This window comes from Hypomesus nipponensis, chromosome 23 (assembly GCF_054491055.1).
Source record: "Hypomesus nipponensis isolate SF chromosome 23, ASM5449105v1, whole genome shotgun sequence".
NCBI lineage: Eukaryota > Metazoa > Chordata > Actinopteri > Osmeriformes > Osmeridae > Hypomesus > Hypomesus nipponensis.
In genome coordinates this window covers 17,984,612-18,056,700 of record NC_140383.1, presented here as the reverse complement: position 1 = coordinate 18,056,700, position 72,089 = coordinate 17,984,612, and the positions used below count along the sequence as shown (strand labels likewise).

Below are 72,089 nucleotides of genomic sequence, written 5' to 3'. Positions count from 1 at the left end.
TTCGAGTTCTCAGCATCAAATTTAGTTCAAATAGGATTAACTTGGTTTTGGGACATTGTCTGACAATAAGTGGGATAGTAAAGTGTTTCTGCATATTTTTGTGCATTACAACATCTGAGCAAAATGCCCAAATCTGCACAAAAACAAGAAAATGTTGCTTCCGCGAACAATGATAGTATGCTAGTTAGCAACGATCATGATTACGAAGACGGTATGTTACAAGAGTTGGACAACGTTGACAAATTTCCATGACTTCCATTAATACCCAGTAAACCTCTGTTAGCCAAAAAGCCTACATTCACCAAAACAAATACAGATAACTTGAAGTCTGACGAAATTGTTAATAAAATAGCCAGCAGGGCCGGCCCAAGGCATAAGCGAACTAATCGGCTGCTTGGGGCCCCCCATGACCACCAGGGGGGCCCCAAGAGCACTTTAAATTACATCTTAATTTTAAATTATATTATGTTAATGGTAGTTATACAAATTTGCAATAAACTCAATATTATGTTTACCGGCTGGCAAGGAAGATAATAGCCTACTACTACTGTTTTAATAAATTATCTTGGGGCCTGCCTTTGTAAGCACTCATAGTATGAGTCATACAGCAACAACGTTGTCGATTGTTCAAGAAAAGATCAGTCGGCAATCGCAATCTGACACAGCAAAAATCTATGTCACAAAAAAAGAAATATTCCTCTGATGCAGTGAAAACAAAACAGAGGAAGAGACAGCAAGATCAAGGTATGGTTTGCATGATTAATTTGTTTTTAACCATAAACATTTACTGTCTAGAGATACATGTGTCAAACAAGCCTTCAACGTTAGCTAGAGCTAGCTAGCTATCATTTTAGTGTAACACTTAGACTAGCTAGCTAACAAAATATAACAATAAAAGCTAGATCCCCCCCGTTAAAATGGGCATTTCCTTTGCTAGTATACATTCGCCTAGGTGGATTTACCTAGGCGAATGCATACTAGCTAAATGCATTTCAAAATAAATTTTGATTGCCATTGAACTTTGCTATAAGGTAGGTTTGCTAACTAGGCTATGTTGTGAGCTAACGTAAACTGGCTAGTTGACAGTTAAGCTCGCTAACAAAGCTAGCCTAGAGTAGCTTGCATAGATCCTACCCTTTTGGGGTCATTGTGATAATATTTCAAATTCATTGTGCCTCAATTAGCTAGTTATAGATTAAGAGTTGTGCTTTCAAGTGTGCAGAGGGCTTGCTGCTGTGTAAAATCATTTATGTTGTTAAATGAATATTCTGATCCGTCTACCATGTACTCATATGAATCTTCCCTAGGAGCACTGTTGAAATATTTTGGAGCCGGGCCAAAAATAACGCCTCCTGCCCAGAAGTGCCAGTGCTACAGTTGATGATACAGCAGGTTCGTTTTCAACAATCCCAGATCAGTATATATTGTAGGTATTTAATTTAATATCAGTTTTTTAAGAAATAAGAAAATACTGTATCTTCAAGTTATTTGGAGTTGAATGTTTTGCACTTTTGCACATTGCTAGTTTAAACCATAAGCTATTAAAGTGGTTAACTTGTGTACAATAGATGCATTGTCTGGTTTATTTAGCTACTTTTCAGTATACCACATTAGGTACACCACTTAGTACTGTAAGACTTTGAATACTTAAAGTTCAAATCATCACATGACCAATCTGGGTTTGCTTCTATTAAAATGTAAAACTGTATAAGGGCGAAATAAATAAATGTTATCATGTAAGCAACATAACTAATAACATTGCTAATTAGTGCATTAGATTAATAGTGTGAGAATAATCAAGCATTACAAATAATCAATAATATTTACGTCACAGGGGGGCCCCTAAATCAATTCTGCTTAAGGCCCCATAAAGGCTTGGGTCTCATTAACACCAGATGCTACACCTTAGAAGGAATGGTTAAAGCAACGCGTGCGGAAATCAAGGCTCTAAAAGAGAAAATGGGATGTATTGAAAAGCGCGTGGAGCTAAGTGAACAATCTACCCTGGCTTTTATAAATCGTGTGACTGATTTAAACCGTTATGGCAGAAGGTGGAACCTGAAACTTCACCGCATCCCAGAAGCAGCGAGGGAGGATGTTCGTAAGGAGGTGCTTCGTATCTGTAAAGAAGTCTTACAACAAGAAAAAGATTATCTGCCAGCTGCAATCGATGTTGCGCATCGCTTGGGGTTCAAGCGCCAGAACAAGTCGAGACCCCGAGCTGTTATCATTCGCTTCGTTGTGAGGAGGTACAGGGATGCAGTATGGAAAGCTGCTAAAAACAACCCGTTCCTTCGAAATCATGGCCTGCACTTCACCGAGGACTTAACGAAGGAGGACAGAGAATCAAGGCAGAAGTTGTGGCCGAAGATCAAAAAGGCACGAGAGGAGGGCAAAACAGCATACTTTGTTGGAGGTAGAGGTTTTGTTGATGGTGTGGAAATCACATGAGACATGTTTTTGTTGTAATCCTCATCAAACATACGGTTACGACGTTCTATGCTTAGTTGTTTTTTGAAAAATGGCCTGCAGGTACTCATGCGTTGTTGAACAGGCTTAGGCCGAGCTTGTTATGTTTTTGTTTTTTTTTACTGATAAACTAATGGTTATCCTAGTGAAAATGGCTCTTAAAGGGTGCTGATCTTGATCTATTCTGATTCTTATTTCTTATCTTCATCTACATACTACTTTTGCATTTGTTCAATTTGTTCTGTTAACCTGTTGAATTTATCTTTTTTATCTTTTAACGTTAGGGGATGCGAAATATGATAAAACGAAAAGCACTATTTCTATACGCTAGACAATACAGGGCTGATTTTTTGTATATTCACGAATCTCATTCGCTTGACGATGATGCCAAATTCTGGAAGTCTCAATGGGGGACTTCAATATGGTTTTCACATGGTTCCGAACATTCAGCCGGGGTGATGACACTGAAAAATAGGTTTCATGGCGAAGTTGTGCATTCATTTTGTGATTCAGACGGGCACTTTATTTGTTTACTACTCAACTGTAATGATACATTTATTATTACAGCAAATGTTTACGGATACAATAGGAAGTCAGACAATGATAATCTTCTGGAGGTCATAGAAAATACATCTATAGAATGGTTGGGCAAATATCCAAATGCTTACATAATTATGGGAGGGGATTTTATTATTATTCAGGACTATGATATAGATAAGTGTCCACCGGGTCGGCCAAACTCAACAAATACCAATCTGAAAAACCTTATGGCTAGATTTAATCTTGTAGATATTTGGAGAGTTAAATTCCCTAACAGTGTAGCCTTTACATGGAGTAACAAGGCAGGTTCTAGTCTGTCTAGAATTGACTACTGGGTAATTTCTGACAGTTTTGACAAAGATGGGGTTGATGTGGATATTTTACCTACTCCCTTAACAGATCACAAATCAATTTACATAAATGTGAAGTGGTTCCCCAAAAAACAAAATGTGAATTCCTCATATTGGAAGCTTAATAATTCCCTTCTGCTACATAAGGAGGTCCAACAGAAAGTTGGACGTTTGATCTCAAGCTTTTGGATTAAAGCCAAAGTGGAAAATTCCTTTAGTACTAATTGGGAACTATTGAAGTTTGAATTGGGTAAATATATGAGAGGATATTGCTCCTTAACGGCCAAGAGTAAAAGAAACATGAAACCAAAATAATAACAGGAATATCAGATCTATCATGCAGACATCCAGATTCTTGCAGAAAGGAGGAAAAGTTAGAATTGGCTGAGTTGATGAATAAATTAGATGATATTTATAAGGAAAAAGCTGAAGGGGCCTTTATTCGTTTGAGAAGAAAATGGCTTGAAGAAGGTGAGCAAAACTCATTATTTCTTTAATTTAGAAAGACAGAATTTTCTTGGTAACGCCATTAGTAAGTTAAACATTGATGGAGTTGTAACAGATGATCAAGTTGTAATCTCACAGTATTGTAGCACATTTTACAAGAACTTGTATACCTCCAATTACTCTAAATTTACAGCTGATAACCTTTTGAATGGGTTGCAGATTAAATCCATTGGTAATCAGGAAAAGATTCTTGTGATAAGCCTATTACAATTTTGGAATTTTGGGAATCATTTGAATAACTCCAAATCACCAGGCACTGATGGTTTGACATCAGAATTGTATAAATTATTTTCCAGACTTGGCTCCCTTTCTTGTAGAGGTATTCACTGAAAGCATAGAGAGACAATATTTTCCACCCACTCTAACATAAGGCTTAATTACACTCCTTCCCAAACCAAAAAAAGACAAGCTATATATTGATAATTGGCGCCCTATTTGCTTATTAAACAACGATTATAAATTGATGGTCCTAATACTGGCTCGAAGACTAAAAACAGTTTTGGACTGTAATTGATGAATCACAATCGGGTTTCATGAGAAATCGACACATAGCAAATAATATAAGATTGGTTTTGGATGTTTTAGATTATTCAGACCTGATTAGTGATAACGGATTTATATTATTTTTAGATTTCTATAAAGCATTCGACTCCGTAGAGCATCAATTCATATTTTAAACACTCAATAAATTTGGTTTTGGTAGTTTTTTTTCTGCAGCGATTCGAACTCTATAAAAATGGAAATTGTTCTATTAAGTTATTGAATGGTACTTCCCCTAGATTTGAAATCACAAGAGGAATTAGACAGGGGTGCCCAGTCTCTCCATACCTCTTTCTATAAGTGAGTCAGCTTCTTTCTTCTCTGCATGCTGGGTACCCAAGGGGCGCTGACGCTGATTATCTTGCCGTGCTCCAATTGTTATTTGAGTATTAGCTTTGGGACAAAGGTTAAGAAACGGTTGACATTTCAAGGTGAAATTGAACATGGTATATCAGAATGATGTCATCCTGTTTAACTAAACAGATAATCAAAATTATGACTGGCCAAAAGGCTGCAGCTGGATTTGAACCTGTGTCCTTGCAGTACACTGTCTTAGCCTACTGAGCTATTCTTAGTGTTGAGAACCATTGTGGTCAGTTACTGCATAGAAAAGTAAGCTATTTGTTCTGTGGCAAGCTTAATAAGATTTGGCTGAAGTTTAAACAGCTGTAATTTTGTGATCTTCTGAGATATCAAGGCAGGGGCAGGCAGGGCAGGCCAGCTGGATGAAGCTGTCTTGGGGGCAGGGCTGAAGAGAAGCTGTCCAGGTAGAGAGGGGTAGTCCAGCAAGGGGTCTGTGTTGCCCTCAGCATTCTCTATTGCATCCTCTGTTACACTCAGCATCTTCTGTTGAACTCTGTTGAGCAGGCCTCTGCATGACCTGTAAAAGTGAAAAAAGGGTCCATGCCAGTGGTGAAAAATAAAGCTTTTCCCATCTACACTTGATACAGACTTCAGTTTTGACTGAAATGCAGTGCCAATACTTGAACTTGAATCCAAATGTGTTGGAAACCCATGCAAAGTCACTCAACACACATATCTGAAGGTTGTACCAAATTTGGTACATAAGTCTGACAATATGGGTCATTGAGGCTTTTTTGTTCCCCATGAGAAATAAGGCGTGTATACCAATTTTCAGGCATTTTGGAGTAATGGGGCGCTGGGGAAGTCACATAGACTTTGGGTGTATTTTATAGCACCACCTATGGGCGCACATGGGCCACTAACCGTGTGGGAGTAGTGAGGGACCTGTTGTATCATTGGGCCAAATTGGAAAAAATCGGGTCCAGGACTTTTTGAGCTATTGTGCCATTTAGCGGAGAAGAAAAATAATAATAAGAAGAATACTAACAAAAACAATAGGTTTCCTCTAGCTGCAAGCAGCAATGCGGGTTCCTCCGCAAAATGGCAAAATATTTTAAAATGTGGAAGCAAAATGACTTCATGTTTGGCCAACAACAATAGGCTGAATGGGGATTTGAAGTCATGAGCAAAAGGTTACAAGTTAGTCTCTCTATCCTCTCTGCTACACACCAACTGTTGAGATTTTTTTAACAGAAAGGGCAGAGTATTACCTATGGTCAGCTTTGGAACAAAGGTTAAGAGAGTGTCTACATTTCAATGTCAAATTGCATGAAATTGCACATGGTACTACTTCTATCACCATCTGGTACGCTGCTGCCACTGCCAAGGACAAGCGCAGACTGCAGTGTATTATCCGCACTGCTGATAAGGTGATCGGCTGCAATCTGCCTTCCCTCGAGGATCTGCACACCTCGAGGTCCCTGAGGCGAGCGAGGAAGATTGTGGCCGACTGCTCCCACCCTGGACACTCCCTGTTTCAGCTACTCCCCTCCGGCAGAAGGCTGCGGTCCATCAAGACCAAAATCTCACGACACAAGAACAGTTTCTTCCCATCCGCTGTTGGCCACTTTAATAAGGCCAAGGACTCACACTTACTTTAAATCACAAGCTGCACAATGACACCCTGCACATTGCAATTTGCACTATTGTATCGTCCTCTTGCACAATCTGTTTTTTTAGGTTAGATTATAAATTATGACTACTTATATTTTATATTTATTTTTGATTCCCCTTAGTAATAGCTAGACCCCCCTTAATATTAGCTAGACTTTGCTCCTTTTGTATAGTTAGTCCACATATTTAAGTTTCAATATTCTTTTATGTTTAATGTATGCACCTCCCTGCCAAAGTAAATTCCTTGTTTGTGCAAACATTCATGGCGAATAAAATCCCTTCTGATTCTGATTCTATCACCGGTGTCGAAGTCGGCAACTGTAGGCCAAGTGGCTGGCTAGCCGGCTAACTAGCTGGAAAAATAATAAAAGGACGACAACAGTGTGGCCATTTCAGCTAGCTACTGCTGTATTGGCACAAACCTGAACAGCCTAGTGTCTAGTGGTTTGATTTAATATTGAAGAATTACATAAATTATAATATCTGGGTTTGGGTATTGTGTACCGTGTTGAATGGGTCTTGGTCTGGACACGGTAGTTGCAACTTTAAATTGCCAATATTAACAAAGCGTTAAGAAACTTGACTTCAATTTGAAGCAGTACTGTAAGTCCAAAGGTATGGGTAATGTCTTGAATGGTCTGGCTTCACTTCAGGTGTCGTCTCACTAAATGGAAATGGTTAAACCGGCATGGCATAATGGTGAGGATTGATAGTTATATCTAGGTACCTTATCGACTTAGTTAGCTCTATCCACATAATAGCAGAGCGATGTAGCGGTGGCAGTGATTGTCTTCTTTGTTGGGCGTAGTGACGGTTACTAGCTGTGTTAGCTAGCTAACAATACCTGGCACTAATCATCGCCCACTACCTGTACATTTTGCACACGAACAGTGCTCGATAAGTCTTAAACTATTTAAGACTTCAATGTTCTGTAGAGCACTTATCTGTCCAAGTACCAAAATAATATATCCTGACAAGCCATGCTGATCAATTTGATCTATAAGGCCAGCACGCAATCTCTGACACGACTAATGTCTTCCATCATCTACCGAATCCTGGTGTCCCTACTGCCTTCGTGCTTTGTGCAGCTGCGTTGGTCTGAAGATAACCATGCCCCTCTCGTTTGCATGTGAGATTGGAAATAAATGTGGTGTGGAAATAAATGTGTCGTGGACATAAATGTGGAAATAAATGTGGCGTGTAAAAGTCTCCAAAAATAAATAAATGTGGCATTAGGAAATAAAAGTACCATGAAATAAATAAATGTTGTCTTTACAAAAACCTCATTTTTAAATAAATAAATGTACTTATTTATTGATGTCGGTAAATGGATTCAGCTATGTAATTATATAATGCTATGTTTATATATTTATTGCTTTTTTCAGAATTTATTTCATAGCCAAATTTATTTATGTATGTTTTATCTATTTATTTATTTAATTTTCACTAACTCGGCGTTCATCACATTACAACTCTGCATGAATCTGTCTGACACACCAGCGAGCGTGGTGCACTGTGGGAAGGCGAGCAATGGCAAGTGATTTGCGTCCCTGCAGTGTAAACGCACCATAAGGCATTTACACTGCATGGCTCAAGTGACTCAGTTCCGATATTTTTCTCTTATGTGGCATAGATCAGATATGACCTACGCAAGTGTAACCAGGAAAAAAGCACATGGATTCCGATATTCTCAGATCGGTTTCAGGCCTCGTTCATATGTGGAAATGTACATTAACATTTATTCATTTAGCAGACGCTTTTATCCAAAGCGACTTCCAAGAGAGAGCTTTACCAAGTGCATAGGTCACTGATAATAACAACCAGATAGCCCCAATCATTGCGGGTAGCCAAAATAAGAAGCACACATTGTGAACAACCAAAAAATAAGTGCCAAAGGGAAGAACCATAAAAGCATGTAGTTTAGCAAGTTACAATTTAAACAACATGAATCTCTAAATGCAAGTGTACCAATAGAAAAAGCAGCAGCAGTAAAAATAAGATTAACTAAAATAGAATATTTTGCAGCAAATACAACAGTTTAAATCAGTTGCCACTAACCAACAAGAGCAACAAGTCTCTAAGCAAGAGTCATTGTGATCCTTGAGGAAACTAGCATTGGGTTCAGCAAACCATTCCTAAGTACCGTTGTACTCCCAGAACAAGTGGGTCTTGAGCCTTTTCTTGAAGGTGGAGAGACAGTCTGTGTCTCTGATGGAGGTGGGGAGTGGATTCTGCCACTGGGGGGCCAGGCAGGAAAAGAGCTTGTGTTGGGACCCGGCGGTCTTGAGCGGTGGGACCACCAGGCGGTTGTCTGAAGAAGACCGTAGGTGGTGGGTGGGGGTGTAAGGCTGCAGGAGAGACTTGATCGGGTGCAGTCCCGTTCACTGCTCAGAAGGTCAGTACCAGGGTCTTGAATCTAATGCGGGCCGTGATGGGTAGCCAGTGGAGGGAGATGAGGAGCGGAGTAACGTGGGAGCGTCTGGGTAGGTTGTAGACCAGGCATGCCGCTGCATTCTGAATCCTCTGAAGAGGGCGGGTTGCGCATGCGGCGATCAGCGAGTTGCAGTAGTCCAACTGGGAGAGGACAAGTGCTTGGACAAGCAGCTGGGTGGAGTTCTCAGACAGGTATCTCCTGATCTTCCGGATGTTGTAGAGGGTGAATCTACACGACCGGGAGACTGCAGCAATGTGAGCCGTGAGGGAGAGCTCGTCATCCATGGTAACCCCAAGGTTTCTGGCAGAGGATGAGGGGGTCACCGTCGCAGATCAGAGGGTGATTGAAAGGTTGTGGGAGATGGAGGGTTTGGCCGGGATGATGAGAAGTTCTGTTTTGGCGAGGTTCAGCTGGAGGTGGTGCTCGGTCATCCAGGCGGAGATGTCTGCGAGGCAGGCCTCAATCCTAGCTGAGATCCCTAGATCGGTCGGCTGTGTGTCGTCAGCGTAGCAGTGGTAGGAGAAGCCATGGGAGGTGATGATTGGTCCAAGTGAGGTGGTGTACAGAGAGAAGAGGAGGGGTCCTAGGACGGAGCCCTGTGGGACACCAGTGGAGAGCTGGTGAGGGTCTGACAGTTTGCCTCCCCAGGAGACCTGGTAGGATCTTCCCTACAGGTAGGATGAGATCCACTGGAGTGCAGTGCCAGTGATGCTCATCTCAGAAAGTGCATTTATTCAGTTGTGATACATTTACATTTGTTCATTCAGCAGACGCTTTTATCCAAAGCGACTTCCAAGAGAGAGCTTTACAAAAGAGCATAGGTCACTGATCATAAAAACGAGATTGTCCCAAACATTGCAAGTAGCCAAAACATGAAGCATACATTGTGAAAAAGCTAAACAAGTGCCAAAAGGGAAGACCCATAAGAGCATGCAGTTATACAAGTTACAAATCAAACAACATGAACCACAAAAGTGCAGGACTGTACCTGTAGAAGAACAATCAACAGTAAAAATAGTGATAGTGGATAACAAAATGTATCATTTCCATCAGATAGTATCTTCTTATCTTCTTATGCCATATCACATTCAATGTAAGGGATGTCACCGGTTGTCCACCTCCACCCACTGTTGCATTGCCCGAGCTATTATCTCCTCAGACAGTCGTTGGGCGTATTCTAGTAGAACCAGGTCAATCTGTAGAGTGTCTTCCACCTTGCCAGTCTCTGAGTGGAGCAGCATCTTTCGTACTATCACAAAAAAAGTGCAATTTGAATGTTCAGTGGAATCTAATGCACTTATTCAATTAATGTTTCCACTGTCATGTAACTGGGTCTAGTTAACGGCGTAATGTTATGGGCATGGAGATGAGGCTACCACAAGGGGGCCAGGGAGCAGGGCGGTAAGATATAACAGAGCAAGACGTTAGATACGACACACACGCCACGAATAAAGGAGACTTTTCAAGTTATATTAAACGTGTCACGGAGCATTCATTCCGCAAGCAGAAGCTTATACATGGTGTCAGAACGCGGATTTGAGTAATGGCGAAGTTCAACCCACCCGAACCGATGAACTTTACACGGCCAGAGCAGTGGCCAGAGTGGAGGCGACGCTTTCAACGGTACCGAACGGCTACTAAGCTTAACACAGAGAGCGGTGTCGTACAGGTTAGCACGCTGCTATATGCGTTGGGCAAGGAGGCCAAGCAGGTTTTCAGCACTTTTGTTTTCGTGGGTGAAGAAAAGGATGATGACTACGAGACTGTGTTGGCCAAGCTAAATAATTATTTGGTTTCAAAAGTGAACGTTATACACAAGAGGCTATATGAGCTAGCCGCACGCTATACGAGCTAGCCGCGACGTGTCAGTTTGGTCCAGCAAAGATTGAAAACATAAGGGACAAGCTGGTTATAGGGATCTTGGACAAAGGGATGTCTGAAAAGCAACAGCTGACGGCAGACCTGACACTGGACAAAGCAGTGGAGATGGTGAGACAGGCCGAGCAGATAAAGAGTCAAGTTGGCCAGCAGGCTATAGCTAGCTCAGCTGAAGCTAACTACCTCAGTGAAGTGACGCAGAATCATACACGCGCGGGGCCTTCAAAACCACAGGGTGGAAGAGAAGAAAAGGGCGGCAGCTTCCACGGAGGAGGATATTGCGACAGAGGTGGAAAACCACCCAACACAAAATGCTACAGGTGTGGCAAGGACAACAAACATGCTCAGTGTCCAGCTAAAGCTGTACAATGCAGGAATTGTCAGAAAATAAGACATTTTGTGGTTGTGTGTCACTCTGCCAAGGCAAATGAACTGACTATAGCGGAACAGGATGCCAACCGGTCTGACAGACGTTTTTTAGGTGAAGTCAAAGCGTACACCTACATCTCAGACAACAACGCTATACCTTGGACAGTAAAACTGAAAGTTTGTGGGACACCTCTCTCCTTTAAAGATGGCGATTGACTGGGTTTTTTGGGTATTTCACACTGTTTCTTAAGGTCTCCGTATAGGTTATGTAACATTGGTTGGGTTGAAAATGGCCCGGGTGCTCTTCTATGCCCCCTGATAGATCTTCTGAAATGTTCCCTAAAAAACACTAGCTTTTCTCCTTTTATGGTATGCTCATTAATATTTAGATAAGCTGCGCGCTGATTGGTTGGTTTTCAACGAGTGAAGCTGGGGAGCAAAAACGCAAGATGGCCAACAGCAGCACTCGCTGAAACATCGAAGTTGGAGACTTGAAATAAAAACGCGCAAGTAAATTAATTATTACACAACACTGTTTTCAACAGATTGACTACATATAATTTGAAATGATAACATTACTTGTTTCCACTTCTGTTGTTGAAGCAAACTGGATTGACTTGGGTGGGTAGAACGTGAGGCTTAGCAACCAAACCATATCGTGATTCAACTCGGCTTCAGTTAGCTAGCTCTAGATATCTTGCTGAAAAATAACCTGATAAAGATCTGGACAAACATGCATCTTTAATTGTAGATTTACATGACACGGGTTATTTATTTGAATGAAACACAGTCAGGAACATGAAACAACGTTAGCCCCATTGCCAATAAACTAGGCTAAATTATCACACATTCTACCTATGCTCTTGCGTTAGAAAGCTAAACTACTTTACATGCCTACTACTGTCTAGGTGTTATAGTAACAGTCAATGCTAACGTATCCTTTATCTAGCACCTGCCTTTCTACAGTTCTTTCAAATAGATTTTCTCGACAGGCATTAGCAATAAGCCTGACTGCTGTTAGTTTTCTGGCTATTTTTTCGGAAGCTTCCCTTCTAATGCCGCCTACAGCTAGTCTAGCGAGAGTCATTTGATGTGTGTAGAAACGTATTTAGCATTCTACCTATGCTATATACAGGACACGTTAACATTGCTAATAACTGTTAGCACAACATCATACTGTCCTTACAGCTTGCGGTTGCAATGAGCATACAGTCGGAACTGCACCTCTTTCCAAGTTCAGCTTCCTAGGAAATCCTTCTTGAAATTGTCCAAGGTTGTCAAAATTGTCTTGGGTGAAATGTTCAGAGCAAATTAATCAGAGTGTCGAACTTTGCCAGGATCTTCTCATAGACAACAACAGCCATGCCTGTCGAATGTTTGGCTCCTTGGGAAGACTGTGAGTGTTAGCCTTCCCTGTACAGGCTGGAACACATCATTTACGACCGTGGTCCATTTTCAATATCCTTGTTATAATTCAAAACGTTCTTCTTTGTAATTCCTTATAAGTAGCCTACACAGAGCAGCGCGCAGTTAAACTAGTATCGGAGATAGACGCTACCTCGGGCTGGTCTGGATGTACATTTTGGGGCGTGACAAAGATACAGACCAGAGCCAGAAAGGGCGGTCCCCCGTCCTACGTCACACCGGTGGCTTTGTTGAAAAGCTTGCATTTTACAGCCAAATTTTTTCTTTATGAGATTCGCATAGGAAAGAGGTGTCAATGGACTTTGATATTCACTGTATGTTCATTTAACCCACTGAACTGTCGTTATTCAACTATGACAAGGTAAAATCGGTTTTGCAATCAATCGCCCCTTTAAGATTGATACTGGTGCAGATTCCACAGTGATTTCAAAAGAAACATATCACCAGCTCAGACACCTAACCCAGCTAGAAAAGAACGACAGAGACTTTGACAGTCCTGGAGGTAAACTGAGCTGTTTGGGGGGGATTTGTAGCTTTAACAAAATACAAAGGGCAGTTCTACAAATATAAGGTCCATGTGATTGAAACAGCCAATGGCAGCAACCTGTTGGTCGAAACGTGGCTGTGGCAATGGGACTAGTACAAAGAGTAGAGGAAGTCCAGGCATGCCAAAGCACGTTTGGGCAGGAGTTGGGACTCTTGAACATAAAGCCAGTGATAATTTGTTTAAGAGAGCATGCAGGATCATATGCAGTTAACACGGCGAGGAGAGTGTCTGCCCCCCTGCTTCCTAAAGTCAAAGCTGAACTGGAGAGGATGGAGAAATGTTGCGTCATTGAGGAGATCACAGAGCCAACGGAGTGGTGCGCTCCAATGGTTCCTGTCCCAAAGAAGACTGGGGATGTGAGAATCTGTGTTGACCTCAAACGGCTCAACAAAGCCGTTAAGAGGGAGAGGGTCGTCCTACCTACAGTGGATGACATACTGCCTCGGTTGGCAGAATCGTGTGTGTTCTCCCTGCTCAACGCTGAAAGTGGGTTCTGGCAGATCCCGCTGGAGCGCAATACAGCCAAATTGACCACATTCATCACACCCATGGGGAGGTACTTCTTTAAGCGACTCCCTTTTGAAATCTCCAGCGCACCGGAGATATTCCAGAGAGAAATGTCAACCTTGTTCAGAGGCCTGGAAAGAGTTGACACTTTCATGGATGACATTCTTGTTCATGGACAGGATGAGAAGGAGCATGAGGAAAGCTGGTGGGGCCCTGCTTTCGCACATGTGCGATGCTACTCTTTTTATATCAATATCAAAATGCTTATACTATGTACTTAAACTACATTCCACTTTCATTTCTGTACAGAGTATCCTACCACCATCACACGGCCTAGGCTGTGTCCCTGGGAAATTATGGTAAAGTAATGAATGACCGTTTTTAACAGTGACAATAATTGTATGAACCATGTATCAACCCTAAAGGCTATGTTTTGAAGCAAAAGCATGACTTAAAACTTTTGCATCACCAGACCCCTAGGTGTCAACTCTGGTCTGGTGGAGGAGAACCCATATGGGGTCCAGGAAAACAGCTGGCAGCCAGGCAAGTGCAAATATAAGACACTCAAAGCTTCTCAATAGCATTGCCAACTCATTGTAAGGCATACTTAAGTTGTTTTGATCGTGGCAGGGGGATACATATTTGTCAAAACAATAAATGTCGTCATACTAATGCTTTGTATACAACCATTCAAGGTAACATTTGTTATTTACATCAATGTCACAGCTAATCTAAACGAACCTCAGTGTATGCCAATCATGCTAACGCTTGTAAACTTGTCTTTAATGACAGACACATTACAGGTTATGCTCCGGAAGATGAAGACATTGGAGTAGAACCAGCGAGAGGCTCTCCTATTCAGGCGACCACAGGACAGACACACTGAAGAGGTGCCAGTGATGGACCTACAGGTGGCCCAAACACAGGCTGAACTCCAAGACCTTGAGGAGCGCCTTAAGGTGCTGGAGTTGTGAAAGAGAGTGGTAAGTGTTTGGAGATCCCATGAACTATGGCTTACACGCAGCATTCAACGTTTACTTCGGTGCTGACAATAAGTTCATGACTTCTAATTCCAGACGCTGTGATGAAGTGGAAGACGGGACTGGGAGAGAAGGCTGTGGAGCTCTGCATAGAGGAGACACTCAAACACACTCTGACAGCCCATTCAAAACAAGCCAGGTGAATGAATCATGATTGCAGCTTCCATATCCAATCTTTCACATGGCTATGACAAAAATCTCGAATCACATAATATTTTTTGATGATTTATATTATTTTAGATGTGGTTTTTTTAATGACTTGTATAGCCCCTTTTCACACGTGCAATTATGTTAATAGAACACTAACTTAACTTAACTTATTTTGTGCTTCATTGTCAGGGCCAACAGACAGGACCTGTAGCGGAGACTGGCAGAAGATTTTAATTCACTGTTTGGCACTTTGTTTAAAATAAAATGACTGAATGTTACATGGAAATGCTGCCTTGTTTATGCTTGAGTTAGGCTACACATCACACAAACATAGTCCTCCTAAAGTTGGCTACCATGTAGCCTATTATACAACAACAGGTAACATTTTGGGCAAATGAGGTCTGCATATGAACCGCCCCAATATAAGCAGTAGAATTGAGAAATATAGGTTACTTAATTGACGTTGCAGTTATGTGCAACCCCCTTAAATCCCTTAGCTAAGGAGAAATTTACCCTTAAGTGTCATACTTAAGGAAAAAACTTAAGTTGTTTTGTGCAACCGGCCCCAGACCTTTAGGGGTAGGTACTCAGCCCCCAATGAGAATGTGACATGAATACAGTGCCTTGCAAAAGTGCTAAACGCCCTTGCTAATATAAATCCCTAATTTCATTGGATAACAATTAATACATTTATGTATAATTATGCAAAATATTGAATGAATTAAAAAAACTAAGAATGTCCCTTTCTTCATGACCTACCAGCATCAAATTATAAAAAACATATATTATTATTTTTAGGGGTGCTGAGATGAAGGGTCTAAAATCGCCACTGTGGGGTGTCGCTCTGGGACAGGCGAGTATGAGGCTGGGAGGGGAAAATCACAGTATACTCACAACAAAAACATAGCCTACACCACTGGAGATAGCCATAACAAATCAATGCATTTAAATGACATTGTAGTTACCTTGAACAAGTAAGTTAACTAACGCTATATAATTGTGTTGCTTTACTGTATATTGTTACCTACCCTTAGAATGTGGCTGTAACATTAGCTCTGCAGCTAACAGCTGAGTTACTGTTGCTAACGTACAAACGCTGTAACGCCAGTGTTGTACACTTCTTTGTTATTTGGATAACCGATATCCGCCTTTCTCCACATTGAAATGATTGAGTGTGCACCTCTGCAAACGAGGGTGATCAGAAGAGAATGGCTAAATTCGAGGCATCTTACAGCAACGGGGGCTACGAGCCATTGCGATACATCCGTTGTAAACATTAGCGCATGTTGCCACCCCTCTCCTCCTCATTAGCATTTAAAGCTACAGACACAGAAACAGCGCGTTCTGAGGAAAGCTAATTGTGGGACTACTTGTAGTGGCTATAATTCTGCAGCATGGCTGAATTTCGGGAAAGAGACATCAGATACAGTATTAGGGGACCACTAAGGCCTATATAAAAGCATCCAAAAACAGCATGTCATGTCACCTTTAAGGGAGAGTAGGATTTCATTTAAAGGTGACATGACATGAAAACTTCATTTTATGAGGTTATTTAACATCAATATGAGTCCCCCTAGCCTGCCTTTGGTCCCCCAGTGGCTAGAATTTTCGATAGGTCTAAACAAAGCCCTGGGTGTTCTTCTCCGCCGTTGACCAAATGAAGGCTCAAACGCTCTGTTTGAAAATCTCTTCCATGTGACGTAGATACGAGAAAGGTTACCTCCCCTCTCTCTGCTTTGCCCGCCCAGATCATCTGGCCTGCCCATGAGAAACTGAGCTACAGTACCACCGTGCAAGGGCAAGTGCGATATCGTTTTTTCCTGGAGAGACATCATGGCGAGCAAACAAACGAAGCACAACAGTTGCTCAGTGCTTGGATGTACAAATGCAAGCTAAAATCTTTATTTAATTCCTTCATCTGAGCCTCTGCACAACCAATATCTCAATTTTATTTTAGCTGGAAAAGCGCCGACACAACTTCCCAAAGTTTTGCATGTCTGCGCCAAACATTTCAGCCACTACTGTTTCCACAACTTGAGCCAACACAAAGCTGGCCTTGCTGAAATTAAATTCTGGATCATTACTAAATCTCCTTGGTCAAGCTACAAACCTTGGACAAGTAAGTTAACTAAAGCTATATCATTTTGTTGCTTTACTGTATATGGTTACCTAGCTTGCTTCCCTTAGAATGTGGCTGTAACATTAGCTCTGCAGCCAACAGCTGAGTTACTGTTGCTAACGTAAAGATAAATGCAAATGGCATCAAGTGTGTGTGTGAATACAAACGCTGTAACGCCAGTGTTGTACACTTCTTTGTTATTTGGATAACCGTTCTGCTGTTGGTGTTATGGCGTGCGCGATATCCGCCTTTCTCCACATTGAAATGCCCACAACTAACGTATTAAAATCTTTATAACATGTTTGTTTATCCAAATATCATATATGGTGAATTAAATCTTTGTTTTCAACAAGGTCGGCCAGCCTGTCCATGTAGGCTATGTTGTCCATGACAGCAAGGATGGATGTAAGGCTACATAATCGAATACAAAGCGTGGAAAACGATTAGCCAATGGTGTGTCAAATACCGCCTACCTATTTTGATTGACACACCTCATTAACATATTGAGAAGAAGAAATACAGGAATGAATGAATGAATAAATGAATGAATAAATGAATGAATAAATGAATGCATAAATGAATGAATACATGAATGAATAAATAAATGAATAGATAAATGGATACACAAATAAATACATAAATACATGTAAATTATAAGGTAATATTGATTGACAATTGTGCATTAATTAGTACATGTATTCATTTATTTATGTCTAAATGCATGGATGTGGACATTTATTTATTCATTCATTCATTTTTAAATATGGCAGGTTTGGTCCTCCATAGCTACGAGCCATTGCAATACATCCGTTATAAACATTAGCGCATGTTGCCGCCATTCTCCTGCTCATTAGCATTTAAAGCTACAGACACAGAAACAGCGCGTTTCGAGGAAAGCTGATTGTGGGACTACTTGTAGTGGCTACAATTCTGCACCATGGCTGAATTTCGGGAAAGAGACTTCAGATACAGTATTAGGGGACCACTAAGGCCTATATAAAAGCATCCAAAAACAGCATGTCATGTCACCTTTAATAATTTAATTAGAATTGTTTTCACACCTATCATACTCAAAGTCATAGTTAAAACATGTATTTTTAAAGAGCCATTTGGGAGCCAAAAGAGCCGGCTTTTTCAGTGAGCTGCGTCAAACAGCTGGCTCACGAAAAAGAGCCGGAATGCCCATGACTAGCCTACTATTGGTAATTGTAAGCTAGGCCTACATTTTGTTTTTTGTTTTTACATTTGTTTTCAAACTACAATTATTGGCTGAATTAGACTTTGAAGTTAGAAAATAATGTGTGGTATTGTGGAGTCGCTGCGCCTTTTCTTGGACAATATATCACCCTCTTGTGGTCCGTGAGTTGACTTTCTAAAAAACATTACAACTCTCGAGCTTGATATAATTTCCTGAATGTATTCAAGTCAACATTTTGAGATTTTTCCCACAGCTTTTTCCACAACATATAAATGTATAATGAAACTTGCGCCCCTGATGATCACATAGCCTATCGCACATATAGCCTAATCGATGCATCAAGGCTCTCTGGCTGTACCGTTAAATATTTAAAGTAAGATTTAAGTAGCATAGGCCTACAACTAACATCCATTTACCGTCCGCACGATGGCACTAAATGCGTGGTCTAAAAGATGTAGGCTCGAAAGGCCACCTCGGAGGAAGGCCAACTTATTAAAGGTGCTTCGTAAGAAGTCATTTGTAGACTATAAAAGATAGGCCTACGTAAAGTGTAGTCCAAAGGACTGACTCCCAGTGTCAAACCTGTTTCTGTGTTGCCTGCAATAGACTAGGCTATTGTAAAAGATAATGACATTTACTATAGGCAACTTTTATTTTAGGCACTTTGCAACTTGGTGATGGCCTATTGAATTATGATCACTAAAAATAACGTAGGCTAATGCTTTGCACGAATGGAAATATGGAGCGCCACCTTCATGGGCCTTGTTGTTCATATAGGCCTAGCACTGTTACGAAATATTTTGTTATACTTTTATAATGTTTTACTGTTATCGTTAGGCTATTATTATTTTAATTACTTTTTACCTACAACACAGTATATAGCCAACTACACGAAGGCATAATTAATAGGCCTATATCTGTCCATTCAATCCGTGTTTGTCCCCCCGACCAATCATAGAATTGGACGACACACACTGAACAGGCCAAAGTTGCGGTATAAAAGGGGCTGCGGAATTGAAGGATGACACCTGTGGAGGCTGGTGTCATACACACGTGTCTCTAGTATACCTTTATACCAATATATAAAATAACTTCTTTTTTTTAACTGTAAATCATGTCTGTTTTGCAGGTCTTGGCTTATTTTTGTTTTATGGTCGCCTGTGGTCCAATGGTTCTTGGTGATCAAACTGGGGAAAGTGAGCCTATAGAAGACGATGAGCAGTGCTCAACATGCGACTTCCGACAGCATATGAAACTAATTAGAATAAATGCGATCAAGTCGCAAATTCTAAGCAAACTTCGGTTGAAGCAAGCTCCTAATATTAGCCGAGATGTTGTAAAACAGCTACTACCCAAGGCACCACCCTTGCAGCAACTTCTTGATCAGTACGATGTACTTGGAGATGATAATAAGGATGGATTTATGGAAGAAGACGACGAACATGCCATCACAGAAACTATCATTACGATGGCCACTGAACGTAAGTTCCACTAATTGTTTCTCATAGGCTATGCTTTCTCACCGATAATAATTCAACAGCGCATAATAGCCTATTCTACTCTTGGAAAAAAGCACACCCAGAACTAAGCGCACGGTATGACCACAGTCCTTGTCCCTGTACGGTATGACCACAGTCCTTGTCGTCCCCCCCCCCCCCCCCCCCCACACACACACACACACACGCACACAATTAGAGTTAATTCAATTGTAAAATTTTGTCTATTTTGTGCTATTGTCGAATATATAAACAGAGGTTTTTAAACATAGTTGTGTTAAATACTGGAAACGACTTGTTTTTTAAATACTAAACAATTATTAGGCTATTAATTACATTACATTATTTATGAAATTTCGTCATGGGTTTTGCATTTTTATTTTCTAGCGGAATCAATCGTACAAGTAGATCGGACTCCAAAGTGTTGCTTTTTTCCCTTCACTCGGAAGATTCAAGCTAACAGGATTGTCCGGGCTCAACTCTGGGTGCACCTTCGACGTGTTGATGAAGCCACCACAGTGTTCCTGCAAATCTCCCGCCTGATGCCTGTCTCAGACGGGGCCAGACATATTCGAATCCGGTCATTAAAGATCGACATTAGTAATGGAATGAGCTCTTGGCAAAGTATAGATGTGAAACAAGTATTAAATGTGTGGCTGCGACAGCCTGAGACGAACTGGGGTATCGAGATAAACGCATTTGATTCGAAAGGGAACGACTTGGCCATAACCACCGCAGAATCGGGCGAAGAGGGCCTGGTAAGATCAGCTTTATTACAGATAAAACTGAACACATATTTAGGGTTTGTTCACACTTGGCAGGTTTGGTTCGATTAAAACGAACTCTGGTGCGACTGCCTTGTTTGTGATGTTCATTTGAACAATAGTGAAATCTGGCGTTCGAACCTTGGTCGCACCAAACAAGCGGACCGAGACCGACTGAATAGGTCTCAGTTCCGCTTTCAAACGAACCATAAAAGCTGTAAAAACCTATCAGGCTTCCAACTTTTATCCTCATGGCTTTTGTTTAGGTTCAGTATTAAAAATGCCTGTGTGAACGCTAAGTGAACCAGGACTAAATGTATAATTTTCTTTTTTGGTCCGGACAAAGAGAACCAAGAGAACCGAACTACAAGTGTGAACACGACCTTATTGCCAAATGTAGCCACATTCAACAGAATGGCTTAAGACATACACACTGTTATTCGTGCCATGCTTTGTTGGTAAACAAACTACAGTAAAATTAAGTGGACATATTTTTCATTACCTAAGAATCAAAGTTAATAAAGCATAGCAGACACCTTGCTGGTTCTTTGCGGGGGTTTTGAGGGAAAGAGGGTTGGGTTTCAGGGGGTCAAACAGTTGACATTTAGAAGACACTTCTGGATAAACATATGTTTCTGGATATTTGTCCTGGCTACCAATAACCTCAAGCCCTATTGCATGATTACACATAACAGTTCACCATTCCTGGAAGTCCTCAGTGCCTTTTTTGTTATTTAACTAATCTATGTAATGGTCTGCTTGTATAAGTATCAATAACAAGCATGCTATTGCTTGTAGATATACTTTACCTTGTTTCTGCCTTGTCTTCTAAAAACTCAGTGTTAGTTTGACACTTAAACTAACAAGCATCAAAGATTCAAATTTGCAGTAGAAACTTAATCCGATGATCCAATTGCTTGTACTAAACATTCCTGTTCTGACATTAAGCATTATTAAAACTCTTAATTATAGCAACCGTTCATGGAGGTTAAGATCTCCGAGAGCCCTAAGCGCTCCAGGAGGGACTCTGGGTTGGACTGTGACGAGAACTCGCCCGAATCCCGATGCTGCCGGTACCCGCTGACTGTCGACTTTGAAGACTTTGGCTGGGACTGGATTATTGCTCCGAAGCGCTACAAGGCTAACTATTGCTCTGGTGAGTGTGAGTACATGCACTTGCAGAAGTATCCACACACACACCTGGTAAACAAGGCCAACCCCAGAGGCACTGCAGGCCCCTGCTGCACCCCCACCAAGATGTCCCCCATCAACATGCTCTACTTCAACCGCAAAGAACAGATCATCTACGGCACAATTCCCTCCATGGTGGTGGACAGATGTGGCTGCTCATGAACTAGAGCCCCTAACTCTGACAATTCCATTCACCAAGAACAGTGCTTTCTGCAGAACAAATAGAGCAAAACAGTGCACTATTTGCAATATAGCAAAACAGTGGAAAGTCAAAGAACTGCAACGGCAATTTGTTGAGTGGTGCTTGACCAAAGACATGTCTTGATCTGATGGTTTAGGTTGTTTTCTTTTTCTATTTCATAATCAAATATTTACCATAGAGGCTTGTTACAGGGTCGGTGTAAGAACCAAGTGCTTACTGGACTCGGGAGTACACCTAGTCAAAATTACAACATTCTTTCCATACTTCCAAGCTTTTAGGGCAAATGCTAAACTTTTGGTTTGATAATCCTTGTGGACTTTTGAAAATTTTGGAGAACTGTTGCTGAGGAGTTACCGAAACTTGCCTTAATGTACATTGTCATAACAACCTATATACCTACAGTACATACATCCAAATATATATTTTAATCATAGCTTCACTGTCATTCAACTGCTTAAACCACTGTCACACTTGAATTATTCTTATTCTAAATTAACCATACTCAAAAGGAAGACTGAACCAGATGCACAACAAATGCAGTGTACAGTATACACTGAGATATGCTTAACCCGTTAATTAGTAGCGTCACGTATATGTGATCGTTCGAAAGCGGGCCCCACAGAGTACCGTCACACATATGTGATTCTGAACATTCCAACCGACTATTTTCCGATAGACAAAAACTATATGACAAACACTATAGCATGGCTTCAAAATGTACAATTAGGAGGCTAACAAGTAACACTAGCAGGTAGTAGCATTGCTACAAGTATTATGCTAGGTTGCTAGGTAACGGAAGCTAACTAAAGCTAGCTAGCTTTCATTTTGAAAAAATAACTCACTCTGGTGGCAGCGTCGGTATTATTTAGAACTCACTCCTCTAAAGGTTAAAGGAAAACTAAACATTTTTCGAATGTATGTATGAATATCATACAAGCTCATACAAAACAACATTGTTTGCACTATGGCAACCCAATATAAATAATGGATTGCTACAAAAGTTGTAAAAACAATGTTTTGATATATTTGATGATTTACGTGTTATTTTCATCAGGATTTACTGCTCTCAACCACTGTATGAGCACAGCCTACCAAAGTGTAACTTTAAGTATTTACCTGTCAAATGTAAAGGTGCTTTTATTTGTTGTTATTTCAGACCTATTTCAGACCTTTTTTGTTTTACTGATTTTGGTCAGCACCCATCACTCATGTGATACAATAAAATCTAATACAATAAAAGTAATACAAGTATTGTAAATCATCTGCAACAAATAAGGCTGTAATAGTGAAAGATGATCAGATTTTAGTTAATTTGTTGTTTGTTGAGTAGTTCAGGGGATTGATACAATGTATCTGAAGGGGACCAGTAAAAAGGGTGACTTTCAAAGAACCAGAAAACAACCAGTCCATGCTCACAAATCAGAAATTAGAATGGCATGGTATTGTTACTCAAGTAACTCAACAATATGTACCTGATCAGATAGGCTTGAGATATCAGATAGGCTTGCATTATCATTCTAACAGGTATTAAATGTTGCCTACGTCATCTTTCCCTTCAGGAGTTGGTCCACACTTTTGGTAATAGGCGTCAGTTAATGGGTTACATAAGCAACATGTGAGCTTGTGGATGTGTGTTACATACTGTGTGTAAAAATTGTGGGAATTCTGTTGCCTTTTTAATTTTTATCAACTTCCCTGAATCAGCTATTCCAGGTTGGGCGGGGGGTGCAGTAGGGGATGCAGAAGGTGATGTAGTCCATAATGAGAGGATGTGAACTGTTGCTCTCTGACAGCATGACCTATTAGACTGATGATTTCACAGAGACATGACTTCCGCCCAGTAGATGGCGAACTGAGCACTCTCTAAGAACAACTTCCTTTCCTGCTGTGACTTGGAGGCATGCCACAACAATCAGGTGCCACAGACAAGCACAGTAGATTGACAGAGAACCTTTTTTTCCCCTGTGTTTTCTAAAAAACTGTAATTTTTTGATTGCTGTATTTATACAAACAAAAACAATACAGAACAACTGGACAAAGACCCTAGGGGAAAACAAGTGGTGGGGCTCACACCATTACAGTTATTTATTTCAAGTTAATTATTATATTTTTTACTTTAAAACTGTTTAAACTAACTTTAATGTTACGATATCCATGTATCGTGCTGAGGCTGATGCTAATTTGAGGCTTGACCTCTCTTAAACTATTGAATGTTTCCCCCGCTCTTATCTTTTTGAGGATAACACCACTGGAAATACTAGTGGGTTTAATTCAGTCAGAGATAGGATTATCTTGTACACCACAGGCCCACAACACACTGTTAAAGGTGTAAATGAACAAAATATAAACTTTGCTGGAAGGACAAACTTTGTTATAGGCTCTTTATGCACACCATCTAAAGTTTCCCTCTTCATGACAGTCAAAATGTTGGTGATAAGTACAGGACATTCACACTCAAATCAAATCTCAATTTGCTGTCTTGGATCTGTCCCTGTTGACTGTAATCAGGTATATATGTACGTCGGTATTAAGAAGGAGACTTTTAGAGCTTAGAGAGACTGCACTGTCGTTTTTAAAGTCTCTTGTCCCCAGCACTCCACAGTAGCTGCCACACCATGCATCTTAGCACCAGGGGATTTGACTGTATGATGCTGCTCTATATTCCATGTAAGCTCCAGCTCAGAGGGCAAACTGATTGTTGTTCTCCACGTTCGGTGGATATACTATCGCAACATAAGGGCTTACCAGGGCCTAAGGCAGCAGGGAGGCACAGGTTGAAAATTGTTGTTTGTTTTTGTCACACAGTGTGGCATTGAGCTGGGCACTGCAGAAGCAGTACTAGCTGGGCCAAGATGGAATTCACCTGTATGTGGAAAGTGTTCAAATTGCAAACCAAATAAAGGAATTAAATGGCTGTGATTGACAAATTGCACGTTTCATTCATAATACAATTAATTTAAGTAGGCAATAATCAGTTTAGCGTAATTGACGTTTTCTTGTGTAATCCCTGAGGGTGAACTGATATTTTGTCACATTTATATTTTTGAGTCTACAGAAACGTAAAATGACAATGTTTAACAAATATCTCATATAACATACCCACAAAAATCTTGACATGCACAGAATGTAATCAATGTCAGTATTTCTACTATTGGTCATTAAAGTTTGTCCATTATTGAAGTTGAAATGTCACCAGAACTAGATCAATACATTTCTTTGCGATTAATTGTTCATAGCAATCTCTAAAACCTCCTTATACAATTTTGCTTGAGATGTGAAACCATATTTTGCCATTTGACAGACACCTGAAATTATCCGGTCGACGGAACTGCAAAGTATGACACCAGGAAGACTGGAGGTTTCCTTAGCCAGGCTTCTTCCAGTCTCCTCAGAGGAACATTCATCCTCCATCACTGTCAGTTCACATTTCCCAAGGAATCCATGCTTCATTACTGTGATACTTCAAGCCACATTTATGTCAAAACTCTACAGGGAAAGACTGATATGGAGACATAAAAAATGTAGTGGACATGGATAGAGAGCCAACTTAAAGTCACAATAAAACAATGGTCTGGAATGAATACATTGAATTTCCACCACCGTATGTTTACCATGTCATTAATCATTCAATAGTTTTACAGGAGTTACTTTAGTTTTTGGGATGGGAGTTGTGATTCCACCACTAAGTGAAAAAGCAAGCAGAGTGTGGATGGGAGAATAAATCATTTTAGGAGTGAAGACAGGTAGCGTCCAACAGCTGGACATCTGGCTGCCTCTGCCCCAGACTGGCCTCTTTTATTGCTTTTCATTGCTTTCTTTTGACCCTAGAGATATCTTAACAAACAATCTGTCAGTTGGCCTAGATTATCATCCTCTGCTGTTTTTTTTGTGTGTTTACAATATGCTTACAGGTTGACCAGAAGCAATAGAATGATTGAGACCTATGTTTTCTCTTGTGTAGTTTAGTTGCTGAAATCTTTCACCAACTCTGTTAATAGGTGTCCTGCCCAAATTCATGGTGTTAGAACCTGACATCAGTTTGAAAGACTAGTGCCAGTCAAATGCATCCCATATTTTCTACTGTCAAGTCTAATGTCTCATACTTTCTAATGGTAGGACTAGTGGTGTACGCATATATATTTATATTTTTTGATAATTTCTATGAGTTTTTTTTATTTTGTGGGCCCTTGTCAGTCAGGGGCACTTAGAATCGGGCCTAACTTTTCCACCCTATACAGCGACCCTGGGTGTAGGGTTGAACTTGGAAGTTTACATACACTCATCAATGTCATGGCAATATTGGGCTTTCAATAATTTCTTTGAACTTTTGTATTTCTGGGGCAGAATGATTGTACAATATCTGTAATGAAAAACAAAACAAGAATTTGGTTCACAAGTTTTAATTTATTTGGAGCTTTCTTCAACACAGGTCCAAAAGTGTACATACAGGGTCAAAAATATACATACACGCACTTGCATTATTAATTCATTGGTGCTGAAAGTACCAAAATGTCCTTTAGTTAGCCAAAACCAAAGCCTCTGAATTTCCTGTTGGTGATCATGATTGACTACAGCTGGCAGCTTCTCTGTGCCAATAAAAAAAGGGTTTGTTTGACAGCACTCATTGACCTGACCAACACAGTACTATGGAAAAGTCCAAGGAGCACAGTGCAGATCTGAAAAAGAGGATGGTGGAGGATGGTCAGGAATGTCTTGGAGCCATTTCTAAACATTTGCAGATTCTAAGATCATCAGTTCAAACAATTGTACGTATGTACAGTTTATTGGGAATTGTAGCCACTTTCACTATGTCTGGAAGAAGACCCAAACTGTCACCCTAACCTGACAGGAAATTGATTCGGATGGTCAGGAAAATCCCAGGAACCACCGAGGCACAGGCCTGCCATAAACTGTAAGCTGCTGAAACATCAGTCAAGCAAGTTTTACATTGCCATGGACTGAAAGGCTGCCGTACAAGAAAGAAGCCCCTGCTCCAAAATTGACACGTTCAAGCCCGTCTAAACTTTGTGGCTGACCATATGAACAAAGAAAAAGCCTTCTGGAGGAAGGTTTTATGGTCAGATAAGAAAAAGATTGAGTTGTTTGGCTACAATGTTGGAGGATTAAAGGTGAGGTGTTAAACCCCAAGAACACTTACTTACTAAGTAACGCGTTACTGTAATTAAATTACTTATCCACTGAAAAAGTAAAGGATTACTGTTCATTTTTAGGTAATTTAATTAGTTACTTGTAATGTACTTGCGTTACATACCTACTGTAAATTAGTCAAACAGTTTCTGTATAAATCAATATTGAATACAAATCTGAATGTATCTTTTTAGGGTAAAAGTGAACGCTGCCTCTTTAAAATCGTTAGCTGTAGTACAGTTGCACGGGAGACGCGAGTAATTGCTGCATAAGCGCGGGCTCTAGCGGTTTGGAGTGGAAGATTTCGGACTCGGCGGAAGCAAGTAGCTCTAGCTGTTTTACCAAATGGAAATATTCCAAGTGCTTTACCTTTTTGTCACAGGTTAACAAGAACATTAATGTCAAGTGCAAGATATGTCCTGGGGAGAAAAAACGATACGCGGCTGCGGCTAGCACAAGTAACCTACTGAAGTACCTCACAAGGCAGCATCGACGAACAGTTTTGAGTGATCCATGTTCATCAGAATCAGAAAGTGTTTTAATCGCCATGAAAGTTTGCACAGACTAGGAATATACTTTGGCATCGACAGATAACACCTCAGCAACACCTCTTAAGCAGGCAAAACTTGATTTAACATCGCCAGTGCAGAAAGTGTTTGAAGGTGAGCTTAAAAAGATTATTACAAACTAGATTGCAGGAAAAGATGCTAGTGGTGCGTACTGTAGAATCCTGTGATGTCATGTTTAACTTAAAGTTAAGCTTTTGTGTTATGCACATATTGTTGGTAAACAATGCTGTATCAGTCAAATGGCTTGTGATTTATGGCAATAAATACATAACTCAAAAGTCAATGATCCTTGCCAAAGTAGTAAATGATAATATGCCAGAATTTGGATAGGTCAAAAACATATTACTTGTTGATTCCATACTTTATTGTTTAGAATACCAACCATTTCAAGCAATACACTTTGATAGAAATATGATGGCATATCAAGCTGAGGTCCCGTATCTTGCACAGGCCACTGAGTTAGTGAATGCTGAAAAGCTGGTTGACTTTACCTCTTATTACACAATCAGCAGCAAGAGCCAAACTTTTGTACAGGTCAAATACCATCTTGGGGATGTAATAGAATTGTACAACGCTGAAAAATGAGTCATTGTGTGTTCCCCAAATATGATATTACTTTGATATGATATTGCTTTTAACGTAGCTTTGTAATTTGACTTTGGAATATCAACTTAAGGATGGTCCATAGCAGATGAAAACATACATGCTGCAGTGCACAAAATGACCTGAATGTTTGTATAAAGATAAGCTATTTCTGTAAGCTAAATGTTTTAAATGTTATGTATGAAATGTTGAAACATTAGATCAGATGTGCCAATTTCCAGTACTGTACCTACTGAGTACATCATTTATATTGTCTGTTTGACAATAAAACTAAAGATTACACTTGGATGTTCTGTTTTTAATATGGGAAGAGTTAAAATTATAACAGTCATAATTTCTTATTTCTTGATTAAAATAAGAAATTATGACTTAACAAAAAGCAGTTTGTACTTTTCAGTGAGGATTATAATGTGGACATTCTAGTTTTAAGCATGCAGTCACAGAAAACAAGTCATCAAATCTCACTACCAAGTTAGAATATCTTATTAATATAATTTAGGACCTTAACACTTAAAACAAGTAAAATACTAATACATGAAATTTGCCTGGTAAGTAAACATTTCTTATCAGAAAAAAATAATCATGTATTTACTTGATTTAAGATATTTCATCTTATTTAGATTTCAGTTTTTGCTTCGCTGCTTGGCCCCTAATAAGAAAAGGTACAATCACTTAAGTGGCTTCGCCGCTTCGCGGCTTGGCCGCCAACAATAGGTTCCCTCCTACCAGAGGAACCCTAATAAACTAACGAAAACTATAGGTTTCCTCCTACCGGAGGAACCCTAATCATTGTCACTCCAACCATATACACCAGTGCAACAGTAGGTTAAAGTCTAGGGCGCAGCTCCAAACAGCAGCATGACAATTTCAATGAAAATCTGGTTTACACATCCACACATGAAATATAAATAAAATAAAAACACACTCCACCCCCCATCCCCCATGTATCAGTGGAAATAAATATAAAGTGCCGTGTTAAAATTCAACTGTTGATCAACCGAAAGTGAACCGACAGCAAAATTGGCTTTTTAGAGAGCACATTTGGTAATTAGCAACAAGTTACCTCAAACTCACAGTTAGTTATACATACATAGTTGTACATCCAGTAGTAACACATACAAATAATTATGCAATACTTAGTCAAAGTTGTAAATTTACAAATACAGTTAGGTCCATAAATATTTGGACAGTGACTCACTTTCCATAATATTGGCTCTGGATGCCACCACAATGAATTTGAAATTAAAGAACCAACATGCAATTAAAGTGCAGACGTTCAGCTTTAATTCAAGGCATTGAAAAGAATTACTGTATGAAAAGTTTAGGAATTGCAACCATTTTTATTCACAGTCCCCTTATTTCAGTATCTCAAAAGTAATTAGACAAATTAACTAAATACAATATTTATTTGTGATACTTTGTCAAGAATCCTTTGACTGCTTGACGTCTGGAACCCATGGATATCACCAGGGATGGGCAGTATTTATGATACATGTATGTAAAATACATATTAAAAATACAAATTAGCATTTTGTAATTTGTATTTGACATGGTTGATAAAAATAGCTTAATGTTTTGTATCAAAATACTTCAGTGTCTTGTATTTTGTAGTTACAATACTTGGTGAGAAGTCTAAATGTGCTATATAAAATAAAGTCTTACTAAAGTCCTACTATATGATGACATCATAAAAATGCTGCCTCAAACTGGTGATACTCTGATTTTCCCAGACTTGTTGAAATCAGGATAGAAAATGTACCTATAGCTTACCATACGAAGGCCACACAGTGAGAAACATGTAGGTTGCTTTCCATCGATGTTTTGCATAATTTGCAAAAAAAGAAAGAAAAAGTACAGATCATAGTAAATTCTGGTGTTAGTTTTAGTAGTCTAGTTTAAATCGTTTACCAACTTACTAATGTTCTAGCTAACCATTTTGACCTGTGTAGCAGCCCTCACAGCCTACGATAGATTGCTACTTCCAGACCATGTTAAGTTTTTGTCAGCTGTGCACAAAAAATATAAAATAAAGCGTTTCAGCATTGTTCATCAGTATCTTCTTATGAATTACTTGTCATTGAGCTGATGTAGGCCCTTCATTATCAAACACCAAGGAATTAAATTAGGATACCGTCTCTGGAGGAGGGGATCCCTCTCTGAATTGCTCCTCCCAAGGTTTCTTCAATTTTTTCTCCCATTGAGAGTTTTTCTGGGAGTTTTTCCTTGTCTTCCTTGAGGGTTTAGGTTGGTTGAGGGGCAGTTCTATGGGCGTATGTGAAGCCCCTCTGTGACATGCTTGCGTGTAAAAAGGGCTATACAAATACATTTGATTTGATTTGATACAATTATGAGTCATTAGCAAAATGCTTATTAAACATTAAACCTAGTTACTTTAAAACTAACCATCTTGGTGATCACAGGGATATTTGATTTGTCAACTGATTGCATCAGATTTATTGCATGACTTGTAAGCAGAGAAAAGCTGTGATCAAACATTGTATATTGAATCAGTGTACTGGTGAAGCAATTAATCAATAAGCTGGTGGGTAGGTTTGTCAAGGGATTTAATGCTCCCTTGTAAAAGTATTTTTAGTATTCTTAAAATATAAAAATACATTAGTTTATTTTGACACATGTTGTGGCTGCTGTATTTTGTAGTTTATTTTGATACTGTCGTAGATCAAGACTCGCAAAGTCTTGTCTGGCTCTGTAACATGGCAAATTCTAACTGAAAAATGCCAAAACTCACCAAACATTACAAAATAAAGTTTCCACTACTACGTTTATGACAATGACTATTCAAAAAACATAACAATAAAAGTATGTTCATTAATGTGGATGATCACATCAAAATGCCAAAACCCAAAATGGGAGATGCTATATAGCCTTCTGTTTAATCCGCAACCACTTAATAACTTCTGTTAAACTTGAGGGTGTCAAACGAACGACAAAATCACTCAGGAAATGCATGTCACGCTAACCCTATGGCTGCCATGCTGTTACGATGTGCCACCACTCGTTTCTTCATTTAAAGTTTTACATAGGACTTAATTTCTGCCATGGTCCGGTTATTTGACCCCACAGCATTTATGGCCCTATAATAATAAATGATTTTATTTGTCATGCACTTTACATTTAGCTAAATCTCAAAGTGCTACATGTTAAAAACAAGGAAAGGCGCAAATAGTGACAACTTTTGTCGCTAACACCTGATGACAGGCCGCCAAACAGGACACATTAGGTGCGTTAGACATCGACTACGGCTGCATGAAACGACCGGCGAGAGTTGCCGCTTGCAGTCGGGGAGGCGTTAAAAACGCCTCCTTAAAGTCGGACATTCCTGCTTCTCGTGGTTTGCTGCGTTGACTTTAGTCATGGCCGATTAAGTGCTGTTACTTTATCGCTGACGACATGGTTGAGAATTTAATTGTTATCGCATTATAACATGAAATTTGTTATTGTATGTATTGGGCTATGTTAAACTCTTTCTCCAATCTGCAGATCGATAATATAACCAGAACATTTTCCTGCATAGAGAACATTTGGGCGCGCGCCTAATCCGTTTTTCCTGAGCGCCCATATGACAAATCCCGAGTGACTAAGGCAAAAAAAAGTCTGTGATAAAAAAATAAAAGCTGTGTTCATCACGCGTGCAATGCATGTCAGCGAATATGTTCTCAATAGTATAGAATATGTTTCAAGTAGGCTACAGCCAAACCTTCGTTCTGTTTTGATCAATAAATCGAGTTGATAAGCGTGTCTTCTTGTCTGATCAATACGCTACAGTGAGGTGCGCAAAGTACTGAGTGGCCACTAAACTGTCGTTCCGCTGCGAGGGCCAGCCCGACGTGCATGAATACAGCTGTACAAATGCAAATGAAATTTCCACTCAAAATGCTGACAAAAGTTTGATTAACGATTTCCAACGCAGCCCCCATTGGTATTCTTAACCTGAAATGATAATATAGAGTGTACATACATTGATTAGAAAATATATATTAAGTTCCATGCGCTATAACTTCAATTGGAGCCGTCATCGCAATTAATCACTTGTGCAGTGCATGTCTGCAAATATGTTAAATAGTATTTTTCAAGTACAGCCGAACCCTCGTTCTATTTTGATCAATAGTAGTCGTGTTGATAGACTATCATGGCCTTGTCAAATCCTTCTATCAGGGGGTCAACAAAAAGCGGAGGGTGAAATGTTCACAAGCTGGATGTGACCTCTGCAACTGACTGCCTCCCCTTAGCTCAGTTTGTATAATAAAAATGAATAGTTATAATAGATAAACTTGAATTTCATAATTTGTGTTTAATTTTTGACCACTGCTTAGTTCTAGATTCTATTGATATACATTTCAGTAGTTTGCAAATATATGTAAAGAGGTAAACCTTGATAATCTTTGAACCATACATGATAGCACCATGGGGCTTGGACTATTGTCAATCTATTAGCCTATCTATTTTAATCTAAAGTGGAAGCAAAATTATTTCCTCAAGCATAGTCTCCATTATTTATGAAATGGTAAAAAAAACAAATGTCTGCTAATAAGTTGACACGGTAGCCTAATACAGACTGTTTTGATTGTTGTTTTTTTTGGAGCACCGAAGACTCATTTTGGCCCAGGAAAAACCCTGGAACTCAATTAAACTTAGTTTTTCCGTTAGTGAAGAAGCGTACTAAAACCCAGCTTTCTTCAACAAATATTCAATTCAATTAAACAGTTTGGTCCGGATTTGAGCATTGGCAAAACTGAAAGTGTCAGAATAAATAAAAAACACGCATCAAAGTTGTCGTGTGTGAGTTTGGCCAATCGTGAAATTGCTGTGTCATCATTAGAACCTGTGCAGTTGCTCTTGAGAAAATGCACTCGGCTGCACAGCCGGTTGTTCTCGAATCGATCTCACGGTACTTTGATGGATACGTCACAGTGACCTAGCCTCTGCACCGTCACAAAAAAGTCAAACCAGAATTCACAGTTTCAAGTCAGCCGCCTGCAGCGGTGCTGCATGAAGTCAGTTCATGTAGAACGCACCTATTTTCTCGCCTCCACCTCTGTGGTCAGAACCTCAAGCTCACAGTCACAGTATTTCTACAAATAAACGCTGCAGCGTTTATTAAATAACGTTCATTTTTGGTGCCGTGTTTAATCTAAGAAATACGGTAATTCAGACAATGAAATTACCTCAGGGGCGCATTTATAGACCATCTGCATATTCATTTATGGGAGGAGGCAAGGCGGGGTCAGTGACTTGTTCACGTGCGGTCAATCTCACGTTGATTGTGAATTATATGGAAAGGTGCACAGGACCTGGTGTACGACCGGTTTTATACATATGAATATTTCTGTGCGTAGGTACTTTTCGAGTTTTGGCCGTACGCCATCTTCTGGTATGAAAGCTGCGCAATCCTTTATACATGAGGCCCCTGGACTTTTGTGTGCGTGCTGCAGTGGCTATTTGGCAAGCTCAGAAGAGTGCGCTGACTGGAATGGAATTCTGCGGGCATTGTTTGTGTTTTCGGTTAAACTGCTTTGATTTTACAAGTGTTGATAATGCGTTTTTCTTTCTGCCATAAGTTGTCTTCATCAAGTGAAATGAATGCTCAATTGGGCTGAGATCAGGTGATTGACTCGGCCATTGCAGAATATTCCACTTCTGTGCCTTTAAAATCTTCTGGGTTGCTGTCGCAGTGTGTTTTGGGTCATTGTCCATTTGTAAAGTGAAGTGCCATCCAGTCAACATTGCTGATTTTGGCTGAATCTGAGCAGACAAAATATCCCTATACACTTAAAAATGGATCCGGCTGCTTCTGTCTTCTGTCACATCATCAATACACACTAGTGTCTCAGTGGCATTTGAAGCCATGTATGCCTTGCCCTCTGTATTTGCTCTTATGAAGTCTTCTTTATGGTAGACTTGGATAATGATAAATGCCTACCTGCTGGAGAGTGTTCTTCACTTGGCTGGATGCTGTGAAGGGGATTTTCTTCACAATGGAAAGGATCCTGTGATCATCCATCCCTTGTCTTCCTTGGACGTCCAGGCCTTTTTGTGTTGCCGAGCTCAGAAGCATTCTTTTTTCCCTCAAAAGGTACCAAACTGTTTGGTGATTTGGCCACTCTGATTTGGCTTGTTTCCCTTCCATTGAAAACTCCTTCAACCTCATGTTGTGGGTTCACAGTAACAGCTCGCAAAGGCCCCTCCGGACCTTTTACCTGCTTAATTGATGAAGACATAACAAAGAATAGCCCACACCTGTCCATGAAACAGCTTTTGACTCAATCGTCCAATTACTTCTGGTCTGCGAAAAAAATGGGGCTGCATATCATAGCTGTAATTCCTAAACCCTCCCTCCAATTTGTATTTGAATACCCTAAAATCTAAGCCCATAGTCACTATTGAACTAACTTGGACATGTTTTGGTAGACAGTCAAAATAACAAAACAGTGTCCAAATATTTCTGGACCTAACTGTAGTCATGGACCTGACTGTCATCGCAATATTGGGCTTTCAATAATGTATTTGAACTGGGACAGGATTGTACAACATACATCAAATTTAAAAAATATATAATAATTTGGTTAACAAGTTTACATTTATTTGTGGTTTTCTGTTGTCAACACAAGGTTAGTAGTATACACACAGAATAAAAAATATACCCACAGCACACATAAGCGCAGCTAGTTCTGGCAGGGCAATCGGGCAGCGCGCATCATTCATGTAACGGGGACGTAAGGCGTCTTACTCCACCTTCCTTTACTCCACCCACTACCACACCCATGTTAGCAGCGCATATCCATTGGGCCACGTCCGATAAGGCGTCTTTAAAAGATGCGCGGATATGCACACACTCACCCCGGTCGTTGTATGATCAGTGCTGCTGCCACTGCTGTTTCTGGTCCCGCGTCTCTTGGTTGTCTTGTTTTTCGGCTTTGCCATGAGCGACTCCTCTGATTTGGAGCCGACCCGTTTGTTGGGGGTGTTTGGTGGAGGTTCCGATCGATCACCCGGAGGTGCACCCTCCGTGGAACTCAGCGACAACGGGAATGGCCAAGTTTGACGCAGCTCGCGTCTGGCCCAGAGATCGGCTACTGATTGGCCAGTCCATCGCATCCTCGACTCCCTGTACGAGTGTGGCGGTATCGCTCCTCCCGCTCCCCCAAGTGCTCCGGCAGGGAATGGCAAGGGTAAACGGGGCACCTCTTCCCAACCGGCATCCGGGAAAAGGGCTCGAGTCCGGGGGAGGAGCCCGGCCCCGGCAGCGTCCACCTCCAGTTCGGACCCGGTGCTGGCGGCCCTGTTGGACATCAAAGTATCGCTGGCTGACATGGGAGCTCGCGTCGTCGCGTTGGAAGGCAGGTCGGCGACGGCGTTGGCTCTGCAGATTCCCGGGTCCGGAAGCACTCCTGCGGCCTTGGAATTTGCAGCAAATCCTAGGTGGACTCTGGCTTCCGCCTTACCAGTGGCCGCTTCTGGGGCGCCGTTCCTGTCTCCCGCTGCCGGCATTTCCGCCCATCTGAGGAGCCAAATCCTAGCAGGTACCGACGTCAATCTGGTTAAGATACTGCTATGCTCTGCGGATCCGGAGGACAGGCGGGTAGTCGAGTGCGGGGAAGTGTCCGTGCTCCTCAAGGGGTGTGATCCCAGGATGTCCAAAAACCTGACTCTGCCCGAGTTCTACGTGGCTTTCGGCGTATACCGCGACACGCTCTGCGAGGCTTACCCTGAGCGCCGTGTGGAGTTCGATAACTACCTAGCTTTGATTTCCGATTTAGCGATGCGCTATGGCGGAACCCTCTTCTATGAGTACCACAAATGCTTTTCTGCCAAGGCGGCACTGAACATCCAAAAGTTCAACGTTCGTGTGGATTGGTCGTGCTCGACCTCGATCTGGTCAGCAGGGTGTTCACCGGGCATGTGCCGATGTACTGTTCCGTGTGCGGTTTGTTGGCCCACACGGTGAATCTGTGCCCGAGGACTGCATTTGCACCGCCGATCAAAGCAGAGGGGTCGGCCTACGGTGCCTCCACCTCGGGCGGTCAAGCCGGTCGAAGGAAGTTATTGCGGGGACGCTCATCCCCAATCTGTGTGCCCTCGTCGGGCCCGCCCTGCTCCGAAGGGGAAATGATTAAACATCCGTCAACCCCAGTCAATGTATCGAGACTTTCTGCTGCGTTGGGGAGTCATCCCAATCGCTGTTTTGTGTCTTATTTACTCGATGGTTTGGTGCACGGATTTCTTGCTGGTCTTTGTTATCTGCCTGACGTGAGTCATGAGTGCCCCAATCTGCAAACGGCGATCAAAGAGCCGGCGGTCGTCGAAACGCTCCTCGAGGAGGAAGTGAACACAAGCTCTTCTCCTGCCTGGCGCCCCAATGGTGGAACCAGCTCCCCACCTCCATCAGGGACACTGACTGTCTCCCCACCTTCAAGAAAAGGCTCAAGACGCACTTGTTCCGGGAGTACAACGGCACTTAAGAATGCTTGGCTGGATTTGTTAGTTTCCTCCAGGATCACTACGACTCTTATTGAGTGACTTGTTGCTATTGTAGGTTAGATATAACGAAGTTAGGTCTTGTACTTGCTGTGTAATATTTTACTGTTGATTGTTCTTTTACAGGTACAGTCCTGCACTTTTGTGGTTCATGTTGTTTTATTTGTAACTTGTATAACTACATGCTCTTATGGGTCTTCCCTTTTGGCACTTGTTTAGCTTTTTCACAATGTATGCTTCATGTTTTGGCTGCTTGCAATGTTTGGGACTATCTCGTTGTTATGTTCAGTGACCTATGCTCTTTTGTAAAGCTCTCTCTTGGAAGTCGCTTTGGATAAAAGCGTCTGCTAAATGAATAAATGTAAATGTAAATGTAAGTGGCTAAAGGGTTTATGATCGGACCTTTTCTCGCGCCCCCTTTCGCCCCGTACCAAGTAAGCCCCATAGGCGTCGCAACGCGCAAGTATTCTGGCAAGAAACGCCTCATTATTGACCTGTCTGCCCCTCACGATGGCGTCGTGCCCAGCATTAACAGTTGGATTCCCCGGGAGCCGTTTTCGCTGTACCACGCTAGCGTCGATAATGCAATCAGCATGATTAAAACCGCAGGCAGGGGCGCGTGGCTAGGGAAAGCCGACATCACGACGCGTTTAAGGTTATGCCTCTTCACCCCTCTCAGTGGCATTTATTTGGCGTTAGGTGGGGCAGCAAGCTGTACTTCTCCGTCAGGTTGGCATTTGGCTGCCGCAGCAGCCCGCGTATTTTTGACTCGCTGTCGGAGGCGCTGTGCTGGATCCTGGTGAATGTCCACAGGCTGCCGTTCGTTTTGCACCTGCTGGACGATTTTGTGGTGGTGGATTTTCCGTCGTCTCCACCCGCCCGCTGTATCTCGGTGTTGAGGGACACGTTTGGACACCTGGGTGTTCCGCTGTCCGCGGAGAAAACCGTAGGCCCGTTTACCTCCTTGGAATTCCTCGGTATCAACCTAGATAGCGTTTCCATGCAGGCGTCGTTGCCCGTGGAAAAACTGGAGCACGTTCGAAGCGTCCTGAAGGCCGCTTCGGGCGCCGCTTTGATGGCTAAACGTGAACTGCTTTCGTTGCTGGGACATCTGAATTTTGCAATGCGCATCATACCCCAGGGCCGCGCGTTCGTGTCCCGTCTGTTGGACTTGGCTAAAAGCGTGCCTCATCTCCAAGACTGCGTGGTGTTGGACGACGGGTGACGATCGGATTTGCGTTTCTGGAGCGTGCTGTGCGAGCATTGGAACGGTATCAGTTTTTTCTATCACGATTCCGTGGAGTCGTCCGTCGCTCTCGATTTTTACACCCACGCGGCTCCCTCAGTTGGGTTCGGGGGGTTCCACGGTAACGAGTGGTTCTCCGTAGCATGGCCCGCAGAGATAGTCTCTCTATCTCCAGAGAATTACTCCACTGCTCTACACGAATTGTATCCAATTGTGATTGTTTGTCTGTTGTGGGGGTGGTGTTTTGTGACAACGAAGCTACAGTGTACATCATCAACAAAGGGAGGTCTTCGGTGCCTTTCATTAATCGCTTAGTCAGACGGCTAACGTGGACAAGCATGCTTGGTAATTTCATATTGCGAGCCACATTCATACCAGGCCTAGAGAACAGAAGCGCTGACCCTCTGTCTCGTTTCAATTTTCAGGAGTTCCGAATGCTGCGCCCTCACCTGTTACCGGACGGGTTGGCGTGTCCGCCTTTCCCCCTGACGGTGCTAGACTAGGCCCGGGTGCGCTGCACATGTATGTTGTATCGGCTGGTGAATACATGAGGAAGGGTATCGCCCCATCCACATTAAAATCCTACGACAGGGCATGGACTCAATTTGGTGGTTTCTGCGCCGCATTCGGCGTGAGCCCTAGGCCTGTGAACATGTCTCTTTTGTGTGCCTTCATGGTTCATTGCTTCGAATCACGGAAGCTGCATCCCTCCTCCATTAAAGCACTGGTGTCAGGCATTCAATTTAACGTACGTTGTTCGAAGCCCTCAGCATGCAGCCTGCTCGGGAACCCAAGTATCCGCCTGCTGATGAACGGGCTGAGGAAGCAGCGTCCGGAGACAAAAGATAAACGCTTACCAATCACCTTACCCCTCTTGCACTCGCTGGTGTCCAATTTGAGACAAGGGTGCTTCAGGCCCTACGTCGACACTCTTCTTGAGTCGTTTTTTTTCACGGCCTTCTATGGGTTTCTGCGGTGTGGGGAATTTACTTCCAGGTGTGCCACTTTCGATCCATGTCGTGACTTAACCTTGTCTGATGTTTCTGTGGCCAGCGACATGTTTACAGTTGTTCTAAAACATTCTAAGACAGATGTTGCATGTAGAGGTACCCCCATCGTGATTGCTCGGACTAATTGTGTTTTTTGTCCACTCTCCTCCATGTCCCGATATCTGCTATGTCGCCCACGGGCGACGCCATCCGAGCCCTTGTTTGTCACAGACGAAGGCAAGGCCATGACGAGATCCTGGTTCGCGCAACGACTCCGCGTACTGTGTGCTCGCTGTGGGCTGGCCCCTGAGCTGTACACAGCACAATGCTTCCGGATCGGGGCAGCCACCTGGGCATCATCCAAAGTGCCTACAGCCACTCTGAAAATGATGGGGCGTTGGTCTTCATCGGCATACGAGCGCTATGTACGCCCCAACGCCTTGGACATCCTCGGAGCCCAGAGGTCTATCAGTTTTGTATGAACGGAGCTTGCGGTCGTGTAATTACTGTGTTAATAAATGAACGGCATTACAGATGGTGGCTGGGTCGGCTTGTTAACCCATAGCAGTAGAATATCTCTTTTGATCTCGGTTCGGGCGTGGTGATCCGCAGACGTGCTCTGATCTGGTAGCTACCAATCAGAATCCATAGTGTCTGAATCGGGATATCTCTAGAGATACCCTGGACTCCAGGGAACGGCGGGTGCTCTGCCGACACATTCGTTATTCATTCTCACATAGGGACACCAATGATGGTTCATGCACGCCTCGCGTACATCTTTGGGGTTGCTGACGGGCGCTAGAGGAATGGGTCTCTAGAGACAGCTGTAACTCTGCCCTGTATGGATGAGAGGTTACCGGATCACTATCATGGTAGAATGTCTCTGTAGATCTAGGCTCAGCACTGGTGATCCGCAGACGTGCTCTGATTCGGTAGCAATCGATCAGAATCCAGCGTCCAAGTCAAGATATCTGCGGAGACACCCTGGATACCGGCCAGGGAACAGCAGGTGCTCTGCTGACACTAGTCATTCTCACTAGATAAACATATCTTCGTGTTCCGGCGCACATGCTGCCTTTGTGTACATCCTGATGGGTTCGCTGACGAGCGCAGAGGGGCAGCTCTCTAGAGGTAGCTATCTGCCCGATGTCGGATGAGAAGAGTACCGGGGAGATGGTCGGTGTATTTGGCTTGTCGCAGGTTCACCTTCCGTCCAGCACATGGTCTGGACGGGATGTGCGCGTGGGACGGCTCGGTAAACAGCACATCAGATGGTATTTAACACGATGGATATGTACACATAGTCTTAGTCATTGTTAATGCTAGCATGACCCCTGCACCCAGAAAACGCTTGTTTTCGCCACTAGAACGTACGTAGTGGGATTTTCAGGGGTCCTCCTGCGGTTCAGGAGCAGCGGCGCTCCGCTCTACACATAGTCTGCATGGCGGAGTGGTGGCGTGTGTTGGGGGATTATATCTCTATTGCTCTCTGCCTCATATGTCATGTATGTATGTGTTGCATTGAGGAGGCAGGGAGTGCTTCCCTTAGATCATCCACTCCGCCAAAGTTAAATCTACATGTCCATGTCATGTAACAATAAATGCTCAAATCTAATACGCGATTGTCTTGACTGAAATAAGCGCAGCTAGTTCTGGCAGGGCAATCGGGCAGCGTGCATAATTCATGTAACGGGGACGTAAGGCGTCTTACTCCACCTTCCTTTAGTCCACCCACTACCACACCCATGTTAGCAGCGCATATCCATTGGGCCACGTCCGATAAGGCGTCTTTAAAAGATGCGCGGCTATGCACACACTCACCCCGGTCGTTGTATGATCAGTGCTGCTGCCACCCTCCACCGTCCCCTTCTCCCCTTCTCCCCCATGCTGTCTGTATGTCTATCCATCGGGGGATTATATCTCTATTGCTCTCTGCCTCATATGTCATGTATGTATGGGTTGCATCGAGGAGGCAGGGAGTGCTTCCCTTAGATCATCCACTCCGCCAAAGTTAAATCTACATGTCCATGTCATGTAACAATAAATGCTCAAATCTACAACGCGATTGTCTTGACTGAACTAATTTTAGTTGAATGTCCCTTGAAGTTTCACTTCAAGCAGACTCTTCGTCAGTGTTGGGTAAATTACTTCAAAAAAATAATTTATTTCTAACTACTAATTACTTCATCAATATTGTATTTAAATTACTTTTGTAATTACTCTGTCTGAAAAGTAATTTAATTACTCAATAAGTAATGTACTGCATTACTTACAATCCCTATAAACCTTGACTGGATAGACAACAGAAATGAAAGTCTTTCAATAATTTAATACAAGTCAAACTTGGAACAGTTTAGCCTTTTACCTTTTTAAAACATAGCCTACTAATACTTGCAGGGGCAATTGATTGCAAAACCGATTTTACCTTGTCATAGTTGAATAACGACAGTTCGATGGGTAAAATGAACATACAGTGAATATCAAAGTCCATTGACACCTCTTTCCTATTCAAATCTCAAAAAGGAAAAATGTGGCTGTAAAACGCTAGCTTTTCAACAAAGCCACCGGTCCTACGTAGGACCGGGGACTGCCCCTTTTGGCTCTGGTCTGTATCTTTGTCACGCCCCAGAATTTACATTCAGACCAGCCCGATGTAGCGTCTATCTCCGATACTAGTTTAGTTGCGCGCTGCTCTGTGTAGGCTACTTATAAGGAATTACAAAGAAGAACGTTTTGAATTATAACAAGGATATTGAAAAGGGACCACGGTCGTAAATGCTGTGTTCCAGGCTGTACAGGGAAGGCCAACACTCACAGTCTTCCCAAGGAGCCAAACATTCAACAGGCATGGCTGCTGTTGTCTATGAGAAGATCCCGGCGAAGTTCGACACTCAATCATTCATTTGCTATGAACATTTCACCCAAGACAGTTTTGACAACCTTGGACAATTTCAAGCAGGATTTGCTAGGAAGCTGAACCTGGAAAGAGGTGCTGTTCCGACCGTATGCTCATTGCAACCGCAAGCTATAAGGACAGTATGATGTTGTGCTAACAATTATTAGCAATGCTAACGTTTCCTGTATATAGCATACCAGGTAGAATGCTAAATACGTTTCTACACACATCAAATGACTCTAGCTAGACTAGCTGTAGTCGGCATTAGAAGGGAAGCTTCCAAAAAATAGCCAGAAAATGGACAGCAGTCTGGCTTATTGCTAACGCCTGTATAGATAATCTATTTGAAAGAACTGGAGAAAGGCAGGTGCTAGATACAGGATACTAGCATTGCTAGTAACTGTTACTAGTAGTAACACCTAGACTGTAGGCATGTAAACAAGTTTAGCATGCTAACGCAAGAGCACAGGTAGAATGTGTGATAATTTAGCCTAGTTTATTGGCAATGGGGCTAACGTTGATTCATGTTCCTGACTGTGTGTCATTCAAATAAATAACCTGTGTAATGTAAATCTACAATTCACGATGCATGTTTGTCCAGATCTTTGTCATGTTATTTTTCAGCAAGATATCTAGAGCTAGCTAGCTAACTGAAGCAGAGTAGAATCACGATATGGTTTGGTTGCTAAGCTGTAGCCCAACGTTCTACCCACCTAAGTCAATCCAGTTTGCTTCAACAACAGAAGTGGAAACAAGTAATGTTATCATTTCAAATGATATATAGTCAAACTGTCGAAAACAGTGTTGTGTAGACACAATAGATTTATTTGCGCGTTTTTATTTCAAGTCTCCAACTTCGATGTTTCAGCGAGTGCTGCTGTTGGCCATGTTGCGTTTTTGCTCCCCAGCTTCACTCGTTGAAAACCAACCAATCAGCGCGTAGCTTATCAGAATATTAATGAGCATACCATAAAAGGAGAAAAGCTAGTGTTTTTTCCCGGGAACATTTCAGAGGATCTGTCAGGGGGCATAGAACAGCACCCGGGCCATTTTCAACCCAACCAAAGTTACATACCCTATTCGGAGACCTTAAGGAACAGTGTGAAATACCCCCAAAAAACAGTCAATTGCCCCTTTAATTTTCCACGTAAATATTGTAGATCTTTACCTCAGATACAGGTCCCATCTCTTTTTCATTTGAAAATATTGGGTGCATTGAAGGGTCAGCATTTTGGCAGCCTTAATACATTTGCTTCTGATTAATCAAAGACTTGCTAATATTTTTTAAATTGAGCTTAGAAGCCCATTGTTTAAAGAAACAATGTTTACACTCAAACCGCATACACATATGTCTATTAGCCTATTAGACCTGTATTTCGGATTTATGTTTGCTAGGGTGTAATACACCATTAATAATTTGTTTTTTGATGCAAATGATCCTAGTGGATTACAGATCTCTATTTCATCCGTTTATACAACAATCTGTAATGCATTTGGTTTCTCTGAAAAAAAGGGATGTGATTTTAGAAGGGCGCCATCGACAATTTCTATAAAAAAAAACCTTCTCTGCACCTCTGTGGTTCCTTGTCAATCATAGACCATATCCTTGGGTGTGATAAGAACTGTTCTAGACTTTTGACTAATGGTACATAATGAAACACTTTGTCTTTGATGACGAAGTCTTTAGATCCCCCACGTTTCATCCTGCATATGGTTCGAGCAATTGGAATTTCTTCAGCATCCACAATACCGAACTGCTTCTTAATAACACTGTTCTGTCGAAATGTTGTTGCAACGCTTGCAAAAGGGTCAGTAAAATTGTCAAATATGCCCATTACTTCTTTTTGAAGGTGTCCTGATGTGCTTCCTGAATGATTCTTTAATACTTGCTCCATCTGCCTCCTGAGGTTGTCCAACAATGATGACTGATACTTCTGCACTCCAGCAACAATGTCATTCATGCCTTTCTGAAAATGAAAAAAAAATGATACTTGTAATATACAGTTTTGCTTATGACCTATAGATTAGCATTAAGGGATCAACAAAAGTGAAGTGAATAAAATGCTACAAAGATTGACCATCAACCATAGCTGGACCATTACAAAAAAGCTCTGTGTTATTGTGTACATAAATAAATATATACTGTGCTATTAGTAAACAAGCATCTTACCTGTGAGAGACAATGTTTGGCCCGGGTATTTATGCCAAAGGCAGTGGCCTGTGTTGTCAGATCCTAAAGCAGTAGAAAAGGAATTAAGTGTTGTTGATGCAATGTGATCTCTTTTGATTTGTAACTACAACGTTAGTAACAGAAGAAATGGTTACGAAGGCTAACCCTGAAGTTTATCCATAAAACTAAGTACTCAATAAGGATGTAATGAGCAAAGATGGATACTTTAACATTCAAAAGTGCTAAACACAAATATTCATTGTACTTTCCTAAAAGTCAATTTCAGTAGACTTTCACTAACAGTAACTTACTGGTTGTACTGAGGCAGCTCCTTCTTCCATTTGCCTTTCATCTGTATCAGGTGTCAGCTGTTGATTGGTGATACCAGAGATACCAACTTCCTCTGGAAGTTGATTGGATTGAACGTTGTCCTGTGTGTCACATATAAGAAAGTAAAGATTTGACATTTCACCAGTAGATTTATTAGTGCTGTCAGTTTAACGCGTTATTAACGGCGTTAACGCAAACCCAAATTAACGGCGTCAATTATTTTATCGCGCGATTAACGCTCTTTTTGGCCTAGCAAACTTTGTAGTTTTTTTCACATGCTGTTGCAACAACTACCGACGTTAGAAAAACTACAACACCACACCGGATCTAGCTAGACCGGAAACAAAACAACAGGCACGCCAAACACTCGTTTGGCTTGCGAGCTGGCTAAAGAGTAGTACCAGAGCCCGTTTACGGATATTAGACATTCTTTGGTAGTAGGCTAACGTTACGTTTTGAGTGGATGACGAGCGCGAGATGCCGAAATGGATGCCAATAAGATTCTGAATGGAAAGTTTGCTTTAAAAAAGTTGCCAAATGGTTCTATTGACAAGACCTGTGATCTGTGTGTTTTGTCGTTGTAAACTGAGCTATCATCGCAGCACGTCCAGTCTGAAATACCACTTGATGGCCAAGCACACAGCTGATGCGAATTCTCTGCCCCCTCGTCAAAGCCAGGCGATTGCAATGTTGTTTTCAATAAAAAAAATATTTGCACAAAGCAATCCGAACCACTTTTCTATGTTGATAGAGCATTACAATTTGAAAAAAGATTGGGACAAAAAGAAATCAGGGACATTTAGAATAGATAAAAATGTGCGATTAATTGTGATTAATCGCGAGTTAACTATGACATTAATGCGATTAATCGCGATTAAATATTTTAATCGTTTGACAGCACTAAGATTTATGTTAGATTTAGGTATGTTCATTCATTGTCACATAAATCGAACTGATCATTTTCACATAAACCAAGTTTTAGATGCGCAGTTATTGTTGCCGAAGGCAAGCAATGCATGCTAGCTAACTTTACTTACTTGTTGCTGGTGTGTTCCTTGACTCTCCTCCTGTGGTTGGTGACCTGCATGGTTGCAATCGCCTGCTCTGGTGCTTTCAAAAAGGTGTTGAGAGTGTCTTCTTTTCACATGATGATAGAATGAGTTGTACACTCGATATTCCTCGGTACATTCATCAATACCACAGAGCAACCTGAAATCAGGGCTACGGCTGTGCATTCGATTAATATGGCTCAATAAAAGTTTTAGTGAAAAACTGAGGAAAACGAGGCAGATAGCGCAGTGCGTAATGGCAATTTTCGACATAGTTACAATATTAATGTTTCTTTAAGCGGTAAAAAGTAAGTTCCTTTTTTATAGACAGAAACTGAGGTTCTATGATGTGGTTTACTCTGTAGAAGGGACACTCAGATTGTTTTAAGGTATTTATGGTGTTGTTTTAAGATGCCTAACTAAGATCCAGAGGGTCTTAGTTAGGTTTGGGGGTTGGGCAGAGCTGACCTGACCTGATCTTTTGGCCAAGGAGATGGCCAAGCCGGGCATGCTGTTTGTAGAAACTAGAAACTGCATTAACATGGGACACTGGCCTGGGGGTTTTTATTATCCTAAACTGTCACTGACCAGTGCTGACCAATCATGGTGACCGCTGTATTGATTGATTATTAACATCTGGTATCTGTTCATTATTGTCCTTTATCACTCTTGCGAACGATTTGTGGGGATAGCAACTCCTTCTAATGACTGATCAGCAAAGCTTTGTTTAATCATATGTAATTGTATAATCTAAATAAATTGTACTAGAACCATATCCTTTGATTATTCAGATCTACACAGTGCCAGTCGAATTCTTCCATTACAAGCGCCAAAACATCTTGTGATTAACAAAATACTTTACAAAACGAGCGAAACTTTTCTCTGCAGACCATGAAAAACATTAGCGGGAAAGTAACTGAAAGGATGTTTCTGACGTAATTGTTTTCCATTATCTAGCAGTAAAGGGGACATCTGTGAATTAAGTTTTATGTATTTATATTTATAATAATATTCAATGGAAGTAACGTGGTGTGTGATAAATCTTGAAACATATTATATGAATTTTAAATAATGACATTTAATTCATCACATTCTCCGTTTGTACTATGTTACTAGTATTAAAGTCACCCCCATTTTATGACATGGTACATTCCAAAAAGGTAACGAGGTAAAATTGTCTATCAAGATGGTCAGTTGCACTTGCAGTCGTCACCTTAGCTTTTCTCTGCTGTGCAGTTATACTTTCGAGCCTTTGCTAGTCGTCTGCACACTTAAAACTATGGATGAAGATGGAAGGGCTTATCCGGGTATGGATCCCACAACAATTTCAGTATTAAAAGGTAATTGTTTTTATTTTATCAAACGTTATTGATTTGTTTAGGCCTGTTTTATCATGAGCTAATTGTGAGGCTGGCTAACCAGTCATACCATGCTCATTTTGAAATCTTAGCACCTTAACTTTAAGTTAGTCAGTTCGCTAACGAAGTAGAGCTACCTTAATTTTAACTTTGTTTTAGCTTGGCTTAACGCTAGCTAGTTAGCGCCCTTTCATTTGTGACTTGACGGTCGCTATCAGCAGGCCCAAACGTAGCAAATTAGCAAGCGCTGAATTCCAACGAAAACCCGCGGAATTGGGAATTACGTTTGGGCCTGGTTATCAGTCAACATAATGATATAGCCTAACGTTATGCCTTCTCATAGCCATACTTTTTGGGGTTTATGTCAGAATAGTTGGTGTTTTTAAAACGATTCAAGAATTTAGGTGAAAGGGCAGGCAGACAGTAGGCCTTTACGTTAAATTAATTGTCAAGGGCTAGCTAATTGCTAACGTTGCTCCTCGTGAGGTTATTCTATGGTGCCTCCATCCTGCAGCAACTTTTGACCCATCCCAATACAGAATGTGATCTAAAACCTTTGGATGTGTGAGTTCTAAATATTTCCGAATTCCAAGTTATTTTTTCAAAACGGACGCTAGCTAGCTTTAGTTCGCTTTCGTTACCTAGCACCTAGCATAATACTTGTAGCAATGCTACTACCTGCTAGTGTTACTTGTTAGTAAAGAATGTATAATACATTACAGTACAATTCTAGAACTATAATCATTAGCTGTATCACGGGCATGGCATTATCTATAATTCCAGCTATTAATATTTGTGGCAACTTAATCACCAAATGCATCATGGGCACTGTGCACTATATAGCAACAAGAACAAGACTCTTCTTTAAGGATGCATTTATTAAAGTTATGTATTGTGCTTATTAAATGTATGTCTTATGAACTTAGAACTGTGCTCAGGCTTAAAACATTGTGTCTCACACAAGGTGTGGGAAACAGGCTGTATATTGTGTTGTTATCTCTCCATTTCAGAAGCAACCTTGAAACCGGGCTGAGAGAGCACCCGAGCAGGTGGGATGCGTAGGGAAGAACAACTCCCTGATACACGAGAGAACAAGCTCAATCCTTTTTTGATATTTCTGTTTCAATTGCACTGTATAATATATGCTGGGGCAGGGACAGATAGCCAGTTGGACTTCGTGAACCAGCCTGAAACTCTGTTGCGGGTAGGGAAGCGTAGACAGCCCCAGAGCTCTGCACTTGTTGATTTCCAACTGCTGCATTAAAGCTGATATTATCGGACCTCTGCGACTCCAGACCACTCTTTCTAGAACACATATTTGTGTCATGGAATACCATCATTACATATTGGAATAGACACAAACAATCTAAATCCTTCATTAGCCTCCTAATTGTAAATGTCGAAGCAATACTATAGCGTTTGTCATATAGTTTTTGTCTATGGAAAATAATCAGTTGGAATGTTCAAAATCGCACATGTGCGACGTTACGCTGTGAGACCTGCATCCGAACGACCACATATGTGCGACGCTACTCCTTAACGGCATAATAATTAGTTTTATGTTTATGTTATTAGATTATATATTGACAGTGTGGTTGAATGTGTTTTCCAGCTGCTGGTATAAGCGCAGACATGCTTCCTAGTCTCTCATAGGAGGATTTACGTAATCTCTCTCTGGGGCCTGAGGAAAGACATTTGGAGAATTTCACTTGATGAAAATGAGGTGATGTTCAATTTAAACATTGTGGTGATAGCGTTAGATAATCATACTGTGATACTGGTCTGATAGCAACAAAGCATTTCCTAGCCCTGTTGTGGTTCAATGCTCTTCACTTGAAATTATAATGAAATATATGTTTGCCCTTTTTTAGGGTGAAGAGTCAGGTCAGGCCAGCCCTGTTCCCTCAACCCTGTTGTCCTCCTCATCCTCCTCCTTCACCCCTCTCCTCTCTTCAAACCAAAGAAACCAACATAATAACAGCAGAACCGTACAACTTGTAAGCCTGGAGCTGGAGCAGTCAAGAAGTGTATTTTTTGAGAAACAGCGGGCTGGACAAGAAGGAGACTATACACTCTCCAAAGATCTTTGTTGTCGCCTAATAAGGAATACGGTAACAATCATGATTGCCATCAAGAGAGCTGCAAGGGATGACTTTCAGTATCCATGCATCCGTGAACTATCTGTAATGGCTAAGCGTCTCATAGAGTACTACCCAATGCTGCAGGACAAATCTGCAGCCGGTGGAGCTGAGTTGGTATGTCACTACTCAGTCAATTCAGATCAGTGCTTGTATGGCTTAATTTCCACATCTATTTTTATTAATGTGTGCTGTGTTTTTGTCAGGAATCTGTGAAAAAGCAGCTTTTGAAAAGGGTCCAGAATGTGACAACCCCCAAAAAGAAGCAGGGAGCAACTCCTTTGAGAAAGAGGCCTTAGCTTTGAGAGCAGCAGTCAGGAGACATTTACTGATGACACTGAGTCCACTGCTTCAACTTTGATCTTGGAAAGACCAATATTCAGTTCCCCGGAGGCTGAACAGGTGGATGGTGAGAACACAAATTAAGATTGTGTTTTGGTATTAATGCAACGTTTACTGTTAACAATGGAGAATACCATTTCTTTAAATGAGTTCATCTAACAATAATGTCATACCTCTTAAACCCTATGGGGTCTGGGAGCTGTGGCAAACCTAAAAGATATTTAGAGATAGCTTCAAAACTAATACATATAATCTTGGTCTTTTTGGTTAAACCTCAGATGATCTATTGTCAGTAACAGTTACAATGTTACTAAGTTATATAGTCTCCATGAAGTAGTTTTATTGTTATCAAAGTGAAAGAGACAAACGTGGATATAGACTGATGTTGCATTAAAGCCTTGTCTTTAAGAAACCTTAAAAACAGACCAAACTAATACACTTGGCCTAGTACCGGACGTAAAAGACTTCACAGTTTTTATCCTATATGAATTTGTATGGTTCCATCAAACTGTAATAATAGAAACAGTGATTGTAATTGCATTATTCATTACATCATGACAAACGTTAAACTGTGTTTTCTAGGATCTGAAACTACTACTGATAGCACACAGAACCAGGCAAGACATTACAAAGTTCTTCAGGAGCTGTACAAATCCAAGCTCAGACCCAATAAGAAGGATGTTGCCTAGCTGTTGGACCTTGAGTATCAAGCAAGACGGAAATTCATCGACTCTGATGCTCTTAGGGAGCAGGACAGGCCTACCAAGATTCTTCAAGCATATCCCTGCTTCAGAGAACTGGATCATGTAAGCATATATTGGGTTATTGGCTAAGTTCTATTTTGCACATACTGTTTCAAGTTTTGGGACTTGATAGATGTTTTTACTTAACTTTGTGTGAAAAGTGATAATTTTGTCCTGTTTAGTCAAATTAATTTAGTCCACAAATTCCACTTCCAAAGTCATTCAAGAAATTGATACAAATTAGAAGATATATTAGTTTGATTTCAACTGGAATGTAGATTGTTACATTTAATTATCTATTTGGTCTGTCTCTCTGTACCAGGTAATGGATGAACTCTGGAGGATCCTCAATCAGGAAAACGCTCACTACTTATCTGAACTAAAGAACCGCTGGGAAACCTTTGTGAAGGCACAGTTTTACACCAAAAGTGTAAAAACCTTTTACACGCCCAAAATGTTGTCCAATGTTTACTAAAATGGGCACAGATGATCATCAGACCAAGCTTCACAAAGGTGTGGCCTGTGGCAGAGGAGGCCTGTGGTTTTATACCAGAAAAAAAACATTTGAACACTCAGTACTCTTGAACGAAAACAGATATTTCAACCAAACTTGGTGTGTTGCATTAGTGCAACAGGTTGTTGTGACTTAATTGTTGCGCAAGTGCTATGGATGGCCATGTCCTGCTCTGGACTGCTTGGCCCCTCCATTGCTGCTTGCCGCTATATTTATTAGGGGCCAAGCAGCGAAGCTGCGAGGCACTTATTGTTATTGTTAGTATTATTAGGATTCCTCCGTAAGGAGGAAACCTATTGTTATTGGTGGTTTTATTATTTGTAATTCTTGTACCATGGGAGTCAATGGCAGCCCCTAGACCCCATCGACAACTTTTTGTGAAATTTGGCACACTCATTAAGGACAGTTTCTTCTATACCTACACCAAGTTTCATGTCTCCCATTAGACCACTCTAGCGCCACCAATGGGTCAAAGTTGGACTTGTGTTTACACACGCAACTTTTGAACCGTATGACTCATTTTCAAAAATGAGGTACTATTGGATTCCCTGAATCAAGCCGAGTTCAACGCACACCATGGCGTTAATTTCCGGTTATATAGATTTCCCGCCATTTCCGGTTTTATCAAAAACCTTTGAAAGCCTACTCCTCCTACACTTTTTGTCATATCTTCTTCAAAATCACCAGAGATGATCTTCAGACCAAGCCTCACAAAAGTTATCAAAGGAATTTTGATCCTCATAACCGTCTGTCCGGTACAGCCAATCAAATTAATCAGAAAAGCCGCCAAACAGGATGTGAAGTCATGTCTCAGCAAATCTTTGAGATATCAACACTAAACTTGGTAGATCGGAGGAAGACACTACAACATGTTACCATGTGCAAAGGCAAATTCAAAATAATAAATAAATAAATAAAATAAATAAAAATGATTGATATAAAGCAAATTGAACTTATCGCTACCGCTAAAATAATGCTTTACACATCAGCCAGTCAAAAACTGATACTCTGATTCAATCACAAGTTCATATGAAGACTCTTGAGAATGTTCATAACACAAATCTGTGAAAAAGTTGACTGTAAGATGAAAGGTCGATTTTTGGTGAATATTTGAAACATGCTTGCTTGGCTAATTTCTAGGCAAATTTCCAATAAATGTCTCCCCTGCTCCTCCCCGCGCGTGCTCCAAAATCTCACACACGCTCAGCCTTCCCTTGACACACGCGGCCAACACACGCAACATTTCGGGAGAGTGTGGGCTGACCAAGCCCCCACTCATTCCTTGGTCTTTAGCAAAGGCCCATGTGGCTCTTGATGGTATTGCATTTCCGATTTTGTATGCAATGGTAAAAAGGTCTCAAATCCTGAAACATTGATAGTGTAGGCCGAGAAACACTTTAACAAAAGCCCATGTGGATCTTGTTGGTATTGCATTTCCGATTTTGTATGCAATGGTAAAAAGTTAAAAACATCCTGAAACATTGATAGTATAGGCCAAGAGTAACTACCACACCACAAATGGCCCACCATTACCAATAGGTGTCGCTACAGGCCACGCCCTAAAGCACAAAGCACTTCACTTCTTGTGAAGATTAAAGCACTTCACTTCTTGGCTTGAAATAAAGGCCCTTGTGGATCTTGATGTTATTGCATTTCAGATTTGGTATCCCATTGGAAATTCTGCAGCATTGATTTTTCTATACAGTTACAATTTGTCAAGAATATACATTTTTCAATGGTTCGCAATGCTTTACACGTAAGCCAGTCAAACAAGTTCATATGAAGACTCTTGAGAATGTTTAGTACACAAATCTGAGAAAAAGTTGACTCTAAGATGAAAGGTCGATTTTTGGTGAATCTTTGAAACATGCATGCTTGGCTAATTTCTAGGGAAATTTACAATGAAATGTGTCCCCTGCTCCTCCCCGCGCATGCTCCAAATTCTCACACACTCATTCTTCCCTTGACTCGCGCGGGCTTGGCAAGACACACACGCAACATATCAGGACTGTGTGGGCTGACCAAGCCCCCACTCATTCCTTGAATATCAGCATAGGCCCTTGAGGACCTTGGTGTCATTGCATTTCCTACTTTGTATGCAATAGTTAAAAGGTCTCCAAATCCTGACACATTGACAGTACTGGCCAAGAGTAACTACCACACTTTACCCAAAGCCCATGTGGATCCTGTTGGTATTGCATTTCCGTTTTATATGCAATGGTAAAAAGTTTTTAAAATCCTGAAACATTAATAGTATAGGCCAAGAGTAACTACCACACCACAAATGGCCCACCATTACCCATAGGCGGCGCTACAGGCCACGCCTTAATGCATAAAGATACAAGGCTTTCTGGAATGGATAAGCTCACCAAGCCCCCTTCCTTCACTTACTGGCTTGAAATAAAGGCCCTTGTGGATCTTGATGGTATTGCATTTCAGATTTGGTATGCCATTGGTAATTCTGCAGCATACATTTTTCTATAGAAGTAGGCGTTCAAAGGTTACAATTTGTCAAAAATAAACATTTTTCAATGGTTCGCAGTGTTTGGAGGAATCCGCCATTACTGCTTGCAGTTATATTTATTATTAGCGGCCAAGCAGCAAAGCTGCGAGGCACCTATTGTTATTATTATTATTCTTAGGACTGGGTGTCTATGGCAGCACCCATAAGCGCATGGTAGAAAGTTTTGAAATTTGGCACACTCATTGGGGACAGTCCCCTAGTCCAATTCACAAAGTTTCATGTCCCATACTTGGGCACTCTAGCGCCACCAACGGGTCAAAGTTGGACTTATGTTTACACACGCAACTTTTGAACCGTATGACCCATTTTCAAAAATGAGATACCGTTGGATTCCGTGGATCAAGCCGAGTTCAATGCACACCATGGCGTCAATTTCCGGTTATATAGAGTGTCCGTTATTTCCAGTTTTATCAAAAACCTTTGAAAGCCTACTCATCCTACAATTTTTGTCAAATCTTCTTAAAAATTACCAGAGATGATCTTCAGACTAAGCCGCACAAAAGTTATGGTAGAGCATTTTGATCCCCACAACCGTTTGTCCGTGACAGCCAATCAAAGTCATCAGGAAAGCCACCAAACAGGAAATGAAGTAATATCTCAGCAGTTCTTTGAGACAGTGACACCAAATTTGGTATGCCTACTCGGAACTTTATTCTAAGGATGTCCTCCAAAAATGGTGTCATGTGACTAAAAGGGGGCGTGGCCGGAAGCATAAACGTGTTTTGGCTAATAACTATGGAAGTGTTTACCTTAATAAAGTAATTTCTTTGTCTCTTGATGTCTTGTGAGTTATCAAGCTTGACCATCGATAATATTTCATAACAACCGAATTGACGCGGCCGCCATTTTGGATTTAATGGAAAAGTGTAAAAACCTTTTACACGCCCCAAATTTTGTCCGATGTTTACAAAATTTGGCACAGATGATCTTCAGACCAAGCTTCAAAAAGGTGTAAGATGGATTTTCCATTTTCAAAACCGTTTGTTTGGTAGAGCCGATCAAAGGCGGCAGCGAAGCCGCAAAAGACACGTGAGACCGTAACTCAGCAACCATTTGTGCGATAGTCACCAAACTTGGGTTCCATCGTTCCCACGAGGGGCAGAGGAGGCCTGTGGTGTTATACCAGAAAAAAAAACAGTTTGAACACTCAGTACTTTGGAACGCAAACAGATATTTCAACCAAACTTGGTGTGTTGCAATGAGTGCAACAGGTTATTGTGACTTAATTGTTGCGCAAGTGCTATGGAGGCCATGTCCTGCTCTGGACTGCTTGGCCCCTCCATTGCTGCTTGCAGCTATATTTAGGGGCCAAGCAGCGAAGCTGCGAGGCACCTATTGTAATTGGTAGTATTATTGTTATTAGGGGCCAAGCAGCGAAGCTGCTATTGTTATTGTTAGTATTATTATTATTACTATTATTAGGATTCCTCCGTAAGGAGGAAAACTATTGTTATTGTTAGTTTTATTCTTTAAAAAAAAAAAATATTCTTGTACCATGGAAGTCAATGGCAGCCCCTAGAACCATATGGTAACTTTTTGTGAAATTTGGCACACTCATTAAGGACAGTCACTTCTACAGTTACACCAAGTTTCATGTCTCCCATTAGACCACTCTAGCGCCACCAACGGGTCAAAGTTGGACTTGTGTTTACTAGGGATGTGCATCTCCATCACTGAGGACGATGCGATACACATCTCGATGCACTGCCAACGATCCGATACATTAAAGATACATAAAAGCAACTACTAATGCGATACGATACGATTCACCCCTATTGCGATGCAATGCGATTCGACACAATGCGATTCAGTGAGATGCGATCCAAAGGGAATATGATACCATGCAATTTAATATGGTACATAATGATTTACATTTATGCTATGATTTATTTCTTTGTCAGACTGCAAATCATCAATTAACTAAACAAGTGAAAGTTTTATTTCACATATTAAAAGTCTCTGACAATAGATAAAATAACATCAGGCCTGGACCTTGCCTTAAACCAGTCCTTCTTTCCTGTTGTATGTGTTCTCTGAATGTAAAAAAGGGTTAACTATTACAGGCAGTCACAAGCTGCTGTAAACACTGTCATAATTCAACACACTAAATTGAACTCATACGTCCTACTTGAAATTTTTCTCAATGACTCAGCTATCTCTCGTCTTACTTTGTTGTACACAACAGGGATTTGTTTTGTCGGAAAATAGCTTCCTATTCTTGCTAGGGGTACCGCTGGAGCTAGCCACTGACTGTAGCCAGCTGAATCCGAGGGGGAGGCAGACGTCTCCACACAAATACCATGTAGCCTCTTCAGGTGACTACCTAAATTAGCCGTGCTGCCTGTGAACTTTATAGCAGTACGATATATCTTGTCAATTGCATGGGTCTTGTCAAATTGCCCATCTTTCTTGTAAAATCCAAAGTGTTGCCAAACCCTGGATTTATTGCAATTTGTAGGAACGTGTAACTCTTCCTCCGCCATGATAACACTCGCCCAAACACGCCTCCAACTCGCGCAAAACGAGAATCGGCCACTGACAGCAGTGGAGATAACAGCGTGCTTAAGAAACTAACTAAATATAGAATTATTGGTCACAAATCATTGGTCAAATTTCTAAATACTAAAGGTGTTCGCATACACATAATTCGATATAAATACATCGGATTATACCGATGCAAAGATGTTAGAAACGATGCATCGCGATTTCATCCCACATTGTATCCGGTGCACACTTTTTTGATCCGGGCCATCGCATCGTGAACTTTTATGCCGATGCACCGATGCGATCGGTGAATCTTTCCATCCCTAGTGTTTACACATGTAACTTTTGAACCGTATGACCGATTTACAAAAATGAGGTGACCATTGGATTCCCTGGATCAAGCCGAGTTCAACACACCCTATGACGTCAATTTCCGGTTATATAGATTTTCCACCATTTTGAATTTTAAGGAAACACGTTTTTTCGCTTCAACTACTTTTATTTTTTTCAAATCTTCCCCAGAATTGGCACATCAGACCAACCCTCACAGAAGTTATCAAAGGATCTTTGATTTTCAAAACCGTTTGTCCGGTACAGCAAATCAAAATCGGCAACAAAGCAACCAAACAGGAAGTTGGGTCATATCTCAGCAAATCTTTGAGAAATCAACACCAAACTTAATATAATGACTCGGAACCCTCTTCTGAGGCTGTCCAATTAATTTGGTGTCATGTGATCACTGGGCGTGGCCGCAGGAAGCAAAAATGTGTTTTGGCCAATAACTGTTGATTTGTTTGCTTTTATTAAGTGATTCCTTTGTCTCATGATATGTTGGGACATCCCCTATGTGATACATGATAACTTGTGATAATAGCCGAATTGATCCGGCCGCCATTTTGAATTCATTGAAAAACGTTTTTTCTTTACTCCTCCTACACATGTTGTCCAATCTTCACCAAATTTGGCAGAGAGTATCTTCAGACCAAGCCTCACAAAGGGTTTCACATGATTTTTTGATTTTCAGAACCGTTTGCCCGGTACAGGGAGTCAAAATGTGCAATTAAGCCAGCAAACAGGAAGTTGGGTCGTATCTCAGAAAATCTTTGATGGATTCACACCAAACTTGCTGCATGCCCTCGGAACCCTGTTCTGAGGATTTCTTAAGTGTTTTATGGGTCATTTGACTGCTTGGCCACCACATTGCTGCTTGCAGCTATATTTGGTGGCCAAGCCGCGAAGCGGCGAAGCCACATAAGTGATTCTACCTTTTCTTATTATTATTATTGGTGGCCAAGCCGCAAAGCGGCGAAGCCACATAAGTGATTCTACCTTTTCTTATTATTAGGATCCCTCCGTAAGGAGGAAACCTATTGTTATTGTTAGTTTTATTCTTTTTTTTTTATTCTAGTGCCATGGGAGTCAATGGCAGCCCCTAGACCCCTTCGACAACTTTTTGTAAAATTTGGCACACTCATTAAGGACAGTTCATTCTATACCTACACCAAGTTTCAGGTCTCCCATTAGACCACTCTAGCGCCACCAATGGGTCAAAGTTGGACTTGTGTTTACACACGCAACTTTTGAACCGTATGACTCATTTTCAAAAATGAGGTACCATTGGATTCCCTGGATCAAGCCGAGTTCAACGCACACCATGGTGTCAATTTCCGGTTATATAGATTTTTCCGCTATTTCCGGTTTTATCAAAAACCTTTGAAAGCCTACTCCTCCTACAATTCTTGTCAAATCTTCTTCAAAGTTACCAGAGATGACCTTCAGACCGAGCCTCACAAAAGTTATCGAAAATAATTTTGATCCTCACAACCGTTTGTCCGGTACAGCCAATCAAATTCATCAGAAAAGCCGCCAAACAGGATGTGAAGTCATGTCTCAGCAAATCTTTGAGATATCAACACTAAACTTGGTATATCGATGGAAGACACTACAACATGTTACCATGTGCAAAGGCAAATTCATATCTCTAAAAATGATTGATGTAAAGCAAATTGAACTTATCGCTACCGCTAAAATAATGCTTTACACATCAGCCAGTCAAAAAGTGATACTCTGATTCAATCACAAGTTCATATGAAGACTCTTGAGAATGTTTATAACACAAATCTGTGAAAAAGTTGACTGTATGATGAAAGGTCGATTTTTGGTGAATATTTGAAACATGCTAGCTTGGCTAATTTCTAGGCAAATTTCCAATGAATGTCTCCCCTGCTCCTCCCCGCGCGTGGTCCAAATTCTCACACACACTCAGCCTTCCCTTGACACACGCACGGCCAAGACGCACACGCAACATTTCAGGAGAGTGTGGGCTGACCAAGCCCCCACTCATTCCTTGGTCTTTAGCAAAGGCCCATGTGGATCTTGATGGTAAAGAATCTTGATCCTCACAACCGTTTGTCCGGTACAGCCAATCAAATTCATCAGAAAAGCCGCCAAACAGGATGTGAAGTCATGTCTCAGCAAATCTTTGAGATATCAACACCAAACATGTCATGATGACTCGGAACCCTCTTCTGAGGATATCTACACAATTTGGTGTCATGTGATCACTGGGCGTGGCCGCAGGAAGCAAAAATGTGTTTTGGCCAATAACTATTGATTTATTTGCCTTTATTGAGTGATTCCTTTGTCTCATGATGTCTTGGGAAATCCCGTGTGTGACTCATAATTTGTGATAATAGCCGAATTGATGCGGCCGCCATTTTGAATTCATTGAAAAACGTTTTTTCTTGACTCCTCCTACAAATGTTGTCCAATCTTCACCAAATTTGGCAGAGATTATCTTCAGACCAAGCCTCACAAAAGCTTCACATGGGTTTTTTTTTTTTCGAAACCGTTTGCCCGCTACAGGCAATCAAAATGTGCCATTAAGCCAGAAAACAGGAAGTTGGGCTGTATCTCAGCAAATCTTTGATGGATTCACACCAAACTTGCTGCGTGTACCCGATACCCTCTGGTTCGCAATTTTTGGAGGAATCCACCATTACTGCTTGCAGTTATATTTAGGGTTCCTCCTGTAGGAGGGAACCCTATTGTTATTGGTGGTATTATTATTATTATGTTTTACCCATGGGAGTCAATGGCAGCCCCTAGAGCACAATAGTAAAAAGTTGAGAAATTTGGCATGTTGAAACTGCAGACCATTAGTAACTACCATACCACACATGGGCCATGTGAGACAATAGGTGGCGCTACAGGCCACGCCCCAAAATGTCAATTTTTAAAGTGATGCCATTTGCAGGCCATAAGTCCCAAAATGCTGAAATGTATTACAGATGCCTTATTTCTTATGAGGAACAAAAAAGCCTCTAGAACCTATAACGGCCGCCATATTGGATTTTTCTGTACAATAAAGATTGAGGAAACACGTTTTTTCGCTACTCCTCCTACATTTTTGGTCGAATTTTCTTCAACGTTGCCAGACATGATCTCCAGACTGAGCCTCACAAAAGTTATCAATAGGATTTTTGATTTTCAAAACCGTTTGTCCGGTACAGCCAATCCAAATCATCAACAAAGGAACCAAACAGGAAGTTGGGTCAAATCTCAGCAAATCTTTAAGATATCAACCCCAAACTTTGTATATCGGTGGAAGACACTACAACATGTTCCCATGTGAAAAATTGACTTAATATCTTAAAAAATGACTGATGTAAAGCAAATCGAATTTATCGCTAACGCTAAAATAATGCTTTACACATCCACCTGTCTAAAACGGATACTCTGATACTATCATTAGTTCTTGTGAAGACTCTTGAGAATGTTTAGTCTTCAAATCTGAAAAAAAGTTGGTTGTAAGATGAAAAGTAGATTTTTAGTGAATATTTTAAATATACATGCTTGGCTAATTTCAGTGATTTTTGGCTAAATCCTCTCTCCCCTCTTCCTGCCCGCGCGTGCTCCAAATCCTCACACACACTCAGCCTTCCCTTGACACACGCGCGGGCTTGACAAGACGCACACGCAACATCTCCAGAGTGTGGGCTGACCAAGCCCCCACTCATTCCTTAGTTTCTAGCAAAGGCCTTGTGGATCTTGATGGTATTGCATTTCCGATTTTGTATGCAAAGGTAAAAAGTTCTCAAAATCCTGAAACATTGATGGTATAGGCCATGAGTAACTACCACACCACAATGACCCACCATTATCCATAGGTGGGCGTACGGCCACCCCCCCAATTGTCAATTTTCAAAGTGATGCCATTTGCATCCCATTTGTCCCAAAATTCTGAAATTCATTACATATGCCTTATTTCTCATGAGGAGCAAAAAAGCCTCTCGAACCTATAACGGCACCCCCACAAATCTGAAAAATAGTTTAATGTAAGATGAAAAGTAGATTAATTGTGAATATTTAAAATATGTATGCTTGGCTAATTTCTAGAGCTTTTACCCCAAATCCTGTCTGTAGTTTGTTTAAACAAATGTAGCCTTTTAAACCTCTAGGTTTAATTCTCTCTTTTATACATTTAAAGTTGGATTTGACATTTAATCATTTAGCAAGTTGTTTGACTCAAAAACCATAACAGTACATGGCCCCAACAGTACCAAGCTCCCACCTTCACTCCTTAGTCTAGTAGACATTTTAGACTAGTAGGCATTCTGTGATTAGTTTGGCCACAGCTAATTCTACTGTTAAAAGAAACAGAAGGTCTTCTTCTTCTTCAGAACTATACAGTTGAATCAACCAAACACAGCTTGGTCATGTTATCATCTTCTTTGGCACATCTAAATTAAGGACTAGACTTTTAAGAAAGCATGACCAAAGCAATTTGTTGAGGGATGGTTCCTCCATAAACAGTTGCCGACAAAGAATGTCAGACAATAACTTTAACATAGTCTTGCATTAAGAGTAGAGTCAACAAATTGAATAACTGTGCTGATGGTTGTTGAAACTCATTGCTCTGAGTTGGTGCATGTCAATTTAGGCAGAAGTCCATGTCTGGTGATATTTGACAACCTCAAACAGCATGAGTGTGCTCGACATACGTTCTTTTACTTATATTCATGTTACTTATTCATTTGCCTTTAACTTGTAAATTTTGTTCATTGCTAATAAAGTATTTGTTTATTCTAAAACTGCTATCTATCTTAAGACCTCACGGAATATTTACCTTGCTTACATCTCAAACAGATCATACAATAAGAAATAGTCAACCACCCAGCATTCACATACATTTCCAACACAACAATGATATGGACATATTACCACATTTAACTACACTGACTACAATTGATTTAAAATTGAGTGTGTATGTTTATGTAAGACACATATGTAGTTATTCTACTTTGACATCACAAAAACTATGAAATAAGAGTGAATGCAATTAGGAAGCAACTTTGTCCATGTACAATATGGTTGATGTTTGTTTATAACTGGAATATAAATGTGTGCACAACAATTAGTTCCATTCAAGTAAGTCTATTTTATTGGACAAGAAGCATTCCATGAGTGGTGACATTTGACAACCTCAGACAGTCTGCCACTGGGCCAAATGAAAAGCTCTATTCTTGATTTGCAATGCAGCTAGGGGAAGTCCTAGACCATAAGGGGCAAAGCTGCGGCCACTTGTGATGTTAAAAAGGCCAGTTACATACAAAATATTGCTGTCATATACCATATTTCTTTGATTAAACGCTGCAGACAAACAACTAGACAAGGAGGTCAAACAAACGCTGAGTGTAAAATTGAAGCTGCGCGTGTCTCTCCTTTTTGTAGAAATCTGAATTAGCATGCCAAAACATTCTTATATTTTAGCTTTCAAACAGAAAGCTGTGCAGAAAGCACTCACAAGCAGCAACAGACCTGTAGCACGCAAACTTGGGGTTGATGAAAGGCACATTGACCCAAGCCGAGGACTTCAAGTATCTCTGGGTCTTGTTCACGAGGGAAGAATGCAGCGCAAGATCGACAGGCGGATCGGTGCGGCGTTCGCAGTGATGCGGGCTCTGCATCGGTCCGTCGTGGTGAAGAAGGAGCTGAGTCGAAAGGCAAAGCTCGCTATTTACCAGTCGATCTACGTTCCTACCCTCACCAATGGTCACGAACTATGGGCGGTGACCGAATACAAGCGGCCGAAATGAGCTTTCTCCGCAGGGTGTCCGGGCTTTCCCTTAGAGATAGGGTAAGAAGCTCGGTCATCCGGGAGGGGTCAGAGGAGAACCGCTGCTCCTCTGCGTCGAGAGGAGCCAGCTGAGGTGGCTCGGGCATCTGATCAGGATGCCTCCTGGACGCCTCCCTGGTGAGGTGTTTTGGGCACGTCCCACTGGGAAGGGGCCCCGGGGAAGACCCAGGACACGCTGGAGGGACTGTCTCTTGGCTGGCCTGGGAACGCCTCGGGGTCCCCCAGGGGGAGCTGGTGGAAGTGGCCGGGGAGAGGGAAGTCGGGGCCTGCTTAGGTTGCTGCCCCAGCGACCCGACCCCCGGACAAGCGGTAGATGACAACGACGACAACAGCATTTTAACCCCGTTTGTCCAAAATTTCTAAAAGTTGGTACGCATGCCTCATATTGCTCATGGGGAACAAAAGAGTATCAAGAACCCACAATGTCGGCAGCATGGACATTTCTCTACAGTGACAATTTGTGAAGAATTTTTGAAAATGACTTAAAATCAGCCACTGATCCAATTGTCTTGGAATATTGTGTACATGTGTGAAATACATGTCTGTGTCATGTCAATTTGGTAATGGTTTGCAATGTTAAGGAGGAACCCGCCATTGCTGCCTGCAGCTATATTTGGTGGTTTTATTATTTGTAATTCTTGTACCATGGGAGTCAATGGCAGCCCCTAGACCCCATCGACAACTTTTTGTGAAATTTGGCACACTCATTAAGGACAGTTTCTTCTATACCTACACCAAGTTTCATGTCTCCCATTAGACCACTCTAGCGCCACCAATGGGTCAAAGTTGGACTTGTGTTTACACACGCAACTTTTGAACCGTATGACTCATTTTCAAAAATGAGGTACCATTGGATTCCCTGGATCAAGCCGAGTTCAACGCACACCATGGCGTTAATTTCCGGTTATATAGATTTCCCGCCATTTCCGGTTTTATCAAAAACCTTTGAAAGCCTACTGCTCCTACAATTTTTGTCATATCTTCTTCAAAATCACCAGAGATGATCTTCAGACCAAGCCTCACAAAAGTTATCAATGGAATTTTGATCCTCATAACCGTCTGTCCGGTACAGCCAATCAAATTCATCAGAAAAGCCGCCAAACAGGATGTGAAGTCATGTCTCAGCAAATCTTTGAGATATCAACACTAAACTTGGTAGATCGGAGGAAGACACTACAACATGTTACCATGTGCAAAGGCAAATTCATATCTCAAAAAATGATTGATATAAAGCAAATTGAACTTATCGCTAACGCTAAAATTATGCTTTACACATCAGCCAGTCAAAAACTGATACTCTGATTCAATCACAAGTTCATATGAAAACTCTTGAGAATGTTCATAACACAAATCTGTGAAAAAGTTGACTGTAAGATGAAAGGTCGATTTTTGGTGAATATTTGAAACATGCTTGCTTGGCTAATTTCTAGGCAAATTTCCAATGAATGTCTCCCTTGCTCCTCCCCGCGCGTGCTCCAAAATCTCACACACACTCAGCCTTCCCTTGACACATGCACGGCCAAGACGCACACGCAACATTTCAGGAGAGTGTGGGCTGACCAAGCCCCCACTCATTCCTTGGTCTTTAGCAAAGGCCCATGTGGCTCTTGATGGTATTGCATTTCCGATTTTGTATGCAATGGTAAAAAGGTCTCAAATCCTGAAACATTGATAGTGTAGGCCGAGAAACACTTTAACAAAAGCCCATGTGGATCTTGTTGGTATTGCATTTCCGATTTAGTATGCAATGGTAAAAAGTTATAAAATTCCTGAAACATTGATAGTATAGGCCAAGAGTAACTACCACACCACAAATGGCCCACCATTACCCATAGGTGGCGCTACAGGCCACGCCCTAAAGCACAGAGATACAAGGCTTTCTGGAATGGATAGGCTCACCAAGCCCCCTCCCTTCACTTCTTGGCTTGAAATAAAGGCCCTTGTGGATCTTGATGGTATTGCATTTCAGATTTGGTATCCCATTGGTAATTCTGCAGCATAGATTTTTCTATACAGTTACAATTTGTCAAGAATATACATTTTTCAATGGTTCGCAATGTTTGGAGGAATCCGCCATTACTGCTTGCAGTTATATTTAGGATTCCTCCGTAAGGAGGAAACCTATTGTTATTGGTGGTTTTATTATTAGGATTCCTCCGTAAGGAGGAAACCTATTGTTATTGGTGGTTTTATTATTTGTAATTCTTGTACCATGGGAGTCAATGGCAGCCCCTAGACCCCATCGACAACTTTTTGTGAAATTTGGCACACTCATTAAGGACAGTTTCTTCTATACCTACACCAAGTTTCATGTCTCCCATTAGACCACTCTAGCGCCACCAATGGGTCAAAGTTGGACTTGTGTTTACACACGCAACTTTTGAACCGTATGACTAATTTTCAAAAATGAGGTACCATTGGATTCCCTGGATCAAGCCGAGTTCAACGCACACCATGGCGTTAATTTCCGGTTATATAGATTTCCCGCCATTTCCGGTTTTATCAAAAACCTTTGAAAGCCTACTCCTCCTACAATTTTTGTCATATATTCTTCAAAATCACCAGAGATGATCTTCAAACCAAGCCTCACAAAAGTTATCAAAGGAATTTTGATCCTCATAACCGTCTGTCCGGTACAGCCAATCAAATTCATCAGAAAAGCCGCCAAACAGGATGTGAAGTCATGTCTCAGCAAATCTTTGAGATATCAACACTAAACTTGGTAGATCGGAGGAAGACACTACAACATATTACCATGTGCAAAGGCAAATTCATATCTCTAAAAATGATTGATATAAATCAAATTGAACTTATCGCTAACGCTAAAATAATGCTTTGCACATCAGCCAGTCAAAAACTGATACTCTGATTCAATCACAAGTTCATATGAAGACTCTTGAGAATGTTCATAACACAAATCTGTGAAAAAGTTGACTGTAAGATGAAAGGTCGATTTTTGGTGAATATTTGAAACATGCTTGCTTGGCTAATTTCTAGGCAAATTTCCAATGAATGTCTCCCCTGCTCCTCCCCGCGCGTGCTCCAAAATCTCACACACACTCAGCCTTCCCTTGACACACGCGCGGCCAAGACGCACACGCAACATTTCAGGAGAGTGTGGGCTGACCAAGCCCCCACTCATTCCTTGGTCTTTAGCAAAGGCCCATGTGGCTCTTGATGGTATTGCATTTCCGATTTTGTATGCAATGGTAAAAAGGTCTCAAATCCTGAAACATTGATAGTATAGACCAAGAGTAAATACCACACCTCAAATGGCCCACCATTACCCATAGGTGGCGCTATAGGCCACGCCCAAAAGCACAAAGATACAAGGCTTTCTGGAATGGATAGGTTCACCAAGCCCCCTCCCTTCACGTATTGGCTTGAAAAAAGGCCCATGTGGATCTTGATGGTATTGCATTTCCGATTTTGTATGCAATGGTAAAAAGGTCTCAAAATCCTGAAACATAGATAGTATAGGCAAAGAAACAGTTTAACAAAAAGCCCATGTGGATCTTGTTGGTATTGCTTTTCCGATTTTGTATACAATGGTAAAAAGTTATAAAAATCCTGAAACATTGATAGTATAGACCAAGAGTAACTACCACACCACAAATGGCCCACTATTACCCATAGGTCTTCCCTTGACACACGCGCGGGCTTGGCAAGACGCACACGCAACATTTCAGGAGAGTGTGGGCTTACCAAGCCCCCACTCATTCCTTGGTCTTTTGCAAAGGCCTTGTGGATCTTGATGGTATTGCATTTCAGATTTTGTTTGCCATGGTAAAAAGTTCTCCAAATCCTGAAACATTGATAGTAAAGGCCAACAGTAACAACAACACTTTAACAAAAGCCCATGTGGATATTGTTGGTATATTTTTCCGATTTTGTATGCAATGGTAAAAAGTTAAAAACATCCTGAAACATTGATAGTATAGGCCAAGAGTAACTACCACACCACAAATGGCCCACCATTACCAATAGGTGTCGCTACAGGCCACGCCTTAAAGCACAAAGCACTTCACTTCTTGTGAAGATTAAAGCACTTCACTTCTTGGCTTGAAATAAAGGCCCTTGTGGATCTTGATGTTATTGCATTTCAGATTTGGTATCCCATTGGAAATTCTGCAGCATTGATTTTTCTATACAGTTACAATTTGTCAAGAATATACATTTTTCAATGGTTCGCAATGCTTTACATGTAAGCCAGTCAAACAAGTTCATATGAAGACTCTTGAGAATGTTTAGTACACAAATCTGAGAAAAAGTTGACTCTAAGATGAAAGGTCGATTTTTGGTGAATCTTTGAAACATGCATGCTTGGCTAATTTCTAGGGAAATTTACAATGAAATGTGTCCCCTGCTCCTCCCCGCGCATGCTCCAAATTCTCACACACTCATTCTTCCCTTGACACGCGCGGGCTTGGCAAGACATACACGCAACATATCAGGACTGTGTGGGCTGACCAAGCCCCAACTCATTCCTTGAATATCAGCATAGGCCCTTGAGGACCTTGGTGTCATTGCATTTCCTACTTTGTATGCAATAGTAAAAAGGTCTCCAAATCCTGACACATTGACAGTACAGGCCAAGAGTAACTACCACACTTTACCCAAAGCCCATGTGGATCCTGTTGGTATTGCATTTTCGATTTTATATGCAGTGGTAAAAAGTTTTTAAAATCCTGAAACATTAATAGTATAGGCCAAGAGTAACTACCACACCACAAATGGCCCACCATTACCCATAGGTGGCGCTACAGGCCACGCCTTAATGCATAAAGATACAAGGCTTTCTGGAATGGATAAGCTCACCAAGCCCCCTTCCTTCACTTACTGGCTTGAAATAAAGGCCCTTGTGGATCTTGATGGTATTGCATTTCAGATTTGGTATGCCATTGGTAATTCTGCAGCATACATTCTTCTATACAGTTACAATTTGTCAAGAATAAACATTGTTCAATGGTTTGCAGTGTTTGGAGGAATCCGCCATTACTGCTTGCAGTTATATTTTGTAATTCTTGTACCATGGGAGTCAATGGCAGCCCCTAGACCCCATCGACAACTTTTTGTGAAATTTGGCACACTCATTAAGGACAGTTTCTTCTATACCTACACCAAGTTTCATGTCTCCCATTAGACCACTCTAGCGCCACCAATGGGTCAAAGTTGGACTTGTGTTTACACACGCAACTTTTGAACCGTATGACTCATTTTCAAAAATGAGGTACCATTGGATTCCCTGGATCAAGCCGAGTTCAACGCACACCATGGCGTTAATTTCCGGTTATATAGATTTCCCGCCATTTCCGGTTTTATCAAAAACCTTTGAAAGCCTACTCCTCCTACAATTTTTGTCATATCTTCTTCAAAATCACCAGAGATGATCTTCAGACCAAGCCTCACAAAAGTTATCAAAGGAATTTTGATCCTCATAACCGTCTGTCCGGTACAGCCAATCAAATTCATCAGAAAAGCCGCCAAACAGGATGTGAAGTCATGTCTCAGCAAATCTTTGAGATATCAACACTAAACTTGGTAGATCGGGGGAAGACACTACAACATGTTACCATGTGCAAAGGCAAATTCATATCTCAAAAAATGATTGATATAAAGCAAATTGAACTTATCGCTAACGCTAAAATTATGCTTTACACATCAGCCATTCAAAAACTGATACTCTGATTCAATCACAAGTTCATATGAAAACTCTTGAGAATGTTCATAACACAAATCTGTGAAAAAGTTGACTGTAAGATGAAAGGTCGATTTTTGGTGAATATTTGAAACATGCTTGCTTGGCTAATTTCTAGGCAAATTTCCAATGAATGTCTCCCTTGCTCCTCCCCGCGCGTGCTCCAAAATCTCACACACACTCAGCCTTCCCTTGACACACGCGCGGCCAAGACGCACACGCAACATTTCAGGAGAGTGTGGGCTGACCAAGCCCCCACTCATTCCTTGGTCTTTAGCAAAGGCCCATGTGGCTCTTGATGGTATTGCATTTCCGATTTTGTATGCAATGGTAAAAAGGTCTCAAATCCTGAAACATCGATAGTGTAGGCCGAGAAACACTTTAACAAAAGCCCATGTGGATCTTGTTGGTATTGCATTTCCGATTTTGTATGCAATGGTAAAAAGTTATAAAAATCCTGAAACATTGATAGTATAGACCAAGAGTAACTACCACACCACAAATGGCCCACCATTACCCATAGGTGGCGCTACAGGCCACGCCAAAAAGCACAAATATACAAGGCTTTCTGGAATGGATAGGCTCACCAAGCCCCCTCCCTTCACTTATTGGCTTGAAAAAAAGGCCCATGTGGCTCTTGATGGTATTGCATTTCCGATTTTGTATGCAATGGTAAAAAGGTCTCAAAATCCTGAAACATAGATAGTATAGGCAAAGAAACACTTTAACAAAAAGCCCATGTGGATCTTGTTGGTATTGCTTTTCCGATTTTGTATACAATGGTAAAAAGTTATAAAAATCCTGAAACATTGATAGTATAGACCAAGAGTAACTACCACACCACAAATGGCCCACTATTACCCATAGGTCTTCCCTTGACACACGCGCGGGCTTGGCAAGACGCACACGCAACATTTCAGGAGAGTGTTCCTTGGTCTTTTGCAAAGGCCATGTGGATCTTGATGGTATTGCATTTCAGATTTTGTTTGCCATGGTAAAAAGTTATCCAAATCCTGAAACATTGATAGTAAAGGCCAAGAGTAACAACAACACTTTAACAAAAGCCCATGTGGATCTTGTTGGTATTGCATTTCCGATTTTGTATGCAATGGTAAAAAGTTAAAAACATCCTGAAACATTGATAGTATAGGCCAAGAGTAACTACCACACCACAAATGGCCCACCATTACCAATAGGTGTCGCTACAGGCCACGCCCTAAAGCACAAAGCACTTCACTTCTTGTGAAGATTAAAGCGCTTCACTTCTTGGCTTGAAATAAAGGCCCTTGTGGATGTTGATGTTATTGCATTTCAGATTTGGTATCCCATTGGAAATTCTGCAGCATTGATTTTTCTATACAGTTACAATTTGTCAAGAATATACATTTTTCAATGGTTCGCAATGCTTTACACATAAGCCAGTCAAACAAGTTCATATGAAGACTCTTGAGAATGTTTAGTACACAAATCTGAGAAAAAGTTGACTCTAAGATGAAAGGTCGATTTTTGGTGAATCTTTGAAACATGCATGCTTGGCTAATTTCTAGGGAAATTTACAATGAAATGTGTCCCCTGCTCCTCCCCGCGCATGCTCCAAATTCTCAGACACTCATTCTTCCCTTGACACGCGCGGGCTTGGCAAGACACACACGCAACATATCAGGACTGTGTGGGCTGACCAAGCCCCCACTCATTCCTTGAATATCAGCATAGGCCCTTGAGGACCTTGGTGTCATTGCATTTCCTACTTTGTATGCAATAGTAAAAAGGTCTCCAAATCCTGACACATTGACAGTACAGGCCAAGAGTAACTACCACACTTTACCCAAAGCCCATGTGGATCCTGTTGGTATTGCATTTCCGATTTTATATGCAATGGTAAAAAGTTTTTAAAATCCTGAAACATTAATAGTATAGGCCAAGAGTAACTACCACACCACAAATGGTCCACCATTACCCATAGGTGGCGCTACAGGCCACGCCTTAATGCATAAAGATACAAGGCTTTCTGGAATGGATAAGCTCACCAAGCCCCCTTCCTTCACTTACTGGCTTGAAATAAAGGCCCTTGTGGATCTTGATGGTATTGCATTTCAGATTTGGTATGCCATTGGTAATTCTGCAGCATACATTTTTCTATACAGTTACAATTTGTCAAAAATAAACATTTTTCAATGGTTCGCAGTGTTTGGAGGAATCCGCCATTACTGCTTGCAGTTATATTTGTAATTCTTGTACCATGGGAGTCAATGGCAGCCCCTAGACCCCATCGACAACTTTTTGTGAAATTTGGCACACTCATTAAGGACAGTTTCTTCTATACCTACACCAAGTTTCATGTCTCCCATTAGACCACTCTAGCGCCACCAATGGGTCAAAGTTGGACTTGTGTTTACACACGCAACTTTTGAACCGTATGACTCATTTTCAAAAATGAGGTACCATTGGATTCCCTGGATCAAGCCGAGTTCAACGCACACCATGGCGTTAATTTCCGGTTATATAGATTTCCCGCCATTTCCGGTTTTATCAAAAACCTTTGAAAGCCTACTCCTCCTACAATTTTTGTCATATCTTCTTCAAAATCACCAGAGATGATCTTCAGACCAAGCCTCACAAAAGTTATCAAAGGAATTTTGATCCTCATAACCGTCTGTCCGGTACAGCCAATCAAATTCATCAGAAAAGCCGCCAAACAGGATGTGAAGTCATGTCTCAGCAAATCTTTGAGATATCAACACTAAACTTGGTAGATCGGAGGAAGACACTACAACATGTTACCATGTGCAAAGGCAAATTCATATCTCAAAAAATGATTGATATAAAGCAAATTGAACTTATCGCTAACGCTAAAATTATGCTTTACACATCAGCCATTCAAAAACTGATACTCTGATTCAATCACAAGTTCATATGAAAACTCTTGAGAATGTTCATAACACAAATCTGTGAAAAAGTTGACTGTAAGATGAAAGGTCGATTTTTGGTGAATATTTGAAACATGCTTGCTTGGCTAATTTCTAGGCAAATTTCCAATGAATGTCTCCCTTGCTCCTCCCCGCGCGTGCTCCAAAATCTCACACACACTCAGCCTTCCCTTGACACACGCGCGGCCAAGACGCACACGCAACATTTCAGGAGAGTGTGGGCTGACCAAGCCCCCACTCATTCCTTGGTCTTTAGCAAAGGCCCATGTGGCTCTTGATGGTATTGCATTTCCGATTTTGTATGCAATGGTAAAAAGGTCTCAAATCCTGAAACATCGATAGTGTAGGCCGAGAAACACTTTAACAAAAGCCCATGTGGATCTTGTTGGTATTGCATTTCCGATTTTGTATGCAATGGTAAAAAGTTATAAAAATCCTGAAACATTGATAGTATAGACCAAGAGTAACTACCACACCACAAATGGCCCACCATTACCCATAGGTGGCGCTACAGGCCACGCCAAAAAGCACAAATATACAAGGCTTTCTGGAATGGATAGGCTCACCAAGCCCCCTCCCTTCACTTATTGGCTTGAAAAAAAGGCCCATGTGGCTCTTGATGGTATTGCATTTCCGATTTTGTATGCAATGGTAAAAAGGTCTCAAAATCCTGAAACATAGATAGTATAGGCAAAGAAACACTTTAACAAAAAGCCCATGTGGATCTTGTTGGTATTGCTTTTCCGATTTTGTATACAATGGTAAAAAGTTATAAAAATCCTGAAACATTGATAGTATAGACCAAGAGTAACTACCACACCACAAATGGCCCACTATTACCCATAGGTCTTCCCTTGACACACGCGCGGGCTTGGCAAGACGCACACGCAACATTTCAGGAGAGTGTTCCTTGGTCTTTTGCAAAGGCCATGTGGATCTTGATGGTATTGCATTTCAGATTTTGTTTGCCATGGTAAAAAGTTATCCAAATCCTGAAACATTGATAGTAAAGGCCAAGAGTAACAACAACACTTTAACAAAAGCCCATGTGGATCTTGTTGGTATTGCATTTCCGATTTTGTATGCAATGGTAAAAAGTTAAAAACATCCTGAAACATTGATAGTATAGGCCAAGAGTAACTACCACACCACAAATGGCCCACCATTACCAATAGGTGTCGCTACAGGCCACGCCCTAAAGCACAAAGCACTTCACTTCTTGTGAAGATTAAAGCGCTTCACTTCTTGGCTTGAAATAAAGGCCCTTGTGGATGTTGATGTTATTGCATTTCAGATTTGGTATCCCATTGGAAATTCTGCAGCATTGATTTTTCTATACAGTTACAATTTGTCAAGAATATACATTTTTCAATGGTTCGCAATGCTTTACACATAAGCCAGTCAAACAAGTTCATATGAAGACTCTTGAGAATGTTTAGTACACAAATCTGAGAAAAAGTTGACTCTAAGATGAAAGGTCGATTTTTGGTGAATCTTTGAAACATGCATGCTTGGCTAATTTCTAGGGAAATTTACAATGAAATGTGTCCCCTGCTCCTCCCCGCGCATGCTCCAAATTCTCAGACACTCATTCTTCCCTTGACACGCGCGGGCTTGGCAAGACACACACGCAACATATCAGGACTTTGTGGGCTGACCAAGCCCCCACTCATTCCTTGAATATCAGCATAGGCCCTTGAGGACCTTGGTGTCATTGCATTTCCTACTTTGTATGCAATAGTAAAAAGGTCTCCAAATCCTGACACATTGACAGTACAGGCCAAGAGTAACTACCACACTTTACCCAAAGCCCATGTGGATCCTGTTGGTATTGCATTTCCGATTTTATATGCAATGGTAAAAAGTTTTTAAAATCCTGAAACATTAATAGTATAGGCCAAGAGTAACTACCACACCACAAATGGTCCACCATTACCCATAGGTGGCGCTACAGGCCACGCCTTAATGCATAAAGATACAAGGCTTTCTGGAATGGATAAGCTCACCAAGCCCCCTTCCTTCA

At 41.3% G+C, this 72,089-nt stretch overlaps 2 protein-coding genes, 1 long non-coding RNA gene and 1 pseudogene across 3 annotated transcripts; 2 read left to right on the top strand and 2 right to left on the bottom strand.

Annotated features, from left to right (window-relative positions):
* Positions 1–9,889: 9,889 nt before the first annotated feature.
* akap19 (A-kinase anchoring protein 19) lies at positions 9,890–10,058 on the bottom strand. Its single transcript, XM_084688539.1, is given in 2 exon segments — positions 9,890–9,923; positions 9,925–10,058. Coding segments are annotated over 2 exon segments (168 nt in total).
* A 9,039-nt stretch (positions 10,059–19,097) lies between these two features.
* Positions 19,098–24,611, top strand: mstnb (myostatin b). Its single transcript, XM_084688245.1, has 3 exons — positions 19,098–19,531; positions 19,934–20,304; positions 21,283–24,611. The coding sequence occupies exons 1-3, from the start codon at positions 19,165–19,167 to the stop codon at positions 21,661–21,663; spliced, it is 1,119 nt and encodes a 372-aa protein (XP_084544371.1). The 5' UTR covers positions 19,098–19,164; the 3' UTR covers positions 21,664–24,611.
* Positions 24,612–26,026: 1,415 nt separating this feature from the next.
* LOC146234451 (uncharacterized) lies at positions 26,027–44,240 on the bottom strand. Its single transcript, XR_014741760.1, has 4 exons — positions 44,132–44,240; positions 43,821–43,883; positions 43,489–43,617; positions 26,027–26,379 (listed from the first exon to the last, which is right to left on the bottom strand). It is a non-coding gene; the product is annotated as an uncharacterized LOC146234451 (long non-coding RNA).
* A 2,238-nt stretch (positions 44,241–46,478) lies between these two features.
* LOC146234450 (uncharacterized) lies at positions 46,479–50,255 on the top strand (annotated as a pseudogene).
* Positions 50,256–72,089: the final 21,834 nt, after the last annotated feature.

What these genes read in the sequence shown, in the direction of transcription:
- mstnb (XM_084688245.1), top strand. Translation starts at nt 19,165, where the DNA reads ATGTCTGTTTTGCAGGTCTTGGCTTATTTTTGTTTTATGGTCGCCTGT. An exon ending in CATTACGATGGCCACTGAAC is followed by an intron (nt 19,532 to 19,933) that starts GTAAGTTCCACT and finishes TTTATTTTCTAG; the next exon opens with CGGAATCAATCGTACAAGTA. An exon ending in AATCGGGCGAAGAGGGCCTG is followed by an intron (nt 20,305 to 21,282) that starts GTAAGATCAGCT and finishes TCTTAATTATAG; the next exon opens with CAACCGTTCATGGAGGTTAA.